Source organism: Mchenga conophoros, linkage group LG17 (genome assembly GCF_057382185.1).
Source record: "Mchenga conophoros isolate Kocher_MC1m ecotype Shallow Benthic linkage group LG17, M_conophoros_male_GT1.1, whole genome shotgun sequence".
NCBI lineage: Eukaryota > Metazoa > Chordata > Actinopteri > Cichliformes > Cichlidae > Mchenga > Mchenga conophoros.
Window position 1 is genome coordinate 18,514,553 of NC_140542.1, and position 72,089 is coordinate 18,586,641.

Genomic DNA, 72,089 nt, shown 5'->3' on the forward strand with positions numbered 1-72,089 from the left:
CAACAGAACCAGCAGGCACACGGGCCTCTGGCAGGAACGCAACAGGACCAGCAGGCACACGGGCCTCTGGCAGGGACAGAACAGGACCAGCAGGCACACGGGCCTCTGGCAGGGACAGAACAGGACCAGCAGGCACACGGGCCTCTGGCAAACACATAGCGGCCTGCAGCTGGCTTCTTAAACTCCAGGGGTCCAGAGTCTAATGGGGGCTGAAATCCAGCCTCTGGGGAGGCCCTGGAGTGCATCTCAGTCTCAGAACTGGCCAGCCTTTGAGGAATGTTGACATTCTTCTTGGGTTTGTCTCTCTGCTTAGAGTACGGAGTTGTTGAACTGTCCGTTATGGGTTGGGCTGACATGGCTTGCTGTACAGGAGGAGTAGGTGAAGGTGATGGCTGAACAGGTAGTGGAGCAACTGACACAGGATGCAGGGCTGGTGACTGCTGAACTGAGGATAAAGCTAATGATTCTTCTGCTAACCGGGCTACTGACTGGGCCATGGATTGTAACAGGGTTTGTAATAAGTCTGGCTGTGACTGTAATTGAGCTATGGATTGTGAGGCTGAATGTGGCGGAGGTGGCGACTGGGCTTCTGGCCGGGCGGCTAACTGAGCTTCTGGCCGGGCGGCTAACTGAGCTTCTGGCCGGGCGGCTAACTGAGCTTCTGGCCGGGCGGCTAACTGAGCTTCTGGTCGGGCGGCTAACTGAGCTTCTGGCGATAAACAGTTTTTGTCCAGTGCCGTACAGAACATCACCCCTGAGTAAACGGTCCCACAGTTCAGACCAACAATACTGTCCTGTCCACTCACCACAGCTGGCTGCTCGGAAATCCCCAGGTCCGACTGTGGCGAGGAGCGTCGGCAGCGTGAGCGCCGTTTCCCCCTCGAAGGCTGGGTTGACGGGCCGGGCAGAACATCCTCTGTCGGACTGGGCAGTGAAGCATGAGCTGCAGGGTGGGTGGTAGCAGCCGGGGGGTGAAGACGGAGTCCATTCAGAATGAAATTCTGTGCGAGCGGGTGAAGTGAGCTGAGCAGCCAGGGGAGACCAGAAACCAAGCGCTGTAGCCGATTAGCCACGGCTTGGCGAAATTCTCTCCCCTCGTGCTCCAGCCACGCGTTGATTAATTTGTCCACGGAGTAAACAATGTCCTCCCGGAGCTCCTTGGGCGGGTTGAATGCTGCTGGGTCCATAGTGGCCGGTTCGTACTGTCACGGCTGCCGAGGCGAGCCGTGTGGATATAGAAGGAGGACCCAAGATGCAGGCAGTGGATGAGATACTGGTGGTTTTATTTACAGAGGTGTAGTGGCAAACAAACAGTGGGGCATAACAAACAACTAAAGACACCTAAACTGGGAGAACTAAAATAACAGACCTGGGAGCATATGACAACGGATGATGAATAGCAGAGAGACGCAGACGAGGAACAGGACACCGTGGAACACAGGGTAACAGACTGACACAGAGTTACACAGACTGACACGGAGGAACACAGACGAACCGGCAACAGGCAGGAGAACACACAGGGCTTAAATACACACACCAGTAATCAGGGGATGAGAGACAGGAGGGCAACACAGCTGGGAGGAATCTGGGCTGACGGGACAGGGGAAACGTAAACTGATCACACTCACATATGACACGGACCTTCACAATAAAACAGGAAACTCAGATACATGGAACCAGACAAGACATTGAACTAAACAGACAGATTCACAAACAGATGGGGAGACACCATAGACAGACAGATACAGACGCAGACTCAGAGGCAGATCGAAAATAACACAGAACTTAAACAATCATCATCTAGAAAATGATAACAAACTAAAAGCGCTGGGTCACCGACCCAGGACCATGACAATTACACAAAAATATCCAGTAATGTCCCTGCCTACAATTAAACACATTCACTTACCAAAGTGAAATCGGGGGCATCTGCTGTGGCAAATGGGTGCAAGCCTTTGACCACAAACTTAGACACTGCTGGGTGACATTCGTCTATCCTGGCCTGAAAGGAGACGCTACCGGTAGACTGCAGCGAGAACTGCCAGCATCTGAGCCAGCCAGACTCTGTCTCTCTCATCATGGTTATCTAAATGCAACGCACAGTAATAGTAGGTTTTGTAATAAGGTAAATCGCGCTAACATAATATGCAATGCTAATTGATTAGTTACCTGCAGTATTAACGGGAGAGGACGTTGAAACGCTACCGCTGCTGCTGGGTTGAGCTTCGCTAGTCCGGAGCGGATCAAAAACACGACATACGTTGAAAGCAATCGCGTGTTTTTTGAGCAAATGCTTTTGCATATTCGTAGTGTTTCCTCCCTTTGATGAAATCTCTACTTTGCAAGTATTGCACGTTGCCCTGTTGTCATCCTTTCTCATAAAGTGTAACCAAACTTTTGAGCGTTTGTGCCGCTCAGGCGCTGTGTTTCCTACTGGGTAAAAGACGCTACTCAACGTGATGACGTCATTCGGGGCAACTGGAATCGATAAGGGAATCGTTTTTAAAAGTGGCAAACGATTCCAAGGAATTGAAACAGTGGGAACCGGTTCTCAACAAGAACCGGTTTTCGATACCCATCCCTAGTCAGGTTTAACTTATCCTCAACAAAAAAAACCCCTACTACGCTAGGAAAACCGTGTGGCTCTGTTCTCCCCGGCTGCCACGTATTGCTTATGCCGTATTAACTCCTTTTCTCTCTCTCCCCGCTCCCGCACCGCATGCGCTCATTTGCATACATCCATGATGCCTGGATTTAACTATAAACAAAAGCCTTTAAGACACGTGTATTCATGGTACTACGTAACCAAGCCAACACAGCAATAAAATAATTTAAGTTCCACCATAAACATGCATTTACTTCTTAAATTATTAATTGCACAAACAAGTTTAACAACAGCGAAATATAAATACTAAGATATATGAACTATATTAACTTGGCTCCCACAGGTTGGGTTATTTACTCAGACTCTTCTTAGCTTTAAATGTGAATCATCTCTGTTAGAGTTTGCTTCGGAATCATTCTCATGATGCTTTGAGGCTCTTTTATCGCTTTGCTGCTTCACTGGCCTTCATTCATTGTGAGAATTTGATGAACTCCAGAGTCCTAAATAAACCTTGAAGGTTTGAAAAGCAAACCTTAAGAGAATGAGAGCTTCATCTGCGTTTGTGTCCAACGCAGCAGAAATTGTTTGCATTATAAGGAGTGTGCCCTCTTTGACTCCACCATGTGGATGGTGACACAGGCAGCTGTAGCTGCTAGCTACATGGTCCAGAGACCCTGAACTGGACCTCTTGTTTGTGCTGTTGGAGGCTTTTGGAGTATTTTTAATGACATTATGTGACCAATAATATGGCTGCTGTGTGCTTAAGTGTTGTAACAAGCATAAGTTAATGAGCTCTTGGGCTTTGTTGCCTGCCTCCCGTCCAGTGTGCAGCATGCAGGAGCAGTAGGTGGTGTTTCTCTGGTGTCTGACGTGGGTTTTATGGCACAGCTCCTCTGCATCGTGTTTCTATCCTGCAGAGCTAATGATGACACTGAGTGATTGTTTGGAAACTCCCGCCTCAGCCTGACTTCAGAGTCTAAAAACAGCTCAATGTTATGACAAAAATAGACTTGAGTCTTCAAACTGGAGATACACGCCCAAAGAAAACACTGATAACATCCCTGCTGAAGAGTTTCCACTTGATGAGACGAGTCAGGGTGAATTCCCCGATCTGCATGGAGCTCCTGCACAGCCCATTAGCTGCTACCTGAACCCTCTGAGGGAAACATGAGGCTCCATGAAGGCCATAAATCTGGATCCACCCTCATTTCAACAGGCTCTGGATTACAGTTTTTTCTGAATGCTTAAACCCTAACTGTGATTCCTGTAGCACAATCTCTAAAACTATTCAGACTTATAGCAAAACCACTCACTGAGTTTGCAAAACTAAAAGCACAAAAACTGCTTTGCACTCAGTTTGCAATTTTGTAACACACACTTTGCAAAACTGTAGGCACAATTCACTGCACAACACTCAATTACCAAATTTCCAACACACTCCTAGCAAAAGTATACACATGTATGGCTATCATTAACACTAATTTGCCAACTGTCTGGCACACTTTCACATGTGAAAACTTTTTTAGATAATTAGTTCACTTTGCAATCAGCCTAAGCACTATAATACAGGTAAGCTGTGTGTGCGGAGTACAATGGAGGGAGCAGAAAGAGTGAGAAGTAGAGGAGGCCGAGGAAGAGGACGTGGAGGTGAAGAAGTAGGACGAAGAGGACGACAAGGACAAGGAGGAGCAAGAGGAAGACGAGGAGGGGGGAGAGGAAGATGAGGAGGGGGGAGAGGAAGGGTAGGAAGAGTAAGAAATAGAATTGCTGATGACATCAGAGCTACAATAGTGGACCATGTAATCAACCGTGGAATGACCCTGAGGGTAGCTGGCCAACGGGTCCAGCCTAACTCGAGCCGCTACACTGTAGCAAGCACCATAAGGACATCTTGAAATGAGAATCGGTTAGTACAGTCACTTCGCACAAAGATTTGTAGCACTGCCATATGCCAATGAGAAACACACCAATACCATTGATGTACAAATACTGAAATTGTTACTTTACAGAATTGCTAGGTGACCAGATGCTGGGGGCAGAGGAAGCATGTTCACTGCAGACCAAGTAACCCATATAGTCATTATGGCGATTGCAAATAATCCTATACTTGGAAATAAACACTTGTGTTTGTTTTGATGTGTTTGAATAAACACCAGTACTTGAAGTTTGGATCCCTCTATGCTTATGGATCTATGACAGAAGTATGAGCTCAAACTGACATAGCCTACCTTGTGCACAGAGACAGCAAAAGCCAGATGTGTTTTGTATTCATACCATCAGTGTGCAGTTGGCGCATTGTGTGCTTAGTAGATGATGGCTTGTGTGTACTGTTTGATACGGAAACACCATTTTTACGAAGGTGTGAAGAGTTAACCTAGCTGTGTTCGCGTTTGCAAGAGAACTACAATGTTTTGATTATTGGGTGACAGGTTTTCTTATTTGTGTGAAGAGTTTTGCAAAATTAGCCAATAGTTACAAAAAATGTGCTTAAGCAATCAGAAAAAACTGTAATACAAGTTCAGTGTGAGCAAACTCAGACTGAAGGTGGTAACAGCAGAGAGGGTTCAAAATTAAGACAAGAGCAGTGAAATGGTGACACTTCAGAGTCATTTAAAGCAGCTTGTTTCAGAAAGAGGAGGCCCAGTGTGGAATAAAGAAGGATCATTATGAACTGTGAATCATGCAAAAATAAAAAAATTACCCCTCACATGCATCAGGTATTTATTGTTTAAAGGCTATTACTATTGTTGTAGTTTTTCTGAACTAATTCAAGTCCTGATGGTTATATGGAAACTCAGTTATTCCAAAATAGTTTTAAAAAGGGATGTAATTAATTAATTAATTTTTAGAGTAGAGACTACTCCACACTGAAAGGAGCCACTTAAGGTGGTTTGGATATCAAAGCAGGATGCTTCTTCGTTATTTCTCAGTAAGATTCTAAAAGCTGGCCAGTCGGAATAATTATAATGAACTTTTTTATAACTTTTCCCTTTTAATTGTGATGACCCCATAGGAATGCTTGCTGATAGGAGGTCATCTCATTGTTTTCTTTTTATATTGTAGGGTCTTTATCTTACAATATAAAGCACCTTGAGGCAACTGTTTTTGTGATTTGGCGCTATATTACAGTTTTTGCCCGTTGCCTGAACACATTTTGCAAAACTTTGCTCATTGTGCCAAAACCCTAAACACAAGTAAACATGACACAACACTGGGAAATATACCATTCACATCTGCACCAAATTGAAACTCTACTCTCAAAACCTAAACTCTGCTATCAAAACCTAACATTCCTTTGTCAAAATGTAACTCTGTTGACAAAATGACACATACTTGCATCATATGCAAACACTTACAGAGCAGGAGGAACACACTGCAGTCTTTGATTTCCATTGTTCATTCAGAAGGCATATTTTCAGGAGACACATTTGCAAACAACCAAAAAAGCAAATAGGCCTACTCAATATTGTACATTGCAGTACCATGAATTCAGATAAAGCAAAAAAAAAACAAAAAAAAACAAAAAACCCATAATACAGTAATAGAAAAAACACTATACTGTAAACACAAAACATTATGACAATTGTGCATACGTGGGCTCATGGATCCCGCCGTCTGTTGGGGTCTGGCCACAGGACCTCATCAACATCGCAAGCAATGTCTTCTCCCGCTAGGCACCGGGGAAAATATCCTCTTCCATGTCAAAACCATCCATGGATTGCTGTCACCTGAATGTCGCCGCAGGTCTGTTCCATTGCCTGCAGAAGAGGCATGCAGGCATGTAGTTGGCGGTCATATACACGCCATCTCCAAGCCGAAAAAAATTCCTCTATAGGGTTTAAAAATGGTGAGTAAGGGGCAAGTATACCACTTCAAGTTGACTGTGGTTGGAGAACCAGGCCTGGACCAGAGCAGCCCGATGGAAACTGACATTATCCCATATCACCACAAACCTGGGCTGATCTGGTCTGTTCTGTACAACTATATCATGGAGAGCATCTAGAAATGTGAGTATATGTTGCCTATTGTATGGACCTAGTTTTGCATGATGATGCAGAAGCCCTCGAAGGCTTATGGCGGCACACAATGTGATATTTCCCCCGCGCTGCCCTGGAACGTGCACAATTGCCCTTTGGCCAATGACATTACGACCCCGTCGTCTTGTTTTGCACAGGTCGAATCCAGCTTCATCAATGAAAATGAATTCATGAGGCTGTGCAACTCCATCCATGGCCAAGAGAACATATTACTGTACTACAGTGCTACACATACAGAACCCTCACCCCATCACTCGGGTACCTGTGTAGCTCTCAGAATGTATTCATGTGGTACTGATATGGTACATATTCAGCTCGAAGTCCTTTGACCCTGTCACTGTTCCTCTCAAATGGGACTCTGTAGAGCTGCTTCATGGTGATGCTGTGTTTTCCCAAGATGCGTCTGATGGTGGTGATGCTCACATGGTTTATGTTGTTGAACACTTGCCTGTCTGCAAGTATTTGCTTTCGTAGCTGGTGGAGACTGATGGCATTGTCTGCCCTCACTAGGTCCACAACGGCAAGTTCCTGCCGTTGTGTGAACAGCCGTTGGCGTCCTCCCCCAGAAGGTCTTCGAGTCATTCTAGAGAAATACAACCACATATTGTCATCGGTTTGCTTATTTTTCTTACAGTACTTTACTGTATATACTGTATCATCCACTGTACAACACTGTACTTCAATATAAGTAATCATGCTATGTTTCACAGAAACTACCACTTTGGCTGCAAAAGGAGCATTAGCACCCTGCAATACCCTGTACACTTGATATGGTAACTGTAGAACAGTACTATAAAAACCATCTGAGTAGAGTAGAAGGCAGTGAGATGAAGACAGACCTGTTTTCTAGTCGGAATTTTCTTATTACAGATGCCACTGTGAAGCGGCTTAGATGTGGGTGGACTCTCTGCCCAGCTTCCCTCATAGTCAGGCCATGGTTGATGACACCAAAGTTGCTCTTATCTTATCAGAAATATGGGTCTGTGCATGGCCTCTTCGACCTCCTCTTCGACCTCCTCCTCCTCCTCTTCCTCTTGCTCTCCCTCCATCCATGCTTGCAAAGTTCTTGAATTGGCTAAACTGAGGGCTTTTTGTAGTTGGCTAATTGGTGTTCAGTTTTGCAAGTAAGGTCCTTCAGGCGTGTATTTGAGTGGTTGCAATTACCCGATGTGTTTTGTATTTTGGATACATGTGTTTTCCAAATGGCACCCTGAAATTTCATTTTGTGAACAAAGTGTCTTATGTATGAAATAGAGTGTAGCATGCAGGACCATGTGTGTTGCATAAAGGAGTAAGTGTGTTGCATAATTGCAACTAGGGTGAAAAGCAGCGCTTTTGTTTAAGGTATGGGTACATGTGTTTGAGGTATGGTAACAAAAGCTTCAAGTTGTGTTACTTTAGTCTAAGCATGGGTTTGTAGTGTTCAAGCAACGGGCAAAAACTGTAACCTCTGGGTGGTCTTGGGTCGATTTGTGCCATTTTTCATTGTTCATTTACACGCCATTTGCACTGTGTTGAATGGAATATAGCGAAAGTCTGCAAAAAAAAGTTCGGTCACATTTACTGTTAAAATTTCAGTATGACTTCCGGAAATTAGCTTCAGTGGCTAAGCTACAGACAAACTTACACTATCGGTCCTAGTGGTCGATTTGTGCCCCATTGAAACCCATTATAAACGCTATTTTTCACGGCAAAAAAATTACGGTCAAATCGATCGTGATCGGTTATGTTTCCGTTTCCGTTTGCAGTACTGGCCTTAGAGTTGTAATTTTTTTATTTGTCCACCGGGTGGCGCCCTTGCTCCACATTTGACCCCGGGCTGGAAAACAGCGGGCTGCTTAAACAGACCTGCGGGAAACGAAGCCTCATTTCCGGCGTGCAGCAGCGGCTTCGCCCGCTGATCGGGCGGGACCATTTTCGGCCCCTAGGACCGTTTGAGGGTGCATTTTTTTTTAATCAACAGGAAATGACGTATTTGTTGTGACGTGGTACCGGACGTGTGTGTTGGAAAAAGGGGTCCGACGCAACATGCCCCGGTGATCGTCGCGACTTAACCCGGGAGGATGCACTGATTTCGGCCTAGAGGAGGAGCATTTGCCGCCTGGAGACCATTTTCTGGTCTTGAAAAAAAAAAAAAAAGGCGATCGAAATGAAGGTTGGTGCCAATCTTTAGTCCATCTAAAGGCCTAATTATAATAACAATCAAATATTACTTCAAATGTTTTTTTTTTTTAATATTTCGTTTTGTTTTGGGGGGCTAAAAAAAACGGTGCGCTCATGTAATTAAACTGCGATTAAAAGGGTTAAACCCCCCGAAATATAATTAAAACTTTACATGGATAGTTCAGGGAGAAGTAGTTTTAAAAGATTGGCTAATTTAAAGTGGAATAAAATATTAATATATAAATTTTTTATAGCACTTTTTTGGGCGTGGTCGATTTGTGGCTCTAGGTCCGATAGTGTATGCATTTTTCTAGGACCCCCCAGAGGTTTTAAAAAAACTAAAAGGAATTGAAATAATTGAAAAAATTATCCTGTTTAATTCACTCCTGTATTTCTGTCACATTTAGCTGAATATAGCAGTTCCTGGCTCACCTGCACAAAGTGAACACAGGTAACATTAAACTGCACTAAATAAATGAAGTGGAATGGGAGGTCTGGTGCTTGTGGTGATATTTTAAAGGAACTCTGATCTGAGTGCTTCACAGATAAACATTAACAACTGTCCTCTGTGTTTGGTCAGTGAGGTCAGACAGAGTAGATGCAGAGGTCTTTTTAGAAACGCTGAAATGTTCCCATGATATTCATGCTTATAAGGACTGAGTCTTTCAGGGTCTGGAATACTTTAGAGCCTTAAACCCTTTTGGCTCAGAGCCAGAGCTGGAACATGGAGCAGGAACACAGAGCGCAGTGATCATGATGAATGATGATCCACGGATCAATCAGTGGCTCTGATACCAGGAAAGGGATTTATACGCTCCTCTGGCAGCGACAGAGAGGCGAAGGATTAGGATGTATCCCGAAATTACACATTCCATTATTTCAGTGCTTAGATAACCTCCTTCACAGAACTGTCCGCTGGATCCTTTCTGCAGAGAAGAGCTCATGGCCTGGATAAGCTCTGCGTTGCGTTTAAGGTTGTTTTCATCTGTTTGGATGTTCACAGTGACCCAGCACTGTGATTTATCCAGGAACCCTTCCAAGGCACTCAGATTTACACCTACAGCCAATTTAACCCTTCTTAATGTCTTCCACCTCTCTGCGCTGTGGTGTAAAGACTGTTTCAAGCTCTGGGATTCTTTTGACTTCAGACTTTTTACAAAAGTTAAAATGCTTTAAATGCAAATAAACTACAAACTGGGTCAGGGTGCAGCTAAAATAGCTTTGATGTTCTCGTCGGTGCTTCTTCCTGTTTTTTATTGGCTGTTTTCACCTCGAAGCAGTTTGTGCCTCTTGTAGTTTTTTCATAAGAGGCGTTGCTGTGTCTCGGCTCCCCTTTTACGACCATGAGGAGAGCTGTTCGTCTACCTTTAGCACTAAAAGACAAAGATGTGATGACATGACAACCTGGAGGATGAATCGACTTACAAAACCACAGAGCGCCTCAGAGATGTTAAATATTTCTGTTGCATAAAATTTCACATGACAAACATCAATTAATCACCATTTAAGAGCTGTTTCTGTGTCATTAGTTCAAATTAAAATATTTTGCACAAGTCCTGTTTTACTGTGGAAGCTCAGCTATGTTGATAACATAAAACTGGGATGGGACTTTTTTCTATTTAAACATTTAAAACATTTACTTAAGGGTCTAATCTTCAGGGCTTCGTTGTTTCCTTCTATATTTAAGGTATTTATTATCACTGTAAATGTTCCATTTAAGCTTTCTAAAATTCTTAAAAAACAAAAAAAACAAAACAAAAAACAATCAAAGACCAGTTGAGTGAGGTGATTTTATTGGTATTTTGGCTCCAAATAAACGAACAAAGCTAAAATCAATTAATTTTTATGCCTCATTTATGCGTTTTTTAGGTGCTTTTATACTGTTATTTATGTTGACCTTTTTCAATCATTTGAATATTTGAATTTTAAGTAGATTTTTTCCCATACAGTTGCAAATTGTATATATGTGTAATCTTACTGTGTCTTGTCTGAACACAGTCAATAAAGATGAGGACTTCCAGTTAGAATCTATGTAGTTTACTTATTTGGCACTAATTGACTTCCATACAGATATTTAAACTTATGTACACACATGAGGTTGTTTAGTTTTGAAGAGTGGTGTTTGAAGACAGCAAGTCAAAATATGTGTTGGAGTTAATTCTTTTTTAAAATTTTAATTTATTTAATTGTCCTGGCATAAAATGGGCCTCTGGGCTTACCTAATGCATTGTAATGGTATTTTTTTCATTGTGGAGTTGCTTTAAACTAAAATAAGCATTTATTTGTTTGAACATCTCTCGTGTTTACGTTCAACTAACAGGCCACAAATGTGGTAAGATTTTAACTTTAGCTGAAGGACTACAAACACAGATTTGTGGTTTGTAATCCTATTTGACCACAGCGGCCGGACCCACAGGGCCGTGGCGGTCGTCCAAATCCAGCCCAGCTCACTGGGAGCTGTGGGAATTTGGAAGGAGTTTCCCAGCGAAATGCGTCAGGCCGTGGGCCGGAGAGGGCACACCCTTCTGCAGCGACGGTTGCATCACGGCTGCAACATCAAACAAGACGCTGCCTGCATTCCGCTGCAGGCGTGGGCGGTGGCCCACTGCATGACACATCCAAAATATCTACTCCGACTCATTCCAGCTCCGGAAATAACACGGTGCACGCCACATGGGGCTCCACAGGCCACAAACCAAACAAAGCTTTTACATTTTTACATTTCTTACGCATTGTTTCAGCCCGGAGGAAAGAAAGAGCACTGTATATTTAAAGCTGGAGCATTAAAAATAGATGTGTGGCCTTCAGCTGAAGTCCTATTTTCTCCACAAAAACACCAAAATACTGCGTCAGTCGCAAAGGAAACCCTGCAGCTCCAGAGGCCCACACAGGAAAGTGTTGTGATGTTCACCTCTGTATCCCCATCAAATACACCACCCCCACCACAGAGCTCTGACAGCAGCCTGCAGTGGCTGATGGGATACCTGCTGGCTGCAGGAGTTCTGTGAGAGACAAGCGACCGCAAGGTAATGGGCATTCCTGCAAGCTGAGCACAGAGCGAGGCTTTGAAGAGGCTCAAACCACAACAGACTAGACCTGCGGGCCTAATCCAATCATGGTGGTAAAATCTTCCAAATCTCCCAGCACATAACAGAAAAACACCTCCTGAACAGCTCAGCCTGATTATCCAGCTCGGAAACTCACCAAGCAGGAGGCCAAAATGCAAATTAAGTTAAATATGATGAGGTTTTTCGTTATGGAGTCATCTGGTCAACTGGTCCACACTTAACTATTAAAGACAGCGGGGAAAAATGAGAAGGGGTGTAATTGGACAACTGTGGTGCTGCCAAACATGTCAGAATGCCTGTTAAAGTGCCAGATTGCTGCGTTTTGATCCGGATTCATGTGCCTAAACCTTCCTTGGTTGTCTCAGAGGCTGGCCAAGGTGTTTTCCGACCTGCCGGCCTGAATCTTATTCATCCAACAGAATCCGTCCTTTTACTTTCTGTTTGTCTGATCCCTCACAGGCCTGCTGCTGATACTGCAGCAGGTGTCTAATACAAATCCCGAATAAAGAGCATTTTTACTTTTTGGTTTGTAACTTAGTGGGACTTTCATATGACAGAGGGTCAGGGGTCACATCCTCTTACAAGTTTCAGTGAATCTAGCTGTGCAGGTAAAAAGAGAAAATCATAGGTATAACTTACAAATCTGAAAATAAATACAGTGAAGAGTAGGGATGGGTATCGAAACCCGGTTCTTGTTGAGAACCGGTTCCCACTGTTTCAATTCCTTGGAATTGTTTGCCATTTTTGCAAATGATTCCCTTATCGATTCCAGTCACCCTGAATGACGTCACCACTTTGTGGAGCGTCATTTACCTGGCAGGAAACATGGCAGCTCAAACGCTCAAAAGTTTGGTTATACTTTACGAGAACAGATGACAACAGGGCAACTTGCAGTGCATCTTGCACCCATTTGCCACAGCAGATGCCCCCGATTTTCGGTAAGTGAATGTGTTTAATTGTAGGCAGGGACATTACTGGATATTCTTGTGTAATTGCTACAGTGTCTTGTGAAGTTTTTGCATAATAAAGCCATGATAGTGCACAGATGTGCAGCCTGAAAATTGTGCCCAGTGTTTTCTACATTGATTTTATTTCTAATGAAAACCCTGCAAAGGACATCAAAGCTGACTGATGTAGGTGTACAGGGAATGAGCAGCACTGGGAGGAGGTCAGGGTGCATGGTTGGGTCAATAAAACCCTACAGTTTTTTTCTGTTGCTTCCCTCCTGGTTCAAACTGACAGTCAGCATTGTTTAATTTACCTTTAACTGCCTCATTAGTATGATAATAATAACTCCTGATCCAAACCCCAAAAGACTGGCGTTGGAGAAAAGATTGTGGTAGGTGAATGGGTCAGCAAAAACTTGGATTAAGATTTTAAACTGCTGGTTCCTGGTTCGAATTTACCTTTAATGTGACATTCAAACTTACAAAATCATTATTGTAAAATTCCAAATGGAATCCCTCAAGACATCGTTTCTGAGCGAGGGCCCCAGTTCACATCCCAAGTGTGGAGGGAGTTCTGCTCCGAACTCCGGGGCCAGGTGAGTCTGTCCTCAGGTTTTCACTCCCAGACCACTGGACAAGTGGAGAGCACCAACCAAGACCTGGAAGCAGCTGACTCCTCGAAACAGACTATGTGGAGTGACCAGCTGGTCTGGGTGGAGTACGCCCACAACTCCAGCACCTCGACAGCCACCGGAGTTTCACCGTTCAAGGTTTCCCTGAGCTACCAACCCCCACGTCTCTCTATTATGGAAGGTGAGTTGGTGGTGCCGTCCGTCCAGCATCACATGAGGCGCTGTCAGCAAGCTTGGTGAGCCACTAGATCGGCGGTCCTAGGGACTGCAGACCAGAACAAACGGTTGGCCGATCGTCGGCCGTAGTCAATGAACTGTATATATTTTTCATATTATTCACTGTAAATAAATTCACTGGTTTTTTTTCTTGGAAGAGTCGAGCATTTGGGTCCGTTTTCCCCACCAATTCATGACAGAAACAATCAAAGGAGATTGGGGTGTAGGTATGGGTCAACAAAACTCTGACTGCTGACTCTTTTCTGGTTAAAATGTAAAAAGCACAATGTTTTAAAATGAATTTCAACCATTTTATTGTAACCTGGATCTTTCCCTAAAGGTGTTTGCAGCTGAACTGGACAAGTATTTTAAAAATAACAAAAAAAAAAAAGTGTCACCATCAATTGTCATCTGGAGCTCTAGCTATTTTTTCTAAAAAAATCTCATTTACTTCTGGAATGAAAACACATAAAACTCAAAAAATAAGCATTTTGTTCCTGCTGTCAGAATGAACTGACTGCCATCATCAGTCATTCATTGTGAGTGTGATTATAACGGGGGCGAGAAAAAAGTCACACCCTCGATGACTGTGAAATATTACATAAAGTAAATATTACAGAAGAGAATGTGTTGGAGAGCACGAGCACACTGAAGGGTAAACTGGTAAAGTCTGACGACATCCTGATCTTTTTTATGAGCTTGTGTACTCTGGAGCTTTGTGTTCCTCTTTTATCTTTGGCTTTTTTAGTGGGTGTATTTTCTGTAAAGTCTCAGGGCGTCACCGCTGCTTTCATTCACCCTGTTGATCAAACACAAGCACAAAGAGCCAAATGAAAAGAAAGAAAGAAAGAAAGCCACCTTCTGCTTTGTCATTTGCCCTCCCAATTTGTTTTGAGGCCGCTAAGGCATGTCTTTGGTTTGCCTCAGTGAAGCTGTTAACACATAGCAGATTTTTACATGCTGCCATTAAAAGCCACACTCTTTAAAAAGGCCCGTTTTTATTTTTAGCATGTCTCAGCTGAAAAAGAAAAAAAGTGGATTTGGACAGCCTGAAACCTTTAAAGGACTGCCAGAGGTCCTCTTTTATAGCCGAGGAGCCAAATCCTGCACTGAGCAGGACAATATCCAATTTCTTTCATGCCAGTTTAGTATTGGACCTTGCAACGATGCCCACCCACCTTCCCCAGTTTTACCCCCAACCTACAAACTCTACAGCCCTACATGGCGAGACAATGTAATTAGGAGAAAAATGCTCGCTAAAACTTAAAGCAGACGGGAAATTTTTTCATCAGCTGGCGGCGCTTCGAGCTTAGACCCAGATCCACCAGCCAACCAACCACTAACAAAAATTCCCCAATCCTCCACCCAGGACCATCATCAGACACCCAGACCCAATCCAGTGCCGTGAAAGCAGCGTCAGTCTAACATGTGGTCAATGAGAATGTGTGTTTGACCACAGAATGTGTGCACCGACATATTTCTGCCTTTAACATCTGACACCAGAAGATAAACAGCTGACAGCCATCGAATAAACTTCCCACATAAATGTGTCCCCAGTGGGCCATTCGCAGTGTCTTTGTCATCGGTTTTAAAATGTGTCAAAAAGATTTTCTCTGGAGTTTTACGATTCTCATAAGGGCTGAAAATGCTAATATCTAAAATATATACAGCATACATACGCACTGACCTGAAACTGAAATACACTTTTGATTTTCAAGGTTTGATCATCCAACATGTCACTAGTTACAGAGTAGCTAGGGTTGTATTTTGTTTTGTTCACATCCTAATATTTGAAAAGAAAAAAAGTTTTCAAAAGATTATCATACATACACAGTGGTTACAGTAGTGATGAACAATTTATACAAAAAGCAAAAAACAAACAAACAAACAAAACAAAGAGGACCCAGAGTGGATCTCTGAGGAACTGCAAACCTCAGCTTAACTAATGAATAGTATCATACATTTTTTCTGTTAGAAGATTTTCTATTTTCCTAAATGGAGATAAATGTAAGGAAAATAACAGCAAAATAAAACAGATGGACCTTAAAATCCACCAGTTCATTGATAACCCATGTAGGGTTAAGTATGGGGTAGGGTTTTATTTGGTTAGGAGGTTCATCAAGTTTGAAGCTGTCTGACATTTCTCAAACTATCTAATGTGTTCTGGTGCCCACAGAGATTAAAAATATTTTAATATGTATTTTTTATTTGTATCAGTAATGAGTTCTACAGAGTGTTACGGATTTAACCATTTAAGGTTTAACCACGGGTCTAACTTTAACTCTTTGGAGAAAAAAAAAGAAAATTTATTTGTGTTTGTCAGTTTCGATGACGCAGTTTGCTGTCTGCTCGTTGCCAAAACTTACAACAACTACCAAAATCAAAAAGTTAATATTCTGATTGCTTAGGTTAATATACCAACACATCACTGCTAAGGAGCACACATTCTACACCATATTTCGGCTGATATATGCAGTAGTGCAAAAAACTAAAAGGTCAGAAAACAAAATATTCTCAGGGGATTAAATTATTAAATTTGACCAAAAATGTTGCCAGAGACCATTAAGTTGTGTTATGGAAGTAGCACAGGGCAGTGTAGACTATCCCCTCCCTAAGGTTTTGCTTTATCATCCTCTATGACTTTAATGGTTCCATAACTTAAGAAAATGAGAATCTGCCAAATGTGCTTTATTCAATAAGACACTAAACTCATCAGAGATTATTACCAAGCGCAGAGATCAGGGGAGATATAGCATCAGTGTCTCATAGACTTCCACGCAGTCAGACTTTGTTTTACAACCAGTGGAGTTGTGCCCTGCTGAACATTAGAGAGAAAGCAAAACTCTTCAGCAATGGCCTCACTTTCCAGATGCAGAAGGTATTTTCATTTTTTATATAAACAGTCTTCATTTTGAATGAGTCTCAAAGGTAATTCAGAAGTGTTTCTGTAGTTTAACACATGAGCTGGAATGACAGCATAAATATCCATAATCACCAATTTTCAGGACACTTCCAGAATAATGATAAATGATGCCCTAATAACACTCAGCATTAACTTTGATTCATGGAGCAATCAGATCAGATCTGGCTAATATTAGCGAATACTAGTGTGTCTGTTAATATGGTGGAAGACTGTCTCACACAGAAAAATGCTGTCTTTATTGTTGGGGCTTTCTCTACTTTCTCTGTCTTTAACCTTTAACTGGTAAAGCGGCTTCAGGCAACTGTTGCTGTGATTTGGTGCTATATAAATAAAAGTGAACTGACCAAATTCAGAGGATGATTTCACAATGTATTCCAAACTTATCTAATAACCAATAACCAAGCTAATTAGCTTGTCTAATATAAACATACACAAAGTACATTTTTTCTGCTTTGTAACCAGACACATACACACTTGTGCGGCACAGCGTCCAAGCGCTGCATGCACTTATGGGTTAATCTCTAAAATAACTCATAAAAGCAGCTGTCAAATAAATGTAATATTGTAAAAAGTACAGTACTGTCTCTGTGCTGCAGGAAAGGATTAAGCTACAATAAATGGCACCCACCCAGCTTTGACTTTTGAAATTGCCTGTGAAAACACTATTTCAGAGGACAAATGTAATATTTATAGCAGTGTTCCTGTTTAAAAGTAAAAATTAAAATACGACACCACACTAAATCCCACGGTGTCCGGAGACAATAGGCCATTTATTGATGAGAAAACCATAAACAAGGAGTCTGTCTGTAATAATACTTAGGGCCTGGATCGCAGCAGAGAACACTTTGAGTGACTCATGGAAATAGCCTGGGAATGGATGGGAAAAATAACACACAACAAAGGGAGTAATTCACAATAGAAAATGGAGGAAAAATGCTGAGAAAACGCACAACAGATGGAGGCTGTGATCAATGCTGAAGCTGTATGGGATCAGAACGATGCCACCTTGGAATGAAACCGAAAAAAATATTGAAACCGAAAAGAAATATTGTAACTGAAATAAATGTACTGAAAAATCTTGTATTGAAACTGAAAAAAAATTGATAGTGAAAAACAATTAATTGAAACTGTAATTTTTTTGTTTTCGCTTACAATTTTTTTTTCTGTTTCAATCCATTTTTCAGTTTCACTCTGCTGGCACTGTTTTGGCGTCCGGGGGCGTGCTGGGGGGCGGGGATTCCAACCCGCATGTATTTGCATATATTATAATGCTGACCAATGACTGGAGAACACACTGACGTCGCGGCTGCGGTCACGACAAACTTGCATGTGTCTGTTCGGGAATGGCAGATGCTGAGAGGTCCAGCGTTTACATTACCGACTATTTCAAAGTGACAGCCTGAGGTGTTCTTCAGTAAATTGGACTACCGGACAGGAGGACCTGAGGCCCCACCGCATTATTTTTGGTAAGTTAAATGTGTTTGTAAACTAATCTGTAATTTAGGTCCTTAGCTAGCTACCTAGCTAAGATGAGCACTCGGCTGTCGGGGAAACTTGTTTTGTAAAGTTCGTTTAGCTAACCCGTGGCAGGTGAATGAATTTACCCTGACTAAAGAAATCAAGTGAAATGCACCGGGCTGCTCAGTGACTAACCACGGTTACTGTACTTTTATTATGAGTATTATACTGTAAGAGCAACAGGCTGGACTCTGCTTCTGCTCCTGTGCAGAGCTGATTATTAAATATGTGCAAACAGCAGCATGTTTTCTGTCGCTTTCCACATGTGGAAGGACATTAACGCCAACTTTTAAAAATCTGGCACTTCAGTAACCCCTCATCAGTCAATAGCTACGGATTAAATAGCAAAGCCCGATACTTATGTACTGAAACCAACTACTTCCGCTTGGCAGCTTAAGTTAAATGTTAAATTTTTCCTCTGATTATTTTTTTTAGCATTTTTATTTTACTGAGTTTGTTACAAATATTCAGGTTAAAAAAACTGTCTGAATTATTTTTAATGAGTTATGTTCACAAAGTCACATGTGCATGCTGTACAGCTTGCATCCTTTAGGACAAATAATTTGAAGCATTAATATTTCTTGTTCAATACCACTGCTGATCAGAGATGGGCAGTAACGCGTTACTTGTAACGTTACTGTAATCTGATTACTTTTTTCAAGTAACTAGTAAAGTAAGGGATTACTATTGCAAAAACGGTAATTAGATTACCGTTACTTTCCCGTAGGAACGCTGCGTTACTGCGTTACTAAAACCGTGATTTTTTTTGCGAGAATGTCTCATGACAGTGACGTAAGCGAGTGCGACATTCGTGGCAACAGCTGTGTGCAGATCAACAATGGATAATATATCGAGTGCTGCAGAGAGTATGAGCGTGCAGCGTTTAAAGCGTGGAAGTACTGACCTTACTTTAAGTTTGATTCCATAAAAAGTGACAAAAACATTAGTGTCCGTTGTGTGTGGGAAGAAAACTTCTTTTTACAGCGAAAACCCCCCCCCAAAAACAAGCACCGAGTGCGCAACGACGTAATGGGAAATTCACAGAGAAACTCGCGGATTCTTCAACTGACCGCTGCCGCACACCTGCACCAGGATAAACCTCCGCCTACGCCACTATTTACGTCACTCACAGGTGAAAATAGAGCAACAGGACCGCTAGTCTTTGACTTTATTTATTTTCTGCTGTGTTTTACTTGCATCTATTTGAAAGACTGAGTGTAAACACAAAAAATATTTTATTTTATGTGCTGGAATGTGCAGAAAATAGGTTTAAATGTTAAACTAATTTATTCAAGTCAGAGAATGGTGCATATAATTTTATTTTTGCTTGATGCATAAAGTTAAAAGATTAAAACTGATAAAACAAGTTAAAAAAAAAGATACTTTTCCATTTGATTACATTTTGTACGATGAATTGTGCAGAAAAAGTAGAACTGGGCTGAAAAATCTATCGCTTTATCACCTCTTCAGGTTGTAAATCGTGTTTTTAAAAAGTAACTAAGTAACTAAATAATTAATTACCTTTGAAAATAAGTAATCAGTAAAGTAACGGGATTACTTTTTTGGGGAAGTAATCAGTAATTAGTTACTGATTACTTTTTTCAAGTAACTTGACCAACACTGCTGCTGATAACACCTCCGTATGTTGTGACCAGGATGCAGCAGCAGACTGAACCTTGACTGAAACCTGCCCCATCATCTCATCTTTGCAGATGTCCATTTATAAAGCATCAACAACTCAAAGGTAAACATGATATTAGAAAATGTGTTAGTATATAATGCCTTTAAAAAAAAAAAAATAAATAAACAGCTCATATGTCAGCTGTCGGCAGAACTGTAGGACTGAACAACTTCAGATCCCGAGTGTGTGAGGACAGAGAAGGATCTGCTCTATTTCAGATTTGAGAGATAAACTTTATATTTCAGTTTGTGATGATTCTGTTCTGTTTGTGATTACAGGAGCCGTCCTCAGATTCAGACCTAGGCACCACCCAGTGACAGCAGACAGATCATCTTATATCTTCAATCTTTGTAGTAACTCCAAAATGAACTGAAGAAAATAGTACAAAGGTTAAAGTACCGCATGTGTTGTCAGTGAAAGCTGCAGCTGTTTTATTGATAAATTTAAAGACAAAAAGTCAAAAGGATTAATCACCCCTGTAACTGTGTCACTATACATCAGCATTAACAGTACCTCAGTTTTGTGTTTCAGAAAACTGCTGATCTCAGACCTGCACAACTTCTGTTTTAAACACTGAATGTACTCAGCTACATGAAGAGCACATGATGTTTTCTCTGACACAATTAAATAAAACCTGATTAAAGTCAAAGGTCGTCACTTGTATTTTGAACTAAAAACTTGTGATCTGGAATTCTTTCACTGTTTTTTGACAATAGTGTGTTATTTATCATAAAGTAATTCAGAGTCATTCATACCAGAGTAACCGGAGAGCACAACATACAGGGAGTGCAGAATTATTAGGCAAGTTGTATTTTTGAGGAATAATTTTATTATTGAACAACAACCATGTTCTCAATGAACCCAAAAAACTCATTAATATCAAAGCTGAATGTTTTTGGAAGTAGTTTTTAGTTTGTTTTTAGTTTTAGCTATTTTAGGGGGATATCTGTGTGTGCAGGTGACTATTACTGTGCATAATTATTAGGCAACTTAACAAAAAACAAATATATACCCATTTCAATTATTTATTTTTACCAGTGACACCAATATAGCATCTCCACATTCACAAATATACATTTCTGACATTCAAAAATCATTCAAAAGCTCATCTTTGCAGCAATCTCGAATAGAAAACTATTCCGCGCGTATATAAAACAGGTCAGCTGCTCCAAACCGTAGTAAAGGGACCTCTGGCTAATACGTCGGGTTCGTGTCGGGCTCGTAGCTGAAAACTAGCTTTACTTTGTTGTCTGGGTCAACTTTGCTAGTGTCTTTGTAAGACACCAGTCATCTGTTCAAAGCACCACAGGTGATTTCTTTTGCTTTCATGTGACCATTCACATCTCCATAAAGCACCACAAACCTTAAATATGTTTCCTACCATGAATCTACTTCTCCTGCAGCTTTGCAGCTATTTTAGTATTCACAAATATATGTTTGGAAGTTTTTTGTTTTTTTTTACCAGCTTTGATTGTATTATTTTCCAGTTCTGAAACCTCCATTGTGAAGTATTCTGTTTGTGTTTTGTGGTGACCCTCACCTGCTGGTGATGACAGATCAGCCAGAGTAGTTCAACAAACCTGCTGATTTCAGGGTTTGTGGCCCCAAATCCTCTTTCCCCTCATACTGATCAATAATAACTGATTAATAATAATATTGAGGTATAATTCATAATTAATTTAAAATCTCCCTCCCCCCCAACAGTTGTTAAGAATGACGGAAACGATCCATAGAGACCAAACAGTTTGTGTATCAAGCTGTAAACATGTTTATTTCTGCTGTAAAGTTTTAACATGGGAGTCTATGGGGGCTGACTCACTGCTGGAGCCTCTGCTGGACCTCAGGGGAACTGAGGAAGTTTTATTCGGTCGACTGAACTCTGGAACTGGTAGCTGTCAGTGGTTTTAATTTATGTAACTGGATGTCGGTTTAATAGTGATTCCTAAATTGAATATGGGCGCAGTGTGCAAATATTTCTGCACATTTTACGGTGAACTGTGATTTCACTGGAATAATTTGAAACCGCTGTGAATTTTTTTTAAACCCCCGGGTGTTGAAGCTGCTGGGCTGTTTGAACCATCAGTGCCCTCCAGCCTTTGCCTAATGACTTCCAACCTCAGTGTTTGGCTTCTCTAGTGTCTGGGGGACATATGGAGAATCACTGAACAAGCTTCCTTCCTCTTCTTTCCTCCATGAGACGTCCTTCAGTGCTTTCACCGACCATCCGCAAGACATTTTAAAACAATTTACAACCACAGAGTCACAACAACAAAGTACATAACTGCACTCACATATCTATAACAGTGCACACATTATGGTATTACCATTAGGACCAGAGTGGCCCTGACACAACCTTCACCACACTTCCTGCAAACAGTGCTAACCCACGTGAAGAAAACCAGCAAACACTACAGGTCCATAAAGATGTAAAAGCAGGATGGAATGAACAGCTCCTCCAAATAAGGCTGAGATAACCGACACCGAATCTGAAGAAGAATCCACTCTCTCTTCTGCAAACGTGGAGAATATTCTGGAATATTCTGCTCAAAATCCAATTAGGAAGAAATGGGAGGAGTTTTCTTGCCGCCCTCCCCGATAGAACAAATCGCAGAGCTCAGAATAAATCTCCGAGATTGCACTAATTCACTGTCCTGGAACTTCAGGGAAAATAAAATTTTCTCATCCACAGCGTTTGACGTTTAGTAAAGACCCTGGATTCATGATTCATGATTTACTGTGTATAACTGAGGAGACATAACATGCAAACAGCTTGACTCCGTTGGTGGGAACCCAGTCCTGTGTTAGGCATTTTACTGCATGTATGGGCAGTGCACTATTTGCTTCAAACAGGTATGGGAAACCCCCATTATTCAACAACACTAGTCAGATGCTCTACATCCCCTTTCTTTAACTTATGGCTGTATAAACAACTAACATCATCTTCAGCATAATGCATTAACAATAGATTCTTATCCATAACATTCTACCATTATATTCACTTCAAACCTGGAACTGTTTCACTGGTAAGAACATACTCAACATTTCACCTTTTCACCTTTTCAACATCAAGTTACATGTAGTTTACAAGAATAGCAAAAACAAACCAAGAAAAAAAAATATAGGCTTGTCTTAACAACAGTATTGCTTTTGGGTCTGGGAACTAACAGATGTTTACACACAGGTAGGATAGTGCATGTCTACCTTGACATCAGCCTCTCAGCTTAATCTCATGGCACATTGCGGAGATTGATTAGGCTGAGGAAGACATCTGGTGTCTCTCTCTTTGACCTTTTCATCAACTGCTTTACACTATAAACAGCATGTTTAGCCATTGGGGGGAGGGGGGGGGGGGGTATGAAAAGGGGAATAAAAAAAAAAAGCTTGGACACTGCTAGCACGGGGCGCCCACACAGATGCAAAGCAGGAGATGAAGCATAGCTGAATAAGTTTCCAAACCAACTTCATTCTAAGCCAAAGACTAGAAAATATGAAAATATGGTGACGCATATCTTCCCTTTGGCTTTACCTGCACAAGTGCCAAGGTAGGTCTCCCCTGCAGAATTGGTTTTCCGTTCGTCGGGAGCAGCGTTGGGCTCTTCAAATCACGGACAAACAGTATCCCACATTCTTGATTTTTAGTTCACAAACACTTGTTGAAATGACTAACTACTCCTGACATTTTGGAGATGTTAGCTCTTTATACAGTAAAGTTACAGTGGGATACAAATAATATCAGGCTAATCCTGCCACGATTTGTTCCCCCTGTCTAAATCCCGGACAAACAGTATCCCACAGTTGTTTATGTTTTTGGACCCATTTTGCACAGAGAGGGTTAGGGAACATTTTTCTTGTAAATATAAAGGGGGGCCTAGCAAAAAAAGTTTGGGAACCACTGAGCTAGTCCATTGGCCTGTGGGTATTCTGGGCTACTTGTCACATGAACCAAGTCCTAGGCCAGAGCAAAGTCTGTGAAGGGTTGGCTAGTGAACTGGGTGGCATTGTCTGATATTACTTTGTGCGGGTAGCCATGGACTGAAAAGTGTCTTTTGAGCTTTGTAATGATGGTGTTAAGTCACGAAGCAAGTGTACCTCAAACCAACCTGAGTAGGAATCAACTACAACCAGGTGATGTTGGCCATTCCATCATTCCACTGGATATGCAGTTGTTTCCTGCTCTATATCTTCAATTATTGTGGGCCAGAACATGCTACCACAGGCCCTGCATTTAGTAGATCCTGTGCCTGGGTGCCCTCTGTGGAGGATAGCAATATAATCCTTTTGTAAAGACTGGGATCACTGTCTTCAGGCCTTTCATGACAATGCCATCTTTAATTGGTGAGTTCATCTCGATACGGGTAGTATTGACGAATCTCTGTGGACAGCTAAGTTTGTCTGTAAGGCCAGCCCTTCATGATGACAGAGCTTACAGGGAGTGCAGAATTATTAGGCAAGTTGTATGTTTGAGGAGTAATTTTATTATTGAACAACAACCATGTTCTCAATGAACCCAAAAAACTCAGTAATATCAAAGCTGAATGTTTTTGGAAGTAGTTTTTAGTTTGTTTTTAGTTTTAGCTATTTTAGGGGGACATCTGTGTGTGCAGGTGACTATTATTAGGCAACTTAACAAAAAACAAATATATACCCATTTCAATTATTTACTTTTACCAGTGACACCAATATAACATCTCCACATTCACAAATATACATTTCTGACATTCAAAAACAAAACAAAAACCAATCAGCGACCAATATAGCCACCTTTCTTTGCAAGGACACTCAAAAGCCTGCCATCCATGGATTCTGTCAGTGTTTTGATCTGTTCACCATCAACATTGCGTGCAGCAGCAACCACAGCCTCCCAGACACTGTTCAGAGAGGTGTACTGTTTTCCCTCCTTGTAAATCTCACATTTGATGATGGACCACAGGTTCTCAATGGGGTTCAGATCAGGTGAACAAGGAGGCCATGTCATTAGTTTTTCTTCTTTTATACCCTTTCTTGCCAGCCACGCTGTGGAGTACTTGGACGCGTGTGATGGAGCATTGTCCTGCATGAAAATCATGTTTTTCTTGAAGGATGCAGACTTCTTCCTGTACCACTGCTTGAAGAGGGTGTCTTCCAGAAACTGGCAGTAGGACTGGGAGTTGAGCTTGACTCCATCCTCAACCCGAAAAGGCCCCACAAGCTCATCTTTGATGATACCAGCCCAAACCAGTACTCCACCTCCACCTTGCTGGCGTCTGAGTCGGACTGGAGCTCTCTGCCCTTTACCAATCCAGCCACGGGCCCATCCATCTGGTCCATCAAGACTCACTCTCATTTCATCAGTCCATAAAACCTTAGAAAAATCAGTCTTGAGATATTTCTTGGCCCAGTCTTGACGTTTCAGCTTGTGTGTCTTGTTCAGTGGTGGTCGTCTTTCAGCCTTTCTTACCTTGGCCATGTCTCTGAGTATTGCACACCTTGTGCTTTTGGGCACTCCAGTGATGTTGCAGCTCTGAAATATGGCCAAACTGGTGGCAAGTGGCATCTTGGCAGCTGCACGCTTGACTTTTCTCAGTTCATGGGCAGTTATTTTGCGCCTTGGTTTTTCCACACGCTTCTTGCGACCCTGTTGACTATTTTGAATGAAATGCTTGATTGGTCGATGATCACGCTTCAGAAGCTTTGCAATTTTGAGACTGCTGCATCCCTCTGCAGGATATCTCACTATTTTTGACTTTTCTGAGCCTGTCAAGTCCTCCTTTTGACCCGTTTTGCCAAAGGAAACGTTGCCTAATAATTATGCACATCTGATATAGGGTGTTGATGTCATTAGACCACACCCCTTCTCATTACAGAGTTGCACATCACCTAATATGCTTAATTGGTAGTAGGCTTTCGAGCCTATACAGCTTGGAGTAAGACAACATGCATGAAGAGGATGATGTGGACAAAATACTCATTTGCCTAATAATTCTGCACTCCCTGTAGTTTCTGTAGATCTGGATCAGAGGCAGTTTGTTCCCTCAGTTTGGTCAGCCTAGAGAAAGAGATGTATTGGACTGACATGATCTCGTAGTCTGCCCTTTCATTACTGTGCCGCTCTGCCCAAGTTGTGGGACTATGGGACAAAATGTCAGCATGTCAGCATCTGTGAGCCTTCTTTGTATACTATCTGGAAGTTGCACTTTTGCAGTCTCAGCATCATGCGCTGCAATCTGGCTGGAGCTGCGTGTATACATTTGTTTAGGATTGTGACTAATGGCTGATGATCAATTTTGATGAATTCGGAACATGTGAAGACAACACCAAGAAGCTCTTCCTTGATCTGCGCATAGCGCATCTCAGTCTGTGCCAGAGTACGAGAGGAGTAGGCGATTGGGACACCTTCCTGAAGGCATGCAGCTCCAAGTCCCATCACTTGCATGTGATGGGTTTCTGGACGTCACAGTACGGACTTGGAGCTGAGAGTGGATGGACTGGTTAGGCTGGTTTTTTTTGGTTTTTTTTAAAGCAAATGCATCTTGAAGCTGCTTTAGCCAGTGCCACTGTATGTATTTTCATGTTAGCTCACAAAGTGGGATTGAGGGCTCACTGAAATTGGGAATGAACTTTCCCAAATAATTAATCATCCATAAGAAGCGTTGGGGGGCTGTGACGTTTTCTGGTGTGGGTATCTCATTAATTGCTTTGGTCTTAGCGGAATCGCGCTTTAAGCCCTTTCTTGTGAATAAATGTCCAACATAACAGACTTCTTTGAGGTGGAATTTGCACTTTAGGGGGTTAAGTCTCAGTTTGACTTCCCTCACACGGTCAAGTACCTTTCTGAGATTATGTTCATGCTCTTTCATATCTCTTCCACCAATGATTATGTCATCAATGATAACAGCATAGGGGTATCCTGCAAAGACCTGCTCCATTGCACGCTGGAACACCTCGCTGGCTGAGTTGATTTCATATGCCATTCTGCCAAATGGAGAGCTGAAAGTTGTGTGCATGGATAACATGTGGTCAAGTGTTATCTGCCAAAAGGAGCATTTCACATCCAGGACAGAAAAGACTGTGGAGTTAGGCATTTGTGCAGCTACCTCCTCCATGGTACATATAGGTTGTTGCGGGCATTTCAGAGCTTTATTTAGATCACTTGGATCTATGCAGAAGTTTTCTTGTGGGTTGCCACCATAGATAACTGTCATGGTTCGGCTGTGTGGCAGGCAGGAGAAGGACCCAAACGCAAACTCACGGAGACGAAACGTAAACTCAAAAACACAGCTTTAATGCTGGCATAAAGTGAAACACAAAAAACAGTACTAAACTTAAACTGGGGAGACTAAAGCACGAGGAGCCACAGGGAAAAATCACACAGCTATGAGGGAGACTACGACACTGACAAAGAGAAACACAGAGCTTAAATACACAGAGGGATAACGAGGGAATGAGACACAGAAGGAGAGCACAGCTGGGAGTAATCAGGCTGGACGAGACAGAGACGCAAAACTAGAAACACTTACATGAGGCATGGACCTTCAAAGTAAAACAGGAAGTATCACACAGAGACACGAACTAGACACAGTGGAGACAGCAACTAAGAAACAGAGACAAACCATAAGGCAGAGGTCTAAGAACCAAAATACACAGAGGGAAATACTCAGCTTTGAACACAAGAGACTAGACTAGAGGGAGTAACAAAAGACCAACCATGAGAACATAATGCACAATGCAGGGTGACAAAACAAGAAACTCAAACATGCAAAGACACACAATAAACAGAACAGAGGGGGCACAGAGAGACATGAAGGGCAGGGGAGACTTAACATGGGTTGAAACACAAGGGGGAACTAATAAGCAAATGAACATAGGAGGCCTAATGAGCTAAACATACTATAAACATCAAAATGAACTAGAACTCAAAACACTGGGTCCTAAGACCCAGGATCGTGACAGATAACACCCTTTCTGTTGGCCAGTGACAGGACCGATCACGCGGAGATTGATCATCTAGATTAATTCTGCTTTAACCTTGCATTACGCCCCCCTCGAGGGCAGGAGGAGGTAACACAGTGTAACACTAATGTGTCTCCAAACGCTAAGATCAAAATGTACCTCACCCAAATTTGATGCAAAAGGGCTCACGGCATTGGACTAGTAGGTTCGGCTGTGTACAGGAAAGGCAAACTGAATGAGACTCAAGGCAACTGTGAGTTTTGAAAATGCCAGCTTATGTATTTTTACTCATTCAGAAAAAAAAGAAAATTAATGACAAACATACAAAAACATTTCAAATGAAAGTATCCCTTTTTGGTACCAGTTTTTCCTCAATGAGAACCATGTGGTACAATCACAGTAATCACCGTCCGTAAGTCCAGGGGGATGTGTGTGAAGAAGGGGAATAGTAGGTTCAAAGTGGTGGTTTTTTTTTTGTTGCAGCTGGCCTACCACACTCTGCCATGCAGCACAGGAAAAAGTCAATTGGTCAACAGGATTGGCTCGCCATCGATTACAGGATCCGTTGCAATGCATTGAAAGGAAGAACATTAAGGAAAAAAACCTGACCTGTCAACGACAGTGTTATAGGACATTAAATTCCCATATAATCACAGTTCACAATTCGCTATCACCTAAGATGTACTATTTGTAACGTTACCCATGTTACAAATTGAAAATAAACAGTAAAACAGATAATAATCTGTGCATCAGTTTTAAATGCTTTTTTTTTTTTCCAGTAAATAATATAAAGTTTTCCACAAAACACTGTAAACAATTTCCCAATAAATACCAGAACATTTTGCTTACAATGAACTCATGAAAAGTGCAGATAAGCGATTAACAATTAAAACACTTGGCTCACCTCAAAAAAAGAATAGCGCAGGAGCGCGAGATGGCGCAGGAACAATGAAATGGCGCCGTCTCCAATTCCTGACCTTCCTCGACCAAACAATGTAAAAGAAACCAAACTAGTTACTCGTCTTAGCAGTACACATGCAATAAAACAATTTTTCATAAGCAGCGAGTACTCCCATATGGAAAAGAAATAGTAAAAACTTATATGTGATTACTCATGAAAGTGGCCACTTTCATGAGTAAATCATATAAGGCTTACATGATTTACTCATGAAAGTGGCCACTTTCTCATTACTTTCATATATTGTTTTAGTAAGTATCCAAAACATACAAGTTTCATTATATAAATTTTCAAGGGATCTTATATGTGTTTTCACTCTTATATGCTTTTCATACAAGTTTCACACAAGACAGATACAAACTTTATAAGATTTATATATATCTTTTCCATATGGGCTAACTCTTATGTTTATATCACTTTTTTTTTTTTAAATGTACCTCGTTTCAGTGAATCTCCATCTCCTTTTCCTCGCTAGCGTGCTCATGGGGGATTCACGAGAGAGGAGGAAAAGCCTGTGCTCTCTCAGATGGAGATGAAAGGCGGGGCACTGCACCACATTGCAGCAGCTCATTGGCTAAGAGCAACCCACGTTTACTTCAGAACAGTTAACTCTTTCACTGCTGAACCTATGGCTTATTCACTATAAACTTAGTATAAATGCTAAGATTAATATATATATTTTTAATGTTTTGGTACATATTATCCAAGCTATACTTCAATATGGGTTACAACAACTCCAGAAACTCAGTACAAGTGTTATATGCTGAGACAAGTTTAATAGCAGCTTTCTCACAAAAACAATTACACAAATTCATACAAAAAAATGTGGGCGAGAAAGGGACAGTTAGGTTGTTCCAAAAAAACCCCCAACAAAACACAAAAAAAAGACCAAACCAAAACTTAGCTGAGCTCTTACCCTAGAAAAACAAGAAGGGAAAAAAAGCCCTAATCCTTAACTCAAAACAAGCTCAAAAATTACAATGGGTGGCACCAACCCACTTACCTAATGTTTCTAACAGAATAGATTCTACGTGAGTAAGTGTATGAGGTCCCCAGACTCACCTAGTCCTCCTACCACAACCTTCAACCAAACAAAATGCACCAGTGGAGCTCTACATGTGTGCCAAACAATTCCAAGGAAGAGAGAGATACACCCAGCCACAGGTGAGTTTCCTTATCGGGGTGTGCACTCCTGGTTTGTCCAATCAAAGCCTCCTTTCTCTAATTGATCCCAAATTGACTGCAGTCTGTGTACCTGGCAAAGGGAGAGGGAAAGAAAACATGCGGCCTGCAGACTAGTAACACCTTGTCTTGCATTGGTACTGGTATTTTGCGGACAGAGAGAGGAGTTGAAAGGCTGCTCCAACGGAACTTATTGTTTTGGAGGAAAACACAAACACGGTGTACAGTCGAGTCTTAATAGCTTACTTACAACTGGGCTCGTCAGGCACTCTTTTTGGCTGCAGTGGTTATTATTATATTTACATGCTTCCAGCTCCCGTTTCTGCTCAATGACAACTCGTACCTTTCCACTCCCCTTTTTCTCCCTCCTCGCGCTCACAGACACATAACGGGTATGGCAGTCCATTCTCCCAGCAGCACGGACTACACTGCCCACATTCTTTAGGGCTATGCCTGTAGCATTCTGCCTATTAGCTTAGCACAACAACAACAACAACAAAAAGGCCTCTCTCTCACCCAGGAAACACACAGTCGCAGAGAGGGCAAGCGTCACCCTGTAACCATGGCAACCGTAACGCTGCCTCCTGGAACAACAGAACATCACAGCTGTCAAACAAAACCCAAACAGTCCTGACCCGCCACAATATGAAACAGGAAAATACTGCTGTGTATTCCATTTATTTCAACAAAGTAACTGTATTCTAAATACCACCTTTTTAAACGGTAACTGTAACGGAATACAGTTACTCATATTTTGTATTTTAAATACGTAACGGCGATACATGTATTCCGTTACTCCCCAACACTGTTCATGGAATAGGTGACCGGAAGCTTACACAGCAAATCCAGCATGTCCAAATTAACACTGTCAGATTTGATTTCAACACTATTAAAGTGTCTATATGGGTCCACACCAGAGAGTGTTAATTTAACTCTTTTTGGAGAGTTGGTACGTTAACTCTGATTTAGTGTTAAACACCAAATCTGTCTGGAGTTGATAATTTAACACTTGGTGTTAAGAGTTTATATATTAACTCTCAAAGTGTCACGGTCTGCAGAGACAGGCCGTGCGGTGGTGTGTGTAATGGACCCAGGTGCGTACACAAGTGAGCAGACGGGAGTGAGCTTAACAGAAGGCGAGCCTTTAATATGGCTGAAAACAAGGTGTACAAACACAGCAGGGATAGCATGGCTAAACAGAAACCTAAACTGGGAACAAACTATGGTGAGGCTATGGCTTGGAAGACAACAGACCGGGCATGGAAACACGGAGGGTGGGAACACAGACGACGCGACACAGACTGTAAGAAACACAGAGACTAAATACACATGAGGGATGATCAGGGGAAGTGGCCACACATGGGAACACAGCTGACACACATGAACTTAACGACAGGACAGGAGGAGTGAGACTGAATACACTGACAGTGAATGCAGGCCTTCAAAGTAAAACAGGAAACATGGAGATTAGACATGACACATGAACCGGGGAGGCGTAGTACAGGGGGGGGTGACAGACGCGACAGCATGAACTTGACAATACAAGACACACAGACATAAACACACGAAGAGCAAGGGAGGCTTGATACGAGGGTAACATATACAACTGGCTGGACTACCTAGTGAACCTAAACAAACAATAAATGATAATCATCAAAATAGGTTAAACACAAAACACTGGGTCGCATGACCCAGGACCATGACACAAAGAGTATTTTAGTTTAACTACGTAAGAGTTATCTTCTAATTCATTCTAAAAAGCGGGAATTTTACTGTTCTGAACTTCTAGAAATTTCTTTTGGAAATAAACATTTACTAAAAAGATGCAATGGTTTTTGAAAAACATTTATTCTGAACTGTGCACCACAATTTCAAAACATTTTCTGAAAGATGTAACAGTATACATGTTCTCACTTTCATTAGAATTTTGTTTATCAAAAGGTCTGACATGGTAAATGCAAATAACAGCATTCTCATCACTTATTTCTTCAATACAATATGCATGTCCTTCATTCATCACTTTGTGGAACTTCAACGCACTTCTGCTCTCCCCCATATTCCATCTTCACAAGCATATCCTGTGCGGAGATTGAATAAAAATTAGTTGACACTAATTAATGGCACAAATAATCCAGTAAACAATTGCAGCACAGTAAAAAAAAAAAGAAATCCTCTTTGAGCCATTACTTGTGTAAAGTATTTTCCCAAAAGACAAAGACACAGGCAACAGGTAATACTGAACTAAATGTAAAACCTCAACATTTTTCATTTTTACCTAAACCGTGTGCACAAAACTCTGGAGGGATCTATGCTAACGTAGAATCCAGTCAGGACGTCTGCTACTGCTGTTTGCTCGTTTTTTTTATGGGCGATCGTTTTCAGGCTTCAAGTAGCACCATTATACCAACATTTCACATTCTAGACATTGTTTTAGGTGTATTTGACCAAAAGTTTGACTGAAAATTCACATGCAAGCTTTTTTTCAAGGCTGTGGTATTTGCCTGCAAACAATACCTTTCAGCTAGCTAAAACAGAATATTATGCTATCAGTGAGCAACATGGCTAATGCCTTTCACACAGCTTTGTCTCAACTCCAAAGAGCCACAGAAGTAAAAGCTCATAATAATAATTGAAACAATCTTTGAAAAAATGACTTACCAAGCATGGCAAAAACTCAAATATGTAGAGCAAAATGTTCTGAAACGGCTTCACTTCAGCTTCGATTGGAGCCGTGCTGGGGGCAGAGTCTGTGAATTTACTCTATTGGTGTCATAGCCCCTGTAGGAGTTCAGAGTTAAGAGGTCAAGAGTTAATGTTTCCATTGTAACACCTCCAGATTTGACAGAGAAACACTCATTTTTAACACTCGATTTTAACTACTATCATTTTACACCTCAGAGTTACATTAAAAGAATGTGACTCTGCTTAGAGTAAAATTAACTCTACTTTTGCAAGAAGACTATTAACACCAAAACATTTAACACTTTTGAATTTGCTGTGTACCAAGTTTATCTTCGAAGAGATCAGAATACTTGAGAAGATCTGTTCTAAAAAGTTATTTTCCTCATCTATGGCTACATGGTGGATTTCTTTGTTCAATAGGATTAAGTCTAAGCGGAGACAGTCTGGTAGGCTGAGTAGAGGTTGTACGTCTCGTTTCACTACAAAGAATTGTAGGAGGTATTTCTTGCCTGCAGACTGGCCCAAGAATGTACTGTAGCTGTGCCAGCTGTTTGACTTTTCTCACCTCCATATGTCACCAGTTTGGTTTTCTGTGATAGCAGGAGTTTTCCATCTTGTTTCAGTTGTGCAAAAAGGTCAGCTGGCGTGACATTACATTTAGTGCCGGTATCCACTTTGAGCACAATTGGTTTTCCATTGACATGCACAGTAGTGAATATGTAATTCCTATGCAGAAAACAGGGATTTACAGTGTCCAGACTAACCACAATCACAAAGAACACTTCCTCATCGCTGCTGGGCGCTTGCATCTCAATGGGTTTAAGAATCTCTTTTTAAATCCCCTTGTTTGTGATGACTCACCGCATTTCTGGAAGTGATTTCATTTTTAGCATTTATGCCATTGCTTAACATATGCTGGGCATTTATCTCTTTTTGCCTCATGGCTGCCGCCACTGTTGTTGCAATTAGTTATTGCATGTGCAGGACTCTGTTCTGATTGTGTTGCACACTGTCCATTGCCTGACTTTGTCTTGAATTTCTTTAGTTGTCTTTTCTTCATTTTGTGATGCAAATGATCCATCTTTGCTGTTGTTTGTTTTGGAGCTGCTAGAGCTTTTGTTTGTTGATCAGTTTGCTTGAATATTTGGCACATTTCAATTGCTTTGCTTTTGAGTTAAGTAAAGACGCTGGATTTGTGTTTCCTTGTAAGCTTTTACTGTATGTTACTTGAGGAGACATTACAAGCAAGCAGCTTGACCCCTGGGATGGGAACTGAGTCCTGTGCATGGGCAGTACTCTATTATTCAACAATAGTCAGATGTTCTACACACATGATCAGTAGAGCTAAATACTCAGACTAATCAAAAGTGCAGCACATTCACAGAGTTAGAAGCCTGCATGTTTTAAGTCAACAGCACATCTCAAAGAAGTGCACGAGATATTTTTACAAGACAACAAAACATCTGATGGTAATTTACAGATGAACAACAGACGAATGTACAGATGTACTGTTGTATACATACGTACAGATATACAGATGATCTGTTTAGCATACAGATGTTCTATATTGCTATACAGATGGGCAGATATACAGGTCTACTGTGAACAAATATACAGATGTGCTAAATATATACACATGTGCTAAATATATACAAGATGGATATCTTTTAACCCTTTAATCCTTTAAGACCTACCATAGAACCAAGTCCGCCAGAGCTTATATTATATTTTTACATGTTGTAGTGCCATTTTTGGGAGCATTTCAAGTTGATATACATCAATACAACCATTATAGCCCAAATTTTAATAATATGCATGCATTAAGTGCACAGTAATTACATAAATTGCAAAAAAGTGCAATAAACTACAAAAAAATTGAAAATCGTTTTTGTTTTTTTAACATATATTTCTAGTTAGAGAAATTTAAGAGGCTTATCCCTCAAAACTGTAAATACAAAAAAAGTTCCACAAAATAGTTTCCCACCACAGGAAATTTATTTTGAGTGGCTTCATATTTTTATTTTTGAAATGCACCAATTTATATATAGTGCAGGAAAAACGAAAATAAATATTATAATGCAAATTTGCAAAAATAACAGCATATGCATCAAAATAAACTCTTTCCAGCAGTGCAATATGGTCAGCCGGTGATCGGCTGTGATCAGCTGATCACGGGGCCGGGGTTAAAAGAGAGACGCCACCCACCTGTTCGCCGCTCAGACATCAGTATCTTCTTGTCAGGAGCTCCGAAACTCTGCCGACGTCAGTCTCCGCCTGATTCAGCAACTGTGAGTGACAATCCCTTTCAATCCTTTTTCTCTTCCCGGCTCCGCTCGCTCTCTGTCTGTAACGACAGTTCCGAAGCCACGCTTCGTGCACTGGTCATTACTAGAATAACTGCGTGTCTGCTCCAAACCCACCGCTAGCCTTCGCCGCGCTTGGGTCTAGCCAGCACGCCACACGGGCACGCCGAATTACTGTGTGTGATCCGCCCGGCCGTGACAAATATGAGTCCTAAGCATCCCAGAAACTATTCAGAAAGTCATAAAGTCAAACATAACTTTTAAAAACACCAGTATAAGCTCATAAGGCCCTGATGGTAAAAAAAAACAAACACCCCTACATTTCTGCAAAATGACGTCACTTCCGGTTTCGGGCAGGACATGGCGGACATGCGATAGTTCGCGCTGATGGACGTAGGAAGTGTTAGGAACAGCTGATCGGATCGGCAAAGCGTGTTTCTGGAATATTATGTTTTTGTTGCTGCAATTGCTTTTTATGCATTTTTTGCAAAGCTATATGGAAGGAAACTGTGACCTAGGACAAGCTGATGGCATAAGATGTAAGTACAACTCCTCCGGTTTCATATGCAAAAAAAAATTATTGCGCTAGCTTATGTGGTTGCAGGATTTAAAAATAGTTATGCAAAATGGAGTGGGCACGGCTGGTTGGTTGTATTGATGTATATCAACTTGAAATGCTCCTAAAAATGGCACTACAGCATGTAAACATATAATATAAGCTCTGGCGGACTTGGTTCTATGGTAGGTCTTAAAGGGTTAAAGCATCAGCATCAGCTTTTTGGAAAATGGAATGTTGTTTTTTTGGAGAAATGACGATATTTGGACAAGAGGGGACTGCTAAATTATCTTTTAATGCTAGCTAGCATAGTTAGCAAGCTATACGGGTACCTCACAAGGACACAGATACCTGCTACTTAACATCCAAATGAAATCCTTAAATTTCACCAAAACTGGAGCTCAGCCTTCTTGGAGGGTCTGTTAGTACAGTAATCTCACAGCAGCCATATTTTTGGCCAGATGATGTCATTAAAAATGACAACAGCACAAACACAGTCCAGAGGTCCAGCTCAGGGACTCTAAGACAGCTTCCAGCTACAGTCAAACAGGCCATGCTCCCTATTAATGCAAAGTTTAAATCTTAAGAGATCCACTCTCTTGCTGTGAAGGCACTGACTCGCTGCTAGAGCCTCTGCTGGACGCTAGACAAACTGCATTAACCAGAAAGGGTTGTAAATCAGCCGTCCCAAACCCCTGGGCCATGGACCGGTAGTCGTTTGGTACCGGTACCAGTTTAGGCTCGGGTTTGGAATTCATGGTTTTCAGGGTTTTTATCATTAACCCTTTACAGCCGATCGGAGCGGGCACACTCTGTTTTGCGTAACTATTTTTAAATCCCGGTAGCACTGCAACCACGTAAGCTAGCGCAAAAATTTTTTTTGCATATGAAACCGGAGGAGTTGTACTTACATCTTATGCCATCAGCTTGTCCTAGGTCACGGTTTCCTTCCACATAAAGCTTTGCAAAAACTGCATAAAAAGCGCTTGCAGGAACAAAAACATAATATTCCAGAAACACGCTTTACCGATCCAATCAGCTGGTCATAACACTTCCTACGTTGGAATAGACGTCAGCGCGAACTTTTGCATTTCCGCCATTACCTGCCCGAAACCGGAAGTGACGTCATTTTCGCGGAAATGTAGTCTTTTTTACTATCAGGGCCTCAGGGCCTATACTCGTCATTTTAAAAGTTATCTTTGACTTTATGACTTTCTGTGTCGTTTCTGGGATGCTTAGGACTCATATTGCACTGCTGGAAATAGTTTATTTTGATGCATATGCTGCTTTTTTGCAAATTTGCAGTATAATATTTATTTTCGTTTTTCCTGCAGTGTATAAAAATTGGTGTATTTCAAAAATAAAACTATGAAGGCACTCAAAATAAATTTCCTGTGGTGGGAAACTATTTTGTGGAACTTTTTTGTATTTACAGTTTTGAGGGATAAGCCTCTTAAATTTCTCTAACTACAAATATATGTTAAAAAAGCAAAAACGATTTTCAATTTTTTTGTAGTTTATTGCACTTTTTTGAAATTTATGTAATTACTATGCACTTAATGAATACATATTATTAAAATCTGGGCTATAATGGTTGTATTGATGTATATCAACTTGAAATGCTCCCAAAAATGGCTCCACAGTATGTAAAAATATAATATAAGCTCTGGCGGACTTGGTTCTATGGTAGGTCTTAAAGGGTTAACTCGGTTTCCCTGGGTCTTTTCCCATATTGTAGTTGTCTGTCTGATTTTGAAAGAAATATTTGCACATTACCATAGCAACCAAAGAGCATTAAGGGGCAGAGAGGAGAATGTTATTCTCAATGTTGTTGGTGCATTTCAGGAGGACGCCGCAAAAAAGATTACACAATTACACAGTAAGTTCACGTTTATTATTATATTTACAAAATACCACAGTTTTTGTCTTGGTCGTGTCATTTTATTTTGTTGTATTTATCCGTGACGGACAAAATGTTGTCTGACATTAAACCGGACCATGGCGCAAAAAAGGTTGGGGACCGCTGCTGTAAATGTTCAAATGTCCATTTTTCATGGATGTTTCTGGAAAGTCTTCACTATGGGCAGAAATCTGTGCCATCAGAAACTGAATTTGAATAAGTTCAATTTGAATTTGAATTGCTCAGATTGAATCTGAATTGTAACTTGAATAAATGCTTTTGAAAACTGAATTTGAATTAGTCTAATTTGAAATTGAATTTATGGTTTGAAAATGATCATCACTAAATTGAAATTGAATTTTATATTTTGAAAATGAATTGATTTGCTTTGAAACTGCATTTTATCCTTTAAAAATTCAGCTCTTGAATAATTTCAGTTTCACTTCTCACCATTCAGTTTCAGTTCTACAATTCAATTTCAGTTCCAAAATTCAGTTTTTTGGAACTTACATCCGGTTCCGGTTCAAGCGCAGATTAATAGAACTACGTTTTACTAGCGGACCGAAAGTGTTACCGACGGGAATCTACAGCGTCTTGAGCTGAATTAAGACTTCAGAAGTCATTCGTCATGTCGAATGACCAGTGGATAAGAACAAGCGTCATGTTAACAAATGATAGCCGTAAGGTAACTTTTATGCTTATTGTAGCTGCTAGCTAAAAACGCTAATTTAGCGTAGTTTGCCCTGAATTCAGCTTTGACAACAAATATGATCGACTGTTTCTAGTAGAATTCCAAAGTTGTCATCTTGTACCCTCTCAGAGTACCCCCTCTGTATGCTTACAGAGACCCCTACAGTAGGGAAACATGCAAAACGGTGTCCAAACCTTTGTATTTTAGCTTTATGTCTTACACAGCATCCCAACTCTGTAGCTAACTTAATAACTTTAGCTAAAGTGAATAGTTAGTCTAATTCATTAGTGCAGCATTACTGGATCATCTCTGTTTGAAGTGATATAATATGATATACAGCTATCACTGAAACAGCAAACTTTGTAAATAAGCAAACAACACTTCTCATTCTCTAAACGTTTGGCCACAGCTGTAGATTACACTATCAGTGCTTGTTCACTCTTGACAATAATTACATTTCTAAATTTACTTTGTGCATTTACAGGTAAACAATATCTAATATTTTATCTAAATGACTACTTTGTCTTTAAAAAGGGTGAAGAGCCTGAGGCCGGTGACAGTCCAGTTCTACTCTAAGTACATCCTTACTGTGGCTCACAGGACAAGGCCACATTCTTGTCCTGCCAGAAGAGAAGAGAAGCTTCAGAGCAGAGGTGGGACCAAGTCATTGTCTTGCAAGTCTCAAGTAAGTCTCAAGTCTTTATCCTCAAGTCTCAAGTCAAGTCTCAAGTAATGTCAGGCAAGTCAGAGTCGAGTCTCAAGTCACTGGTGTAAAAGTCCGAGTCAAGTCACAAGTCTGAAACTTTGAATTTCAAGTCCTTTCGAGTCTTTAAAAAAAAAAAACGAAAAAATAATGTTGCAGTTATATGTTAGGTGTAAATAATAGACCATGTGTTCTTTTTTTAAATCTGTATTGATCTCATCACCTGATGAAACAAGTAACTTACAAAATATGAACAAACTAATTCTGAAATTGCACCTTGCACAGCTCAATTAAACTTTGCTGCAAGAATAGTCTTCCTCTAAATTACAAATTCACAGAATAAACATTCAGTGAAAAAATGCAAAAGCAGAACTTCCTGTTGAAACAAAAAGTGCTGAGATTTCCGTATGTACAAAACAATGAATGATTATATATATATATATATATACATACACATACATATACATATATATACATACATACACATACATATATATATATATATATATATATATATATATACACACATACATATATATATATATATATATATATATACACACACATACATATATATATATATATATATATATATATATACACACATACATATATACACATACATATATACACATACATATATACATATATATATATATATATATATATATATATACATATATATATATATATATATATATATATATATATAAATAAACAATGAACAAGAATGTGCACTTTAACTTATTTCAGTTCACTATTAACTATTCTGCATTGCATTTGCAAAAGACCAAATTGGCCAAAAGTCTGTCAGTCATTTGTGCACGATGAGGCCGTAGAATGATGCCACCATAGCTGAAAACTCGCTCCACAGGAGCACTACATGCAGGTACTGCCAAAACTCTGGTGGCCACATGAAACAGAGAAGGAAGAGTCTGCATGTTCATTGCCCAGAACAAGAGGGCGTTCTGTCCATCAGCAATATCCAGGTAGTGACTTAGCTGTAGAGCTGGACTCTTCCCCACATCCTTCTTCTGCCTCTTACAGTAAGCAGCAAAGAGTCCTCCATCTTCACAGTCCTCTTGATGTTCCTCACCAGGAGTCACAAGTTGCTCTGACTTTGCAGGATCTGCCGCATCTTGCAGGATCAGATCTGGCAAAACAAATTAACAACAGCAAAAGAGCCTTTATTACAATTTTAGACAAAAAAAAATACAGAAAAAATATAAACTATATTCAATCTTTACCTTTAACTTTTTGTGTCACCTCTGTCTTTATGTCACAACTGCCCAACACATGGTGTTCCACCCACAACAGAGAAAATGCTGGATCCAAAGCAGCTGCTTTAAGGTACACTGGATCTGAAAAGGGGGCAGTGATCCCATCTTCTGCTCTAGACATTCGCACACTGATAAAGATTCCAAGAAATCTTTTGTTCAAAGATGCTTGGAGGCTCCTGACCAGACCATTCAGGAAACAGACTTGAGGCTTCAGTTTCTCAAGGTGGTGATTGAGGGACAGCACGGATGGAACAACAGCACTAATCGTGACTATTTTCTCACCTTGTGTCAAATCTGTTGCTTCTCCAAAAGGCTTCAAGATGTCCACCATCTCCTTCAAAAGGTTCCACTCTCGTGTTGTGAATAATAACTCCTTGTGCCCAGTCATTTCAAGAACAGCACAGAGTTTTAGATGATCACATTGGATAACTGCCTTCACTTGTCTCAGTGTTGAATTCCATCTTGTGATTACAGCAGCAGGGATCGCTTTCTGTTCACCAAATTCAGCTTCAAACACATCTTTGAATGTTGTGCTTGTGTGCAGTAGAGAGCTGAGCTTAGATAACTTTGAAAGTGAAGGAGATGCCACTTTGGTCTCTGACAAACCATCTTTCACCACCAGCTGAAGTGTGTGCGCAAAACACTGCAGGCGCTGTGTCTTTGCCATAGCAGCACCTACTGTTTCCTGATCTTCCAAGGTTAAGTCATGCCAGAGCTCTGGGTCGTCAAGATGATCACCATCATCATGTTCCTCAGCTTGCTCAGTGGGGAAGCACACAGTGAATGCTTTTCGCATATTGGCAGCATTGTCACTAATAATATAGTCTAGTTTATCTTTAATGTTGTATTCGTCACATATAGCTTCAAATTTCTCACAGATTCTTTCACCAGTGTGTAATCCTTTGAAGCGGTCAAAGGCCAGCAGTTTGGATTTTAGCTGCATCCTCTCTGTCTCTTTCTGTATCCAGTGCACAGTGATACCAAGGAAACCCCTCATCCTTCGGTCTGACCAAATGTCCACAGTGACTGAAACATGATCAGTCTCGCTCAACTGAGTTTTTAACATTGAACGTTTCTCAGCAGCAAGGTTCTCCGTTTTTGATATAATTGTTCTGCGACATACCGGGCTGTATTTTCTGTCAACTACCGTCAGAAAGTGCCGAAAATTCTTGTTTTCCACAATAGAAAGGGGCAGGTTGCAACCAATAATCAAGTCACTTAATAATGCATTCGTGATAGCTTTCTGCTGTGGATGAGTCATGCTGTACTGTCCGGCACAAGTGTCCATAAACTGTGATATGGAAGGCTGTTGAGGTTCATTTGTGATCCTCTTTTTCATCTGGTATTCTTCAAATCTGATAGAGGTAAGCATATTAGACTCATGTCAGAAATTCCATTTCAGCCATTCATGAATTGCATTTTACTTTAAGTTGATCCTAATAATCCTAAATAACTATTAACACTTAAACTCTCATAGTTTTCAGACAATAAAAAATATAAATGAAAAATATATAAACAATATTTATTAAAACACTTTTCTCAAAACTCTGCATACAGTTCCAATAAGCAATGTTTAGCATCCCTGTTAAGAATAACTGACCTTTGCAAATAAACAACAGCTAATAACATAAGATCAAAGTATTTTATTTGATGTATTGACATAAATGACAGAAGAAAAAGGCCTTATATAGCAGGACTACTCAATTACACACTAAGGTGGGCCAGATTTTCTAACCAAAATTTTTTTTCCCTGGCTCAGACATGCAAAAGTTAAACACGACCATATGTTACCGGCACCAGACCTAGGGGAATCTGGACCGGCAGCAAGCAGCACACAGGCTAGAGAGCACTGCGTAGCCAAATATGAGCAAACTGTGGATTAATAGAGAGGACACCGAAGTTAGCGTCTTGCTCAGGACGGAGCTCATTTATTTCTGAGCTGCGCGTGCACAGAGCCTATTGCTAGAGTCTCTCTGGTAGTTCCACAGCAATGCAAGAGCAGTATCTACTGGCATAATGAAATATAACCATGGTCTGGCAACACATAACAATGTCAAAATAAGTCACAATAATAAACAAAAAATAAGGGTGTAATTGGTTTTCTTACAAAAATAAACATGTAGCTCTACGGGGTTAATGATGAGGAGGAGACGGAGAGAAACTGTCTTCCTTGAGTACAGCTACAGAACCCACTTTCTGAAACGGACCCTGCTCACCATTCACCGACAATTCTGAGCGAACAAGTTGCGTATTATTCTTGGATGCGCTTGTAGGACCGGATTTAAAATAGCATGACAAACATATCATACCTGTTAAAGCCAAACAGTATCATCAACGTAGCCCGGAGAACATTTGCTAATAAGATGAAGTTAGCTAAGTCGCTATCTCATCGTAGCAAAAAAAGGCAGCACTTACCGTTCTTTATGCAACTTCAAATGTCGGACAAAGTTGGAAGTTGTTCCATCTCCGTCTGTAATTCTCTTCTTGCATGTTTTGCATGTTGCATTTCGTTTTTTGTTGACTACTTCGTAGTTTATGTAGCCGAAAGAAATTACTCTTGGGAGCATTTTTGGCTCGAGCGTTTTTTTTTTGTTTTTTTTTTAAAATCTGGTTAATTTGATTGGCTGTGCTACAGCTCACGCTCACATACATACGGAGTGTGGTAAGAATGAATGAATGAATAAAGTGAATTAATGGTCCACACTTTTTATATAATATGTATGTTAAATTTTAGATTTGGGTAAAATATCAAGTCTTTTCAAGTAAACAGGTTCAAGTCCAATTCAAGTCCCAAGTCACTGGTGTAAAAGTCCAAGTCAAGTCACAAGTCTTACAACCTTTTTTCAAGTCAAGTCTAAAGTCATAAAATTAATGACTCGAGTCTGACTCGAGTCCAAGTCATGTGACTCGAGTCCACACCTCTGCTTCAGAGTCTTCATGCAGTTCAACCACACCTGTCATATTCCGTATGACAGGGGTCTCAAACTCCAGTCCTCAACGGTCAAAGTGTCATGCAACTTTTCCATGCCTTCGAGGACTGGAGTTTGAGACCCCTGCCGTATGGTGTTCATGCTGTTTTCTACCCCACAGTTACAGCATGTCTGACTGCCTGTTCAGCATATGCAAAAATATATGATGAGTTTAAGCATGTGATGACTAAGGCCTTCCATTATGGTGTTTGTCATCACATGTCACAGACATCTGGATGATCATTTGGAATAAATAAAATACTAAAAACGTGTTACTTCATCTTTTATCTTTATTATTATTGTTCTTATTTTACACTTTTCATTGTTAGGCATTAGGTTTATTTGTAGTAGTCCTTTCCAACGTCTTTCCCTCTTCCATGTTACTGTGTCAGCTTGTCAGCATCTATTTGGGTTTGGAAGTGGAACAGAAAGTAAAGAAATCCAAAGTGCCATTAAAACCAGGAGAGGTTCTTATATTTCAGAAGAAGGGATTAATTCAAAAGAAATGACCTCAATGCCATATTTTATTTAGGAACCCTAGAGAGCACTTTGCAAAATAACACATTCTTATAATTTCACCCTCAGATGAGCCAAGCTACGACTGTCAGGGAAGGTGATGTAGGTTCAGAGCATATGAGAGTGGTTAAGTTAATGTCTCTTGTCTAGATGAAGGCACAAGAGGGATCAATGGCAAGGCGTAGAGATTCAGTATCTTCAGTCTTCAGTGGACACTCCATTTCTGGCACAAAACACCTGTAACAGATGGTCGATTTAGGAGGTGACCCGACAACTTCAGCCTGTCAAACATAGTAATGGAGCAGTATGCTTTAAAAAAAAAAAAAAAAAAAAAATCTAATTAAGCATGCACTCAGTAGAAGAATTATTATGGTAGTTAAACACAGTGATAGTTGTATATCACATTATATCACTTCAAACAGAGGTGATCCAGTAATGCTGCACTAATGAATTAGACTAACTATTCACTTTAGCTAAAGTTATTAAGTTAGCTAAAGAGTTGGGATGCTGTGTAAGACATAAAGCTAAAATACAAAGGTTTGGGCACCGTTTTGCATGTTTCCCTACTGTAGGGGTCTCTGCAAGCATACAGAGGGGGTACTCTGAGAGGGTCCAACATGACAACTTTGGAATTCTACTAGAAACAGTCGATCATTTTTGTTGTCAAAGCTGAATTCAGGGCAAACTACGCTAAATTAGCGTTTTTAGCTAGCAGCTGCAATAAGCATAAAAGTTACCGTACGGCTGTCATTTGTTAACATGACGCTTGTTCTTATACATGTAGTACATTTATTACCAACCTGAGAGTTTATCCACTGGTCATTCGACATGACGAATGACTTCTGAAGTCTTAATTCAGCTCAAGACGCTGTAGATTCCCGTCGGTAACACTTTCGGTCCGCTAGTAAAACGTAGTTCTATTAATCTGCGCTTGAACCGGAACCGGATGTAAGTTCCAAAAAACTGAATTTTGGAACTGAAATTGAATTGTAGAACTGAAACTGAATGGTGAGAAGTGAAACTGAAATTATTCAAGAGCTGAATTTTTAAAGGATAAAATGCAGTTTCAAAGCAAATCAATTCATTTTCAAAATATAAAATTCAATTTCAATTTAGTGATGATCATTTTCAAACCATAAATTCAATTTCAAATTAGACTAATTCAAATTCAGTTTTCAAAAGCATTTATTCAAGTTACAATTCAGATTCAATCTGAGCAATTCAAATTCAAATTGAACTTATTCAAATTCAGTTTCTGATGGCACAGATTTCTGCCCATACTTCACCATTAGCTCCGTGTAATTGTTTTTCAGTTGGTTTTCATCAAAAAGTTTGTCACTTCCACATTCAGAACTTTCCAACATAAGATCGATAATGTTGTCTAATGTCTTTACTTTAAAACAGAGATGGGCAACTCCAGGCCTCGAGGGCTGGTGACCCGCAGGTTTTAGATATCATATCATATTATATTTAGATATGGGTCAACACACCTGAATCACATGATTAGTTCATTACCAGGCCTCTGGAGAACTTTAAGACATGTTGAGGAGGTCATTTAGCCATTCAAATGAGCTGTGTTGGTTCAAGGACACATCTAAAACCTGCAGGACACCAGGCCTTGAGGCCTGGAGTTGCCCACCCCTGCTTTAGAATGACAGCGTAGAATATAAAAGGACAGTGGTGCAAACACAGAAGAACTAAATGTCTAAGAGTGATTTTAATGCAGAAGCCTGGGTTTGAATCCTCTCTGGCTTTTTATTGCGTATGCTGCTCCTTCTCCCAGCTCTCCTCACTTCTCTTTACTGTCCTTTCCCAGTAAAGGCTAAAAAGCCCCCCTAAAATATATATTTATATAAAAAATTATCTTAATGCGAGTTAAGCAGATTCCAGAAAATAAAGATTTTAGTGGTTTACTGATGATCGTTGGAGTGGGCGAAGAGTTTACGTTTTAATGTATTTGTGATTGAATTTTCCAGTTAAACATTAAATATCCTTTAAGGAGGCTACTGATGTTTCCCAGCACTGACACACTCAGCTTCCAGCTATGAGCGAGTCTCCGATCTGCCTCGTGGAGGCTGCAGGCCAGCGATCGTCAATAATCGGGTTTGTTATCCGGCCGATCTCCTGGCTGACGGAGTGAGGAGGGAAAAAGGAGGACGGTGCATCAGTAAATCCTCACTAAGCTCCTTTCTTCGAGGCATCCACTTCTGGAGAAAATCTGACACAGAGCTTCCATTACGATGCTGGCAGATGGAGCTGCCAGCGAAGAAGGAAGTGAGACCAATTATTTCCTGAGTGGGATTCAAACTTTTCTCCACGGGGCTCAAAGCTCAGGGAAAACACCCACCTGAGCTGACCCACACCGCCTGCCATCCACCCATTGCAGGTAGACCCCCTGTGCATGTGTGTGTGTATGTGTGTGTGCGTGGTGGTGGGAGCGGGTGCTGGTGTCCATTTCTGCCCACTCATCTCCTCTCTGAGCACCGCAGGAAACCAGAACATCCTGCATCCCAAAGCCAGGTCTGCAGCGAATTACAGGTCTGATTCAGAGACAGCAACGAGGCGTGTCGGCGAGAGGTCATCAACAAAAACGAGTGAAGAAAGGAGAGGTAACAAGGAGGCAAGAAGAGGAAGAAGAGAAGGACGCAATGCCAGGAAGAAACGAAGGAAAAATATTTGAAATGAGCGAAACTAAAACAACAGAGGAAGGAAGCTGATGAGCAACTAATGACCCAGAAATACATGAAACCAAGAGTTTATTAATGCTCACGCCTGCTGTCATTTCTCGGTGAAGGTGAAAACCGAGGCTGCACAGATAACATCAAACTGAACTTCATTATGAAACGAGTTTAAACCGCAAAGAGAGGATCTGTTAAATGTTGCTGCATGTTCTTTAACTTTGGTGGAGGACGCATCTTTGCAGCTGAGGCTGTCACATGGACCTCACATTTGAAATATTTAAAATGCATTAAAATATCTTCAGTTCGGTCCCAGTGTCACTTTACTTCCTGTTGTATTTTGAAGATTGAAGATGGGTGTTTCTGTTTTCACTGCCTTCCTTTATTGAGTTCACCTGGTCCTGTCATGGTCCATGTGTCTGCCTAGTCGGCCTAGCGAGGCTACATATGGTTTTGTTTGTGTTTTGCCCTCCTTTTCTCTCTCTCTCTCTCTCTCTCTTGTCTTCGCTCTGCTTGGTTAGGGCTCACAGTGGCCTCCTGCCTTTAGCCCATGCACCTGCAAGTAATCATACACCTGTGGCTTAACATCCTGTTTTCCCTGGCCACTACTTAAGACAGTAGTTCAGAGTTTCTTGTTGCCGTCTTCTCTTGTGTTTTCCTGGTTTTGATATTTCCATGTCTGTTTGTATATAGATGTCCTGGACCTGTCCTGTAACCCTCCTTCCTGGATATCTGAGTGTCTGGCAGTGTGGCGTGGTGTGTTATTGCGAAGTGAATCCGATCACAGAGTGAAGTGCGCAAGTGCGCTTAGAGTGGAGCGAACGGAGCATGGTTTGGCGAGCAAGTGTGGAGCACCTTTTTCCCCCTACCTGCCCATGGATCCCCGGAGCCCCTGAATTTATGCTTCATATTTGTGACAGACTCTTAACTAATATTAAGTTTATATTTTACACTCTGTTGTGTATTAAAAAGTCTAAATGTTAAACTTTTGTGTAAAGGTTAGGTTAACATTAAGTTGCATTTTAGCCACATGCTAAACAAGATGCTTTTTTTCAAACCAAGTCGTGCAGTAGCAATGTTTCCTTCTAAGTTTGTCAGATGGGAGAAAATTGGTCATAAAGAGCGTGCTGCACCAAAATCCTCCTTGTGGTTGATTGGCTAACTAGCAGATTTCTGTGACTGCCTGTAGTTTGCAAGGAAGACCAAAACTGGTCTGCAGCCTTTCGCCAACCAGTCGCTAAGCAGGAGCTTCAAAAAAGGGTACACAAACGGATGTCTGCACCAAAACAACAGGACAATGTCTGTATGTATTCATGTTGTTTTTCTAGTTCTTTTCATTGTTAGCACTTTTGTGTCTTTTTTAAAGCTGCTAAATAAATAATAAAGTATCTTAATTATCTTTTATTCTAAAGCAGAAACAGACACCATTCCTGCTTTTTGGGGGGTTTTGTACTATGGTAGTGATGAAGGCATCTTCGTTGTGACAAATTTAACCCAGCATGATCCAGTAATTCGCTAACAGGAATGATGTTTTTCAGTTCAGTTAACTCTAAAATGTTACGTTTTCTTTATGTGTAGGCCCGCTGCATTTAAACTATAATCTGGTGCACATGTGGACATGATTTAAAGCTTTTAATAATTCAGATTTTAGGCAGAGTGTAAAGAATCTGTAGCTGATTAATTTATTCGTAAGACGAAGCGCTCTTGGTAAAGTTTAAGCCTTTAAATGGAGGTGCTGCAATGTTTACGTGACAAGTTATTAATCTTTAAATAGAGGAAAAGTTTCTGTCCAGTGCACCTAATTAAAATCAACATATAAAGAGCTGAAAGCGTTGTTTCAGAGCTGTTTTGACCCAAATTTAAACAGTGATCATTCATTCTCTTGCAGAGGTATTATTTCAGAGAAACCAGAAACAGTGAGTCTGTCCTGGAGTCTTTTAAGAAGGAAGCTGAGCGTGAAGCCGAACGGCTGCAGGTCTCAGAAGAGGACGAAGCTTGTACTCTTCCTCTCCCCCTCTGAGAGCCTTTTTACAGGATTTTCCCTGCATGCATTGCCCTCATGAGGAGTTGAGGGGATTTCTGTGTGTTTGGCTGCCGAGGCCGCCTGTCAACGCGTCCCGTCAACAAATCCCGGTTTCCATAGAGACGCCCAAATACCAGAAATAAGAAAAAGTTCGAGGCCAAATTGCATTTTCTTCTTTTCTCCAGTCAATTGGTATGAACAAGGGAGTTAGCTTAGAGGAGCTGATACTTTAAACATGCCACGGGGAGTTAGAGATGGAGCCCAGCGGGGATTTGACGCTGGCTGACAGAGTCAGGCCTTCTCTGAGGAAAAGTGCCCTAAAAAAATAAAAATAATAATAATAAAAATCAACAAGTGGAAATATAAATCGCTCCTGCACAGATTTTAGTGCCATCATTTTAATCACATCGAGAATCAAACCCTGAGCGAGGAGGTCTCATAAATTCACATAACAGTGACATGAGTGACATTTTTATCTATTTACATACAAAAACGTGACATTTTAAAGAGGCTGTTGGTGCGGTTCTTTTGGTGTGCACCTAAAGGTGAATGTGATATCTTATGTTGTACTCTATAAGAAACGCACCAGTGAACCAGCCCAGGTTTGTTTTTAGAGTTCTGTCTCTCAACGTTCTGTTAGAAAGCATTGGCTTTAATTACATCGCGTTTTGGAGCCAGAAGTTGCCATATTTGGGCAACGGGGTGAACGGTGGTGCAACTTTCATTTCCCTTTATTTTAACTGTCAAGGTAAAGAATCATTTTCAGTATAAGACTCTTGGTAAAGAAACCTGGAGGAACATATGAGGGTCAGGGGCTGGAGTTCATGCTGCTCCCCCTTCAGAACTTCAGATCTTAAGGATCTGAAATTGGGGGAGCACCACAGTGGGCAGGTCCACTCAGAAGAAAGTGCCTAATGAAGTGTGAGAGTAGCAGCACTCTATAAGAAACTCACCAGTGAACCAGCCCTGGTTTGTTTTAAGAGTTCTGTCTCTGAATGTGTTGCTGTTAGATGCTGTTAGAAAGCATCGGCTTTAATTACATCGCACCCCCTTGAACCTTAACCCCCACCTCCCAAATAAACCCAGACCCTCTGTGCTCTCCACCCGCTTTCATCCTGCCTCTTTTCCCCCCCTCAGCCCGGAGCTGAAGCTTCTGCTGCAGAGACATTCAAAGACTGTAAAGTCGAAGCGACAGATTGAGGCCACACAGACTTCTCATTTCCCACTTTTCATAGTCACGTTAGAAAGTTTATAGATGGTTGCGTTTAAATAGAAGCCAGAAGCAATCGAGTCAGCCACTTCAGAAACTCTGAATAAATGAGCTCAGATTTACAACATTTCTTCCCGAACGACTCAGCTTCTCCATGTTGAAGTTTTTCTAATAAACTCTTCCAAGGAAGTCTGTTTGTGCTTGGCAGGTTATCGCAGAGTTTACTCAATTATTCAAAGTAATTATCACATTTGAAAGAATCAACTCTGAATTCCATAGAATAGCTTGTTTTTCTTCTCAGAAGGTCTTTTCTGTGCCACCGTTTGTTTGTACATCAGGTTGGATGGAGTTACTTTCATTATTGATTAAACAGTAAAACAATGAAGAATACCCACAGCTGTAATTTCACCAGCAGTCCCAAACCACCAAATGATGATTGATCTGCTGCAAGAAAACCAGAAAACCCTCAAATCTGAGAAATGCAACAATCCAGGTTTTTTTACTTTTCAACATTTACTCACACTATTGAGTTCAGGTCGTGGGGGCAGCAGTCTCAGAGCAGAGAGGCCAAAACGTCCTTCGCCCCAGCAACCGCCTCCTTGGTTTCTCGGAGGAGGAGGTGCAGGAGAGCCGAGAGATGTAATCTCCCCGGCATGTCCTGGACCTTCGCTCAGATAGACGTGACTGAAACAGCTCCTTCAGCAGGGATCCTGCAGCTTTCTGATCCTCTTGTGTTGTTTTTAATGTGTGTTTGAAAAGATTTTCCAGCTGTTTTATGGTCACTTTGGGAATCTTCTTAGTCTCCTTGTGTCCCTGTAATTCCACCACACTCAATTTTGTAATTTTGCATTTAAATTTTTGTAATTCTCGATTTTAATTTCATGCTTGCACACCTTTTACATGATTTTGAGTCCGTTTGACAGATGTTTGCATCTTTTTGTAATGATTCTCTTGTGGTCATTTTGCATCTTGTTGTAATGATGTTACATCTGTTTCTGCCTGTTTTCTATCTGTTGTGTTTTTGCACTTATTTTGCACCTTTGTTAGTTTTTTTGGCTTTTTTTGTTGGTTTGCGCACATCTACAGTTGTTTTGTGTCTGTTTGGTTGTTTGAAGCTGATGTTTCTGACCCAGGAGGTTGGTGTTATCTTGGTGAAAGTGATTCAACCTGAGGAAATTCGTGTGCATCACGTCTGAAGTGACTAAGGTCTTCCACGGTGCACAAACTATTTCACAGCCCTTCTGTCTTGTGGGTTGAGGTCGGGTTTCTATCCTTATTACTGAGTGTGTCTGATTGTGGCTCGTTTTTGGCATGTTTTTGTTGTTTCTCAGACGAATCTGTCCTCCACCAGACCGCCGTCTGCCAGGGGATTTTCAGACGCTCAACACGACTGCTCCTTCTCTTTTTACTGTGCGGTCGAGTCATTCGATCCAAACCTCAGGGACAAGACAAGAGGTAATAAGTGGAGGCTGTACAGTAGCACCTACTGTAAGCTTACAGCCTCAGTGCTGCAGCACCAGATCCAGATGTCTGGTGAAGTCTGGATAAATATAGACTCTGTCAGGAGCTGTGAAGTCCCAGCTATGTTCTGTAAACATTTTCCTTACCATAATTTGAATTTTATTATAAACTCACAGGCTTACAAGCCAGTAAAAAAGCAGCCATAAACAAGAAAGCAGCTACTGAACATGAAGACACCAGAGTTTTCAGCTCAGCAGGCAGTCAGCTTTTCACACTCAGACATGTAAAAGTGCTCCAGGCTTCTCCTCAGCAGCATTAAAGCACAGGTCAAACACTCAGGTACATGAAAAATGTTGATCAATGATCAAAGGTGAAGTAGATTCATCAGAAAAAATGACCTCAAGTAACCAAAAATAATTTGGGTGGAGAAAAAGAGCAGTTTGAGAGGCTGATGTTAGATTTTTTTTTTAATCTCGTACTTTCAGACCTGATGAAGAAAAAGGAAAAGAAAGATGAGAGACAGAACCAAAAAAGTTGATTCTGTTCATCTGGATGTAGCGTTTTCAGTGGGAGAAACGTTTCGTCACTTGTCCAAATGACTTCTTCAGTCTCAGCTGACTGCAGGTTTCCCCAACATTATAAACAGTACATTTGCACAATGACTGAAACTGAAGCCCACTGAACGAACAATGGGCTTTGATCAGTGGGCTTTGATCAGCGGTTGTTGCAACAGTTTGCATATTAATGATCAAGGAACTGACCTCACAGCCCATTGCTCATTCTCATGTCTTGATGCAGTGAGCATGCATCAAGACACGAGAGACAGACAGTTTCATTATTTATTATTTCAGCAGAATTACATTAGGATAAATTACTCAACTTCTTGTTTTTATAGTTTTCATTCATCAAAGCTAAATTAAAGTTTAAAAATGATACAAAAAATGAATGAAAGAAAACAATTTAACATGAAAGTCTTGAACCTAATCTTTAAAGGGTTATGTCAAATTTTTCCTGGATGAAAAGTTTCCAGGAAAAGCTGAAGAAATTGTATATTTGACTTTAACTTTCCAGTTCCAGGAATAAACTACAGTAAAAATACAGATGAGAAGTCTTTTAAATGAGATTAGCATAATGATCCCTCCACTGATCCAATGCTCTGCTGTTCTTAACAGTAATGGTGCCGTGAAATTCTAATTAACTTCAAATAACCAAAAATGAACCTGCAGTTCCTCTAACGTCCAGCAGAGGCTCCAGCAGTGAGTCTCCATAGACTCCTATGTTAAAACTTTACAGCAGAAATTAACATGTTGACAGCTCATACACAAAATGTTTTGGCAGATAATTTGACCCTTTATAACAACTCTATTAGACTCTTGTTACAGAACAAAGACAAGTGGAAGCAAAATATAGAAATAATAAGAGGAACAGTGTCACTATATGCAGATGACACAGTTTTATACACTAGAGAAGAGACTAACAGTTTATCTGCAGCACTTATGCAAAATGCTAAAAACAAAGAAATAAGTGGATATGTAGTCAGTGACAATGTTCCTGTGATGTAACTGAGAGCCCAGGAATAGCTCCTTAAATAGAATGTGAGATGCCGTTGTCTCAAGGTTTTAAATAAAGCTCCATAAATAAATGAACAAGAGGGGAAATGGAAATTTACACATTCCACACGAATTGAACAAACATCTCATCTGCAGCTATAAGAATAAAGAATAAGTATAAGCAAAAAGTTGGACTGAAACTTCTCATTCTAATGGAAGTCATTAGAATGACAGCTTCTGTGACAAATGTATGTAAATGTTATAAGATAAAGTTCATGTGATATATGTGAAAAATACTGCAAAATATTGACTAAGTTTATCCAGTGTTCTCTAAATGTCCATAATAGAGATTGGAGAACATCTTTTATGCCCATATGGAAATTCTAATATTTGGATAAAATTGGAAGAATGGGCAAAATTTCCTTCAAAATATGATTGAAGTTTATCTGAAGGATCTTCTTAAGTGTCCTTGTAGTGGGACACTACACAAAACAACTGAAATACAGTAAAATGTGAAGTACAGCAGCAAGGTAAATGTACTTTTTTACATTCTGTCTAATGCTCCACATTTACACATTTTCCTATGGCGATATGAGGTCAGTCGAGACGATGAGGGCTTCTTCTTTAATCGCTTCTGGAACCATCAAACATTCCTCCTCCACATTTTTAAGAGCTGTCTGACTTTTACAACCTGAAGCCGTTAGCCTGGATCTGCAGCAGCAGCAGCAGGTTTCTGTGGCTGTGAGTGGAAAAAAATGGAGGCGAGGGAGGTCACGTTATTAAAACCGACTCCACTACTGCTTATTATCTTCTGTCAAACTCGGCCCATGTTTTTCAGGAGGTGTGGACATGGGAGTATTTACGAGCTCTGTTTTTAATAGACTGTTCCTTTTAGACTCAAACAAATGCCTCTCATTAGATCCCAACTGAATTCTCCATAACTACAGTAATGGCTGGTGGCAACTCTATGATCCCCGACTGCAGACCATTAACATGCTGCAGTAGGAGTGTTAATCTCTCGCACTTTCAGTTGCCTTCCCCAAAGCCTGCTCGGGTCTGTCTGCGACTCATAGTGCCTCTGACGCACCACCTCAGGTTTTCAGCTCACCTCCTCACCTGGCCTTCGCATCCAGACGCCCCGTTAGAAAGGATTGAGGGTTGGAGGGTGGTGGGGGTGGAGTAGGTAAATAAAAAGTGAGCTCACAACTGAGGCAACCGCAGGATACCGCTGAGCTCCAAGGCCCAACAAACAGCGAGCGGCGAGAGCATGCAGGCCTGCTGCCATGTTTGGAATAAAGGAGAGAAAAATTGAAGTGTTTCTAAAGGGACAAGGTTAAAAGAATGGTTTGAGTGTATTTTCCATAATCATGATTTTGGAATGTGTGAAGGTCTCCATTTGAGAGATTGGCTGCTTGGACACCTCAGTAGCCAAACTGTGATGAGAGGACTGGCACTGGAAAGATCTCTGAGGCGGTCAGACGCACTGAAGAAAGGAAGGAGTTTGTCTTCTTTGAAATCCTTGACGTTGTTATAGTTCCATGAGGACTGGTCCATTTATCCAGGAGTTGAGCAGCATTTTAAAACCATCTTATCTTACAGTGTCAGATGAGTTTGTCAAGCCATAAACACTCAGTAAATTTTTTTTTTACATAGTTCCAAATCACAACAACAGTCCCCTCAAGGCACTTTATATTGTAAGGCAAAAACCCTACAATAATACAGATAATACACTGTGATGTCACCCACTGATTAATGAAGCCCTGTTATAACCCTCAAGTTTTCTGTGTTGCCACTTTGATGTTTTGAAACTTCACAGCCATTGGCTGACATCGTGTAACTGATGGGTCATTAATCACTGACCACTCGCCATTGGAAATAATGCAGGTTTAAGGAAACTGAATGTTGGCTTCACCTGTCATAGCTGAAGTTACGTCAGTGTTTTAAAAAAGGCCCAGGCATTCTCATTATTTCATTTTTTTTTCTGTTTATCGACCAGTAAATCATTCAAAACGGAATAATATATGCACCAAAACTAGAACGTTTATGTTGTTGATAAAGCCCATTAGCCTTTGGAAAATTCAAGATGGAGGGTGATTTGATTATTCTGAAATAAAATCAACAAAACATGCTCTTTCTGAATCATATTTAGCCCCAGATTTCTTTTCTTCTACAGGTTCAGCACACCCATTTAGTGATGATGCCCATTTCAAGATATCCTCAAGATCATCTAAATGAAAAAGTAAAAGAATGAATGTTTTGAGCCTGAACTTTAACCCTTTAAGACCTACCATAGAACCAAGTCCGCCAGAGCTTATATTATATTTTTACATGCTGTGGAGCCATTTTTGGGAGCATTTCAAGTTGCTATACATCAATACAACCACTATAGCCCAGATTTTAATAATATGTATTCATTAAGTGCATAGTAATTACATAAATTGCAAAAAAGTGCAATAAACTACAAAAAAATTGAAAATCGTTTTTGTTTTTTTAACATATATTTCTAGTTAGAGAAATTTAAGAGGCTTATCCCTCAAAACTGTAAATACAAAAAAGTTCCACAAAATAGTTTCCCACCACAGGAAATTTATTTTGAGTGTCTTCATAGTTTTATTTTTGAAATGCACCAATTTTTATACACTGCAGGAAAAACGAAAATAAATATTATACTGCAAATTTGCAAAAAAGCAGCATATGCATCAAAATAAACTATTTCCAGCAGTGCAATATGAGTCCTAAGCATCCCAGAAACGACACAGAAAGTCATAAAGTCAAAGATAACTTTTAAAAAGACGAGTATAGGCCCTGAGGCCCTGATAGTAAAAAAGACTACATTTCCGCGAAAATGACGTCACTTCCGGTTTCGGGCAGGTAATGGCGGACATGCAAAAGTTCGCGCTGACGTCTATTCCAACGTAGGAAGTGTTATGAACAGCTGATCGGACCGGTAAAGCGTGTTTCTGGAATATTATGTTTTTGTTCCTGCAAGCGCTTTTTATGCAGTTTTTGCAAAGCTTTATGTGGAAGGAAACCGTGACCTAGGACAAGCTGATGGCATAAGATGTAAGTACAACTCCTCCAGTTTCATATGCAAAAAAAATTTTTGCGCTAGCTTACGTGGTTGCAGTGCTACTGGGATTTAAAAATAGTTACGCAAAACAGAGCGTGCCCGCTCCGATCGGCTGTAAAGGGTTAAAGACAACCTGGAATTCTTTTTAAAAAAGCATGTTTTTTCAACTATTGTTTTTCAGTTTCTGATTTTATGTCTTTGGAGTTCAGAAGTCCTTTAAGTGCCTGTGAGAAACAAGTTTGGAAGGGTCCAAAAACTTGATGTTTAAATGTCCAGCAGGGGGTCTGAATATGTAGAAATCTATGAACAAACAAGTCTTCTGCTCAGCTGGTCTGAATAAAAAGTTAAAAATAGAGAGATAAAATAGAAGCAGGGAGCAGGTGAGGATTTAAGGCAGGGCTGCATTTCATCGCTGGTTTTTCAAATGTATTTAAATTATACATTGTCATCTAATACACACGAGCAATGGATTCTGCCCATCAGTAGGCTTCCAGAAGTTGGACAATCAGCAGAAATGGGGCTTTTGAATCTTTTGTAGTTATTTGAGGTCTACAGGGAGTGCAGAATTATTAGGCAAATGAGTATTTTGTCCACATCATCCTCTTCATGCATGTTGTCTTACTCCAACCTGTATAGGCTCGAAAGCCTACTACCAATTAAGCATATTAGGTGATGTGCATCTCTGTAATGAGAAGGGGTGTGGTCTAATGACATCAACACCCTATATCAGGTGTGCATAATTATTAGGCAACGTCCTTTCCTTTGGCAAAATGGGTCAAAAGAAGGACTTGACAGGCTCAGAAAAGTCAAAAATAGTGAGATATCCTGCAGAGGGATGCAGCAGTCTCAAAATTGCAAAGCTTCTGAAGCGTGATCATCGAACAATCAAGCGTTTCATTCAAAATAGTCAACAGGGTCGCAAGAAGCGTGTGGAAAAACCAAGGCGCAAAATAACTGCCCATGAACTGAGAAAAGTCAAGCGTGCAGCTGCCAAGATGCCACTTGCCACCAGTTTGGCCATATTTCAGAGCTGCAACATCACTGGAGTGCCCAAAAGCACAAGGTGTGCAATACTCAGAGACACGGCCAAGGTAAGAAAGGCTGAAAGACGACCACCACTGAACAAGACACACACAACAAGCTGAAACGTCAAGACTGGGCCAAGAGATATCTCAAGACTGGTTTTTCTAAGGTTTTTTGAACTGATGAAATGAGAGTGAGTCTTGATGGGCCAGATGGATGGGCCCGTGGCTGGATTGGTAAAGGGCAGAGAGCTCCAGTCCGACTCAGACGCCAGCAAGGTGGAGGTGGAGTACTGGTTTGGGCTGGTATCATCAAAGATGAGCTTGTGGGGCCTTTTCGGGTTGAGGATGGAGTCAAGCTCAACTCCCAGTCCTACTGCCAGTTTCTGGAAGACACCTTCTTCAAGCAGTGGTACAGGAAGAAGTCTGCATCCTTCAAGAAAAACATGATTTTCATGCAGGACAATGCTCCATCACATGCGTCCAAGTACTCCACAGCGTGGCTGGCAAGAAAGGGTATAAAAGAAGAAAAACTAATGACATGGCCACCTTGTTCACCTGATCTGAACCCCATTGAGAACCTGTGGTCCATCATCAAATGTGAGATTTACAAGGAGGGAAAACAGTACACCTCTCTGAACAGTGTCTGGGAGGCTGTGGTTGCTGCTGCACGCAATGTTGATGGTGAACAGATCAAAACACTGACAGAATCCATGGATGGCAGGCTTTTGAGTGTCCTTGCAAAGAAAGGTGGCTATATTGGTCGCTGATTGGTTTTTGTTTTGTTTTTGAATGTCAGAAATGTATATTTGTGAATGTGGAGATGTTATATTGGTTTCACTGGTAAAAAATAAGTAATTGAAATGGGTATATATATATTTTTGTTAAGTTGCCTAATAATTATGCACAGTAATAGTCACCTGCACACACAGATATCCCCCTAAAATAGCTAAAACTAAAAACTACTTCCAAAAACATTCAGCTTTGATATTAATGAGTTTTTTGGGTTCATTGAGAACATGGTTGTTGTTCAATAATAAAATTATTCCTCAAAAATACAACTTGCCTAATAATTCTGCACTCCCTGTATTTGTGGTTATTTTGTGTCTCTTTGTACTGTTCCCTGTCTTTTAAAAACAGTTTAAAGTGTCTTTGTTGCCATTTTGTATAATCGCAGTTGTTTTTTCATCTTCCTTGTTGTTTAATGTCTGTTTGTTGTTATTTTCCATCCATGTTCTTGTTTTGTCTCTTTATAGTCGATTTGCATCACGTTGTCTTTTAAGACTTTCCAAAGAGACAAGCAGATTAACTTTATTGCTATGGATTAATGTGACTTACAGCTGGGAAGTTATGAGAAAAAGTTAATGGAAATGTGAATAAATCATTAATTATTTCTGTATTGTCTTCAGTCATATTAATTCAACCAAACATAAAAATCCGTTCTATGCAGCATTAAACATCCTCAATAAGTCCTGCATGTTAAAGACCATTAGAATAACCTGCATAAATTCCATAGGAAGTAAAAGTTTGTTGGCTGCGATGATGAGTACAGCACAGTTAGATCATCTGACCACCAGCAGCCATCTGAGCTGGGTTGAACGTCCGTCTGACTTCCACCTGCAGCGCAAATGTTGACTTGCATACTTTCCATCATTTATCCTGATTCAGTATCTGGAGCCGCTCGGCATTTCATCAATGAGCCGACTGACCGCTCCAATGCTGAATGTTAGTCATTCTCCAAACACTATTTACGACTACTGGAACCTGCAGCTAAGAAAACACGAATGGCTTAAACTCACAAATCCAGGTGAATCAGTCCTACTTTATTCAGCCATTACATCACACGTTCTCAACACAAACTCACAAATGGGCCTGAACAGAAGTGCAGACAAATTAGCTAAAATATGAAGTGCGGTGAAGGGAAAGAGCCATGATACCCGACTTAATTAGTACCTGTGATCGTCCAAATTTTCTGCCTATATTTTGAAGCACTGCAAGGAAAACTCTCAAAGGTCAGAGCAATTATTGCACAAATGAATGAGAGCAGTGTAGCTGTGGCACGGAGTTCAAACATGGCCCTGGAGTCTGCTGCTGCTGCTGCAGGGTGGCCGGGCTGCTTGGCATGGACTGCGATGACGTGACACGTCAAATAAACGTCCACACACGAGCCGGGTCCACACAAGAAAAATGTGCTGGACTTTCACTTTGCCTCTCGAGCTCTCCCCTTGCTGCTTTTTGGCATCTCCGAGTGTAAAAGTGTCACAGGTTGTAACCATTGGGTTTGTGTGCGGGGGATCTCAGCAGCCCTAAGGTGGTGAAATCAGTGTAATCTTTAGGAGACTTCAAACAGACTCCCAGAGAAACAACAGCAAGGAACCAGTCCTCTCCAGGCCTGCTCTCAGAGCTCTGCACCACCTTCCTGAACGTCAGGGACTCACTTAAGTCACTAAAGTCTGCTTCATAGAGCTCAGAGTGGTTTATTACTTTGACTGCTCTGATGCTTTGATGTATTCAGATCTCTGAGTCCAGACTGTCTGAACAAAATGTGTAAAATTTTTAATCTGTTCATGTTAGAATAATCCAGATGGGGTTGATGTTGTATTTGTGGGATTAAAAGTAGCTTAGGTTTGCAGTGTGTTATGGATGTATCTGTATCTATCACGGGGACACCTTGATACTAGAAGAAACCTTAGTTCTGATTTCTCTTTTTTCTGTCATTTATAAGCAGATTTCTTTGCATCTTTTTTCTTTTTTGCTTTGTCTTTCTGATATTTGTTCAGCGGGTGCAAAACTGCTGATCCTGTTTCATAAAGGTATACTCAGGGAAACAGAAGAAACAGAGAAAGAGACTTCCACAAAAGATGCTAGATCAGTTGGACTTTATTGCTTTCATGCTCCTCAAAGGATGAAACCTGTTTTGTGATCTATTTTTAGATGTTTCACTTATGTTCTGCTTATTGGGCCCCTGGCTCAGAGCCTTTTAAACCCACTCAGTAACTTGTCCATGCCTTTAGGAATTGCTGTTGGGGCTTTTACACTTTCAGGCCTCTTAAATCTAAAAACCATCCAGCCCAATAACAGTTACCAAACATAACAAATGACTTATTTGTGGAGAGTCCATTAAATGACCAAATTCCTCTTGTAACAATGACTGACTTTACTGCTTGTTTTGTTTTAATTTATTCAGGACCTCAAAATAAGCTGCTGCTGACAGCTGCGGTCAGCTCGTCTGCTGGCCCTGCTTTGCTTAACTCCCCCAATCAAGGCTCTCGCCCAGCTGATCAGTCATGTCATCTAAACATCACCAGTCCTAACAGGCCGTCCGCACCCAGCACTCACTAGTTACCCCAGTAATTGTAAAAAAAAAAGTCAGTTAATCAGCAGGGCAAGTGAGAGGAGCCTGGAGCTGAATCATCTCATCTTGGTGGCCGGCAGCCAACAGGGGATGCGAGCCTCAGTGGGTCCACCCTTCAGGGAGATGTTGCGCTCCACGTCCAGGAACAGCCGGTCACTTTTTCCCCCCAAAAGCTAACATAATTATTGAAAGGTTGAGAGGCCGACACATGCCAGGCTCTACCTACCGGCTGCATTGAAAATCAACACACTAAATGAAACCTTGATTCAGGGTCGGACACTGCCTGCCCTCTTGAGACATCGAGGATGTGACCCCCCCTCACACCAGACTATAAACAACAACCTGCCAAGGTCTACCTGGGCCCGTGTAGGTGCTGCCTGTGAAAATCAACAGGCTTAATGACACCTTTATTAGTCATCTGCTCAGACGCCCCTGGTGGCAAGGCTGTCCCTAGTGAGCTCTGGAAACTTTGGATCACTGCGCCACTGACTAACGCACTGTTTACATACCAGAGAGGTCCAGTACCAGAGGGGGGGGGGCCCTCAGGCCCGAGCCTGGAGGAGCTTTTTCATTATTTCTTTATACACGTTATGCATGAGTATATGCACAGAACCACCAGATATGTTTCATATGTTGGGCTGTGTTACATCACACTGCAAATATATGTTGAAACACCCAAAGAGCCACTGAGGCACAAAGAAATGCAAAAAGACACGTAGGACAACAAAGACAAATGAAATGACCACAGAGCAACACACTGAAGCGCAACTAAGTTACTACAAAACGTCAAGACAAACAACAACAAAAGACATAAAACCAGAGATGTAAAATATAAAATGAGTCCAGCGAGATACAAAATAACTGCAAACAGGTCAAAGAAACATGAGAAACAAATTAACTACAGACATAAAAAAACAAAGAGATATAAAATGACTACAAAGTACAGGACGGACGAGAAAGCAACACAGTAAATGACAGACAATGACTAAAAAGCAACGGGACACTAAAAGCACGACACAAACAGCTACAAAAACGACTAGACAGAGACACTAACGGACTACAGAGTCTTAAGCTTTTAAGTAAAGACAACTCTAAGACTTCATTTGGATTCATGAAGGCGTTCAACTTCAGGCCTAAAAGCAGAAGGGGAGTCCCAGGTTTAAACCCCTTTACCTTGGAGGGGGTCCTACTTTACCCCCCCCCCCCCCCCCCCATCATGTGAGTCAGTGGGGTCATACGAGCCATAGTGTGTATGAAGACATGGGTCATTAGGGTGTTGTGTCAGGCAGCGGAGTTTCTGGCTCTTGTTCCTCTCTGTTCTTTTCATGGTAGGTAAGTTTTTCCATGTAATGAAAGGTCATTTTTTTGGTCATAATTTTTTCCATTTTCTTTTTTGTGCTCAAACTTTTTGCTCACTCACTCTTTCAGAGGGGCGACCCCTCAACATCTTTACTTGTGAAACAAGCAGCCTCTTTAAGGTGCTCATTCTATACCCAATCATCAGATTTTTAGAATTTTTGCATTGCACAGAAATTCCAGTCTTCTGTTGCTCCCGTCCGTCTGTCCGTCTATCCATCCATCTTCTTAACTGCTTATCCAACCTATCTTTGTGAACAGGCTGGAGCCGTTGCCTGCCTTTCATTGTTGCCCTTGTCTGAGCTTTAATGAAACAGGTTGGTGGCATCAAACTCAAATTCAGTACAACCATTTGTTACTTTCATTTCAAGACAGAACAATAACAAAGAAAATGTTTCCACAAAGATATGGAAAGTGACTGCTTCCTGTGGTGTAGGCCTGCAGGTTTCCTTCTACTAACCCTACCATTATTATATTTAATGTTATACATGAGGGCTCCTGGGATCAATAACTTTGCACTGAACTGAATACAGGGCTTTAAAGTGAGCCAATCGGATGCTTTGCTAACTCTCCAGATGACTAAAGGTCCCACTGAAAGTCCAACTGTGCTGAATATTATTGCTTTTGGCATTTTTGGGGGCATTTCTATGTTTCGGGTGGAGTTTATGTTTCAGAAAACATGATTTTCATGTGCAGTCATGTCGCGTTATGAAATAATGTAAAATGTTTGGCACAGAAAAATGTAATTAGGAGGAGGGGAGTTGTGGAAATGCAACACATTAAGTTGCCATAATACCGCCACAAACAGGCGGTCCGAGCGGTATCCATGCAGGCCTCTCCTCAGAGCAAAGCTGCACACGAGTCCTCTCACTTCATAACCTGATGTCCTGTCTCAGCTTCAGCTCTGCAGAGCAATCAGGACCCGGGGCAGGTGGCCAAGCCCCGTTACACATTTATAAGCAATTAAAAAGCAATTTATCATCCTCTTCTCTAAGGTGCCTAACCACAGTCACACAGTCGCCTGGTCTGCGGTGGAGTTTCTAAATGTGCTCTGCAGAGTGGCCCAGTTTTTAATGAAGAGGAGAGGAGAGTCAGCAGAGCTTTCAAACTGCGAGCTGACAGACAGAAACATCACCGCAAAACACTAATGCTGCTTAAACAGGGGCTCGCCAGAGCACACGGTCATGCCCAGACATGCATGTGAACATTAGGATGGAGTTAATGGCAGCGTTCACAGAAAAGCAGTAACATGACAGAGCGGGTGGCATGAATGTTTTTTATATTTCGACTCAGGACTGGTTGGTTCTGACTCTGGAGCTTCTGCACTCAGAACTTTTCGTATCTCATGACCAGAGAAGAACAGTGACGTTACTTGTAACGTGTTTACTTGTAAACAGGTGAAAATCAATTTAAGAGAGACAAGACCCCACATAGCAAAATTGGTATGGCCCGGATCTGGCCCACACAATGTGCTTACACATGGCCCACATAGCGCAAAGAATAACGGCCCCTTGGTGGCCCACACATAGGTCAGCACAAGGCCAGTTGCAGACACACTGGTGGCCCTGTGCTGGCCCAAAACAGTTTTAGCTCTGGCCCCAGATGTCAGCCTAATGTGTACCTTAATCAAACCATGTAATAACAACATGTGGCAGAACATAATAGTGCAAAAGTAACATGACAAAACTCTGTTCAGACAGTGAATGGACTGATTCTTACATAGCCTTTTTCTACTCTCCTGGGTTACTCAAAGTGCTCTATTCAACACGCCACATTCACCCAATCGCACACTTTCTCTAAACTGAGTGCTTCCTAACTACATTCATACTCTTGACATACAGGGCTCGAACCACTAACCTTCCAAGCAGTAGGTGACCTGCTATACCTCCTGAGCTACAGCCACCCGCGGTAAGCATGAGTAAACCCTCACTAGGTTTTGGATAAAGTGTACACTCACAAACCTGTCAAACCTGCATTTGAAACGTTGGCTACCATAGCAGTATAGTATTGCAACATGGCATTTGGGTCTTCTAACTAAAATAGGAAAATGGGAACATAAATAGTGCTATCATTGCCAGACCTGTCCGACATCTGGTTGACATACACCCTGCCATGACACCAGTCAGTCAGACCTGTTTTCTATGAGCCTGGGCTACATAAACCAAACCATAATCGGGCCAGATGTGGCATGTCATCACATAAACACTGCCATCTACGCCAGGCATTGACCATAACTGGATGACATACCACTTACCATGCCAGAAGTCAGCCAGTAGTCACCAGTCAGTCACCAGATCTGGGCCAAACCTGTCTGCTATGTGGTGATGTGTCAGTCGCGAACGAAATGGCTCTTAGAGCCGAATCTTTGACGTGAACGACACGAGCCGGCTCCTTATTGGGAGCCGTGGGGTTTTTTTTCTTTCTCTCTCCCTCTCTCTCGCACTTTTTTTTGGCTTGACTCCATGCGCGAGCCTTGTGCTTTGCGCATGGAGGGCAACAAAACAACCTGAAGAGGCGGTTCGGAGCCGAAAGAGCCGGTTCTCTAAAAAGAGCCGAAAATCCCATCACTACTGCTATGTGGGACTTAGTGCCACCGAGTCTTTGATTTTATTTATTTTCTGCTGTGTTTTACTTGCATCGATTTGAAAGAGTAAACACAAAAAATATTTTATTTTATATGCTAGGATATGCAGAAAATAGGTTTAAATGTTAAACAAATCTCTTCCAGTCAGAGAATGTTGCATATAATTAAATTTTTGCTTGATGCAATGTGCATAAAGTTAAAAGATTAAAACTAATAAAACAAGTTTTAAAAAGAGGCTTTTTCATTTGATTACATTTTATGTGACGGATTATGCAGAAAAAGTAGAATTGGACTGAAAGATCTATTGCTTTATTACCTATTCAGTTTGTGTATTGTGTTTGTAATAAGCAACTAAGTAACTAATTACTACTCATGACTTGAATTTGAGATGGAGAGCTGGATTTCCAGAGTTGGCATGTCATTACTTTAACTTTGCTGCATTTGTATAACTTCAAAAAGTTTAAATTATAGAACCAGAGTTAAATACCTGAAGAGAAAAAGGTAGCATGTACACAAAACTCCAGGAAGAAGTTGACAAATCTCAATTTAACCATTAAATTCGGACCATGTCAACAAGCATGCTGCCATCATAGTACTCCAGATAAATAAAGGTGCATCCTCTTCATCAAGACAAAATAACATCTGCCCTGGCACGTTAACTACTAGCTACTGCATTATGGGCAAGCTAAATACAAGCCCATTGCATTTTGCTTCGTTATTATCTTTATGTCGTCAATATATTGTGGAATTATATAGACTACACAAGGCATGCAGTGTAGGCTGTAAGGTTCAGTGCTCCATACAAAGCATACAGGTTACAAAATAACATGTGTTGTATTTTATTTCCTGATTGGTTAAAAATTTTTGGCAGCTGTTTGTAGAATGTAATGACCTCAACTGACTTGTTATCAGGTAACCTTTCTAGCTGATTTAGGTCACTCTGCATGGACATCTAACTTCCATGTTTTTGATTTTGACTGCAACTCCATCCACTCGTGTGCGTCATGGGTCTGGTCCAGGATCTCTTCCCAGTTGGTCGTGCTTATAAGACGTCCCAGAGAAGGGGTCCTGGTCAGAGGTTGAACCACCTCAGCTGGCTCATTTTGGTGTCGAGAAGCAGCAGATCTACTCTGAGCTCAAACCTCAACCTCTAAATTTACATCTCCACAGGATTGACTATTTCTCCATTCATTCATACTGATACGAGCATTAAAGTGATATATTTCAATAACCATTAAAGAGGAGTCTCAGTGTGGATGTAAGTGCATTCACAGTTATTAAAGTGTGCATCAGGGATTCAGCTGCTCGGTACGGTGACGATTTCTTCCCCAGCAGAAGTTTTATTGGTAGTTGGAGAACCTGTCTGCACCATAATCAGAAATACTGCATGTCAAGTGTTGTTTTTAATCACATTTATGTGCTCTCATGTCGAGGGGACTCATATTGGCAGGCTGCGCGTGAGTCATGTTGCTGTTGTGGTGTTGTGGTTACAGGCGCAGGGCGAAGCTGTCGCCTCCATGGGCGTGTTTGGTCGCGCTCAGGAAACTGGCCAGGCTCAGAGTCGTTTAAAGGAGTGTGTAAAACACTAAATGAGCTCTGCTTCGACAAACCGCTGCAAGCTGCTGATGGCTACTGGGAGGAAGAGGAGGAGAAAGGGTGCTGAGCACTCCCGAACCCACTCACCCTTTCATCACTGGTTAGTTACCAGCTTGAGACCAAAACACCCCCAACACCTCCATAGACTCCATGGACTATCACATAGAGCAGTAACGCACGATCTGATATCGTCGTGTCGGTGTTGTTCCCAGATCATCATACTAAATGTTGTTCCAGGTTCAACATTGCAAGTGACCAATCAGAATGTTGTGATGTCATACTTTTGTGAAAAGAATAACGTCACAACAATGTGATTGGTCACTTGCAATGTTGAACCTGGAACAACATTTTCATGATGATCTGGGAACAACACCAACACGACGATACCAAATCAGCCGAGCAGTAACACTGTTTTCCTAGTGGCTTATCGTGGTACTGCAACAAATGCATATCATCAATCCAGTTCTGCTGCAGTCAAGATGAAGCATGAATGCTGCCTTTAGTATTGCTAGCATCTGCATGCCATTCAGATAGCTGGCACTCAGCTAACATTTAGCACTAAAGCATGTTATGATGGTAAAGTGAAGCTTCGTTTTGTACTATTTCCCCCTTAGTGATTGTCTCCACCTGTGCCTTGTTTTAAAATCTGGCCTCTTAGCATCTACATTCACGTCTTATCTTTGTCGGATCATTTTCTTACTGTTGTCTGCCTTCCTGTATGTCATGTCCGCTGCCCTCTTCAATTTCGCAGAACCAGCTTTAATAGAGCTTTGGTGTTTGCATTTTTACCTTCCTGTTCGGGTCTTCCGGTCTGCTTACACCATTGTCTGACTTAGTCCTGTGTGAAAGTGCTGGTCTCTGAATCTTTGAGTCAGAAATCAGAGTTTTCAGCAGTTGAACTTGAGGTTTCCAAGCGGCTTTACATGATGGTTGTTGGTTGCTAACGGACACGCTCAGCTGCCAGAGGTGCACTTCCTTCTTTAATGAGGAAATTATTCTTATGGGAACCTAAAATGATATCTGATGATTTTAAAGCTCTCTAAATCTCTTTCAGATTGAAAGTCCCAGCAGGCTTTAATTTATTTTAATCCTAAAAAACGTTCCTAACAAAAACTACCAAAATCAAGCAATGTATTTTATTTTTGGCTTTTCATCATTTATCATTAGATGGGTAAGTGAAGAGGAAACAAGGACACAGAGGGACGACAGCAAAAGGCCCGGCATTTCTATGAACAATCATTTGTTCCCGAGCAGTTTCACTTTGACTCCGTCGAATCTTCTTGGAAACGACGTCAACACACAGTCAGCAGGTGTAGGAAGTTGTCTTTGTCCTGTGTGTTTGCACTGCGCCTGGGAAACACAGCATCTTTGCTGGAATCAGCTGCTCCCACTGATGAATGTAAGGTGATTTCAGCAGGCTGTGGGTGTTTTGTCTCAATATTACTCCTACTTTTGACCTGAGACGACTGATATGTTCTGCTTTAGTGAAGCTGTTAGCTCACAAACTTTGGTTGTTGTTGTGTTTGAGTCCTTACTGCCTGAACATTTATTAGACTTATTTTGTGTATTTGTGCGTGTGTGTGGTAGTCTCTGACCGAGACTGAGGAGACATTCAGAGGGAGGTAAACACTGCTAAGAGTGTATATAATCTAAGCACACACACACTTTTTTTACATCACAGAAAAGTGAATTTTAGTGTGTAACGTTTGATTTTAGTTTTCTTCTACAGCTATCACAGGTAGGATGGCCAGTCCTCCTCTTTCCCCTCCAACAGCTTCTTTAAAATGAACCTGAAAAAATAAGTCTCCAAAAGATCCACCAGAACATAACCTATGGGAGTAAATGTTCCTTCAGCTCGTAATGCTCGTCTCCATCACACACAGTGAAAGTACATAGAACCGTTCTTTACTTCACATCACACGAACCACAGCGAGGGTCTGTAACCCCGAATGAAAGCAGCACTGGACTCTATCAGAACCGGGAGCCAAAGCTAACAGCGGAGGTTTGGCTAGGATCCAGGTTTGTTGGGACTCTTCACCGACTCATTAGCCTGTCAGGTCTGATGACTGAGAGCGCCTTCAGAGCCACCGGTTGACCTGCTCGAGGCCGCAGAGCAAACCGATGGTGGTCCGAGCCGAGAGACCCCCCAAACCACAGCAGCTTCCACCCCCCCCCGACTGGAATCCACAGCACCTGCCGCGGTCAGATAAATATGCAGCAGCACGCAGGCAAAGAGGAGGGAACCTCAGCAGCATTTGGATATAACACGTGGACTTCAGTGGAGACAGTGTGAGTCTGACAGAAAATCTTTTCATATCAGCCACTAACAGGGTCATTACCTTATAGACCGCCCAAATCCGACCCCCTCATAGACAGCTTCAGAACCACAACCACTCTAATGATGCCATGCAGTTTGTTTCTTTTCTTTTTTTCTTTTTTTTTTTGATGGAAAAATGAGAAATCATCCAGTTTGGACCCAGTCCTGTGAGGACTGAAACAAACTGGATGCAAAAAACCCCACATTTCTCATTTTTCCATCATTTTCGATCCTTCATAATTTCACAATTACCACAGATGCTCACATCAAACTCTCAGGGCTGAAAAACACATTTTAGTTCTGCTAAAAACTGCAACCAAGTCTTTTACACCCACTCCAAGAGTCCCGATCTAGAGACTAAATTTGCCTGTTGTTCTCTAACAAAAAGTGCAGCAGTTTGATGTTTGTGACACAGAGCAGCATAGTGGCAGTACTCCGGCGTTTGATCTGAGATCAATGTGGTATCAGTGTTTGAAGCAGAGGTGTGGACTCGAGTCACATGACTTGGACTCGAGTCAGACTCGAGTCATTAATTTTATGACTTCAGACTTGACTTGAAAAAATGTTCTAAGACTTGTGACTTGACTTGGACTTTTACACCAATGACCTGGGACTTGAATTGGACTTGAACCGGTTTACTTGAAAAGACTTGATATTTTACCCCAAATATAAAATTTAACATGCATATTATATAGAGATTGAAAATGTGACGTCATTCACGGGTAGAACCGCAAAGGATTCTGGGAACTCGTGGCAAGAGGTACTAGCGCACGCAGGCTTTCAATTGAAATCAGTTATACAGCGATAAAAAGAAACACAAAAATGTCAAGAAGCTGTTGTATTATTAACTACAATAGCCGGTCGCATGACAGCCACGGGAAGCCGACGGGTAAAGAGATCGGTTGTTATCGGATTACGTCGTTGAAGAGAAATTGTTCGAGCCATGTTTCCGAAGTAACAAAGGCGACTGGATTGCAGCCATTCAAAGACCAATTATAACGTCCCAGAACACTCCAGCTCACAGGTTAGTCTGCTCCAAGCATTTACACGAAGGTCAGTGTTTTTTAGTAGTTAATACGTCATTTTCATAACATAATTAGTGATATAGGTTACAAGCAAGTCTGGCGCTGAACAGAAATTGTCGCGCTATGCTCCTTTATTTATTGTGCATAAATAGTGAATTGTCCTGACACAATATTGCATTTCGCTTCTGTTATTATGGTACATTGACAAAAACATATACTTTTATTCACAGGGTAAAACAGTTGTTTTGTATCACTAATTGTCCAGTATGATTACAGCATACAATATTATTGTCACTGCTACATTTCTGTGATGCTACCAGAAATTATTTCCACTGCTAATTAATTACCATTGAGCTCAAAGGTCCTATTAATAAACGGTTAACGAATGTGTATTTATGACGACGATTTGTGAGACTGGTAAACTTATGATACGTACGATGGTCTTTACTTTCTACACGGTGCATTTCAAGGTCCTGTACCCATCCGTCGGTAAACTGTACCTGGGCTTGTTGCAGTGACCGGAAGTTACTAAACTTCATGAGTGTATGCACTCACTCCAAGAACCATATAATTATAAATATGCATATAAATATGCTACGATGAGATAGCTGACTTCATCTAACTAGCAAATGTTTTCCAGGCTACGTTGGTGATGCAGTTTTTTTTTTTAAATGATATTTAAAAAAATATATCATTTATTTATGTATGATATTTTTGTCATGCGATTTTAAAGCTGGTCCTACAACCGCACCCAAGAATAACATGCAGCTTATCTCAGAACTGTCGGTGAAAATTATTCTTGGAGCTAAGTTTAATTGAGCTGCATTTTAAAGAGGTGCAATTTCACAATTTGTGTATATTTTCTAAGTTCACTATTTTGTCATGTGTTGAGAAAAACACAGATTTAAAAATTACATGGTCTAATATTTACATTTAGCATATAACTGCAACATGCTTTTTTTCGGGTTTTTTTTTAAAGACTCGAAAGGACTTGAAATTCAAAATTTCAGACTTGTGACTTTACTTGGACTTTTACACCAGTGACTTGAGACTCGACTCTGACTTGCCTGACATTACTTGAGACTTGACTTGAGACTTGAGGATAAAGACTTGAGACTTACTTGAGACTTGCAAAACAATGACTTGGTCCCACCTCTGGTTTGAAGGATCTCTGATTTGATACCAGGATCATCATCTGCTGGTCGGATTAAACCCATGATGATGCTGAAATGAAACGAGAAGCTTTCACTTTAAAACTCTTTATTACATTCAGAGTCTCAGGGCAACTAGGGATTGTGGAATAGTCGTAGTAAACAACCATTAGCACCACAAGGTGGGCAGGTCTCCAGGAGTGACTGAAGAAGGTGACAATGGAAGCAAAGGATATCATTGACAAATGACTGGATGTCAAACATGAGGTTGGCCAGAACTAGGCCAGCAAAGATTCCAATCCAGCCCGCTGGACAACTTTGGAAAATGTGAAGGAAGGGTTCAATTTTAGACTTTAACTGTATTTTCATAGCAGGAAAAGTTTTCAGCTTTTCAATGAGTGTTTATATTACACCAAAGTAAGGTTATACTTTCTTTACTGTCTACTATAGAATTTTAATTTTTTTTTTTCGTTTTCGTTACAGTGGGTCCACAGATAAAAGTGCAGTTTCTCTGTTCTGGCCCTGTTTCAGCTGTTTGTGGCCCGCAAGGTAAAACGACTTTGACCTTTCTGTTTTGGAGAATTACTTCAGGCAACTGTCAAATAAATGGCTTTATATGCGGACAGGGTTTCAATTACAGTCCAGACAGAACAATGAAGCCTGATGCTTGACTGGTTGGGGGATACAGAACTACTAAACTGGTAGCTGAGCTGAAGCTAGAGAATCTGATCTTATTAAAGAGTTTGTTTGAAGAACTGAGAGACTACCGGCTCATAATGACCCATAATCCTCGGCGGGCCTGCTGGTGTGGACTTTCAGCCTTGAAACTCAGAATGGGTGGATTGCTTGAAGGGTGGAGTCTGCTGCCCGCTGCAAGGTGAGGAAATGGGTTAACAGGATTCAATCACACACTGCAGCCAATCCAATTATGTAGTTAGCTGAAGCTCAGGTGCAGCAGGCCGAGTGGGAAGCGTCGAGAGTTTGGTCTACATGTGTGGAGCTCAAAGAGAGCCAGACTGACCCGGAGTCATGTTCCTTCAACAAACTGCTCACTTCCCGGAGCGCTCTGGTTCACCAAGCCCGTAAAACAAACCGTCCTGCACAGGCGGACGCTCCTGAGAGGGATGACCTCACTCCTACTTTTGCTCCGCAGCTTTCACATGATGCATGTGTATGTGTGCAGCTGATTTACCTCACAAGTTACTTTCCGCATTACTCTCCACAGATTACTAATGTGTTCTATGGTCTATGATCTGTTTTTATTCATCATTCAGCCTTTACATGAATTATTAATTTGGTTACAATTGATGTGCTTAAGCACCTCCTCATTTCATCAATCCGTTCCCATCATTGGGTTAATAAATCGTGTGTTCTTCTGTCGCTGGCCTCTCTCTGAATGGTTTCAATGTGGGGATCACAGAAGTGTCTTTTTACTGTGAGGTCAGTGATTCTATTATAAAGTCAGTTAAAGTCACTCAGGATAATATTTAGTTCCACATTTTCACTGCTGCTGACATAAATCTTGCAATTCAGAGCCAACCGTTGTTCCTGTCACAGAAATGTGCAGCATGAGATAACGGCGAGTTGTTTTTGTCCCACAGTGTGCGTCTCGAAAGTCTGGGCCTGCCGCTGGAATGATTTGGTAAATCTTTATCTAAACCTCACAAAGCAGTCAAAAGAAAAGTGCGGAGTTTCATCATCCTGTCAGGAAACCTGCAGCTTTATCTCGAAGTGTTTCACAACCTGTTGCAATCTGAGGAATTTAGGCCGCAAGATGTCAGCCCTTGGTGCACATGAAAGGGTAATTCAACGCTACTACATCAAACATAAAATATTAAACAATGTATCCTTTAATCTTTTAATTGAAACATATTGCAGTATTCCTTAACTCATCTTTAAAAACCTCATCTTTCATTAAAATCACTCTTAATGGTGGACGTCTTCACTTATGGTCTTTTTTCTTGGCATTCTTCCACAGATGCTGAAGATCCAGGATTTTGTTTTGTTTTTAATTCCAGTCGGTTTCTTATTTCAAGTGAACAAATCAGCTTCTCTTTTTTCTCTTCTTTCTTGTTAGTCTTTTTTCACATCAACTTTGATGTTCAACTGTCGTCACTCAGGTGGAAGCACTTTAAAATCTGTCTGCCATTTCTGGCTTCTCCTCGGTCACACTGGTTTTAGTTTCTTCAGTCAAACTTTCTCCTGGTTTCTTGCCTTAGATGTGCACACTTC

At 41.0% G+C, this 72,089-nt stretch overlaps 1 protein-coding gene, 1 long non-coding RNA gene and 1 pseudogene across 3 annotated transcripts; all 3 read right to left on the minus strand.

Moving 5' to 3' along the window:
• Positions 1 to 5,736: 5,736 nt before the first annotated feature.
• Positions 5,737 to 7,224, minus strand: LOC146555342 (uncharacterized; annotated as a pseudogene).
• Positions 7,225 to 27,914: 20,690 nt separating this feature from the next.
• LOC146555343 (uncharacterized) lies at positions 27,915 to 29,805 on the minus strand. Of its 2 annotated transcripts, none has more exons than XR_014889334.1 (3): positions 29,740 to 29,805; positions 28,624 to 28,696; positions 27,915 to 28,328 (listed from the first exon to the last, which is right to left on the minus strand). It is a non-coding gene; the product is annotated as an uncharacterized LOC146555343 (long non-coding RNA). The 2 variants fall into 2 exon arrangements; XR_014889335.1 differs by lacking the exon at positions 29,740 to 29,805 and adding an exon at positions 29,115 to 29,245.
• Positions 29,806 to 39,458: 9,653 nt separating this feature from the next.
• On the minus strand, positions 39,459 to 42,892 carry LOC146555344 (zinc finger BED domain-containing protein 4-like). Its single transcript, XM_085251931.1, has 3 exons — positions 42,390 to 42,892; positions 39,942 to 41,329; positions 39,459 to 39,847 (listed from the first exon to the last, which is right to left on the minus strand). The coding sequence occupies exons 1-3, from the start codon at positions 42,539 to 42,541 to the stop codon at positions 39,459 to 39,461; spliced, it is 1,929 nt and encodes a 642-aa protein (XP_085108057.1). The 5' UTR covers positions 42,542 to 42,892.
• Between the last annotated feature and the right edge of the window lie 29,197 nt (positions 42,893 to 72,089).

What these genes read in the sequence shown, in the direction of transcription:
- LOC146555344 (XM_085251931.1), bottom strand. Translation starts at nt 42,541, where the DNA reads ATGCTCCCAAGAGTAATTTCTTTCGGCTACATAAACTACGAAGTAGTC. An exon ending in TTGAAGTTGCATAAAGAACG is followed by an intron (nt 41,330 to 42,389) that starts GTAAGTGCTGCC and finishes TACCTCTATCAG; the next exon opens with ATTTGAAGAATACCAGATGA. An exon ending in GGTGACACAAAAAGTTAAAG is followed by an intron (nt 39,848 to 39,941) that starts GTAAAGATTGAA and finishes TTGTTTTGCCAG; the next exon opens with ATCTGATCCTGCAAGATGCG.